General features: G+C 48.0%; 8 protein-coding genes and 1 pseudogene across 16 annotated transcripts; 3 read left to right on the plus strand and 6 right to left on the minus strand.

Moving 5' to 3' along the window:
- Positions 1-3,197: 3,197 nt before the first annotated feature.
- LOC120673793 lies at positions 3,198-5,209 on the minus strand. Its single transcript, XM_039954797.1, has 2 exons — positions 4,418-5,209; positions 3,198-4,313 (listed from the first exon to the last, which is right to left on the minus strand). The coding sequence occupies exons 1-2, from the start codon at positions 4,655-4,657 to the stop codon at positions 3,390-3,392; spliced, it is 1,164 nt and encodes a 387-aa protein (XP_039810731.1). The 5' UTR covers positions 4,658-5,209; the 3' UTR covers positions 3,198-3,389.
- Positions 5,210-5,392: 183 nt separating this feature from the next.
- Positions 5,393-10,181, minus strand: LOC120673794 (annotated as a pseudogene).
- Positions 10,182-10,274: 93 nt separating this feature from the next.
- LOC120673792 (DEAD-box ATP-dependent RNA helicase 20-like) lies at positions 10,275-14,034 on the plus strand. The gene is made up of 10 exons (XM_039954796.1): positions 10,275-10,534; positions 10,643-10,881; positions 11,752-11,931; positions 12,026-12,187; positions 12,403-12,557; positions 12,809-12,901; positions 12,987-13,072; positions 13,152-13,378; positions 13,454-13,687; positions 13,808-14,034. The coding sequence occupies exons 1-10, from the start codon at positions 10,479-10,481 to the stop codon at positions 13,855-13,857; spliced, it is 1,482 nt and encodes a 493-aa protein (XP_039810730.1). The 5' UTR covers positions 10,275-10,478; the 3' UTR covers positions 13,858-14,034.
- A 2,288-nt stretch (positions 14,035-16,322) lies between these two features.
- LOC120673795 lies at positions 16,323-19,116 on the plus strand. Its single transcript, XM_039954798.1, has 2 exons — positions 16,323-16,671; positions 18,758-19,116. Exons 1-2 carry the CDS (start codon positions 16,524-16,526, stop codon positions 18,853-18,855), a joined length of 246 nt encoding a protein of 81 aa, XP_039810732.1. The 5' UTR covers positions 16,323-16,523; the 3' UTR covers positions 18,856-19,116.
- Positions 19,117-21,627: 2,511 nt separating this feature from the next.
- LOC120673797 (cytochrome P450 90D2-like) lies at positions 21,628-28,964 on the minus strand. Of its 2 annotated transcripts, none has more exons than XM_039954800.1 (8): positions 28,564-28,964; positions 28,111-28,447; positions 26,804-26,953; positions 26,426-26,698; positions 25,521-25,610; positions 25,211-25,396; positions 24,580-24,701; positions 21,628-22,207 (listed from the first exon to the last, which is right to left on the minus strand). In XM_039954800.1, the coding sequence occupies exons 1-8, from the start codon at positions 28,842-28,844 to the stop codon at positions 22,120-22,122; spliced, it is 1,527 nt and encodes a 508-aa protein (XP_039810734.1). In that variant the 5' UTR covers positions 28,845-28,964; the 3' UTR covers positions 21,628-22,119. The 2 variants fall into 2 exon arrangements, with proteins under 2 accessions (XP_039810734.1, XP_039810733.1); XM_039954799.1 differs by having other exon boundaries at positions 26,804-26,956.
- A 10,427-nt stretch (positions 28,965-39,391) lies between these two features.
- On the minus strand, positions 39,392-39,751 carry LOC120672963 (secreted RxLR effector protein 161-like). The gene has a single exon (XM_039953607.1). The coding sequence runs from the start codon at positions 39,749-39,751 to the stop codon at positions 39,392-39,394; it is 360 nt and encodes a 119-aa protein (XP_039809541.1).
- Positions 39,752-42,276: 2,525 nt separating this feature from the next.
- On the minus strand, positions 42,277-47,250 carry LOC120673798. 7 transcript variants are annotated; one of them, XM_039954805.1, is made up of 6 exons: positions 47,222-47,250; positions 46,971-47,113; positions 46,785-46,878; positions 45,371-46,259; positions 45,034-45,123; positions 42,277-44,044 (listed from the first exon to the last, which is right to left on the minus strand). In XM_039954805.1, exon 6 carries the CDS (start codon positions 43,317-43,319, stop codon positions 42,381-42,383), a length of 939 nt encoding a protein of 312 aa, XP_039810739.1. In that variant the 5' UTR covers positions 43,320-44,044; positions 45,034-45,123; positions 45,371-46,259; positions 46,785-46,878; positions 46,971-47,113; positions 47,222-47,250; the 3' UTR covers positions 42,277-42,380. The 7 variants fall into 7 exon arrangements, with proteins under 7 accessions (XP_039810739.1, XP_039810737.1, XP_039810742.1 ...); XM_039954803.1 differs by having other exon boundaries at positions 45,371-46,386; XM_039954808.1 differs by having other exon boundaries at positions 45,371-45,509; positions 46,121-46,878.
- Positions 47,251-49,188: 1,938 nt separating this feature from the next.
- LOC120673643 (venom phosphodiesterase-like) lies at positions 49,189-51,081 on the minus strand. The gene has a single exon (XM_039954590.1). The coding sequence runs from the start codon at positions 50,957-50,959 to the stop codon at positions 49,556-49,558; it is 1,404 nt and encodes a 467-aa protein (XP_039810524.1). The 5' UTR covers positions 50,960-51,081; the 3' UTR covers positions 49,189-49,555.
- A 6,003-nt stretch (positions 51,082-57,084) lies between these two features.
- On the plus strand, positions 57,085-59,329 carry LOC120675984 (PRA1 family protein F3-like). 2 transcript variants are annotated; one of them, XM_039957187.1, is made up of 2 exons: positions 57,085-57,875; positions 59,144-59,329. In XM_039957187.1, the coding sequence occupies exon 1, from the start codon at positions 57,292-57,294 to the stop codon at positions 57,868-57,870; it is 579 nt and encodes a 192-aa protein (XP_039813121.1). In that variant the 5' UTR covers positions 57,085-57,291; the 3' UTR covers positions 57,871-57,875; positions 59,144-59,329. The 2 variants fall into 2 exon arrangements, with proteins under 2 accessions (XP_039813121.1, XP_039813120.1); XM_039957186.1 differs by lacking the exon at positions 59,144-59,329 and adding an exon at positions 58,001-58,433.
- Positions 59,330-68,845: the final 9,516 nt, after the last annotated feature.

Below are 68,845 nucleotides of genomic sequence, written 5' to 3' on the forward strand. Positions count from 1 at the left end.
GCGACCAAAAGGACCTGCCACGCCACCAAATGAAAAATGCAGTCCTTACTGGGCTTGGGCACACAATGGCACAGCAGAGTAGGCTTGTCGCGCCACTCCGGGTGGCGCTACAAAGCTACTCTGTCGCGCCATTTGGAGTGGCGCGACCAAAGGGAGCTGCCACGCTACCAAGTGAAAAATGCAGTCCTTACTGGGTTTGGGCACACAATGGCGCGACAGAGTAGGATTGTCGCGCCAACACCACTGGCGCGACAGATGCCCTGGCGGCCCGACAGTGTGGCCACGCTGGCGGCCCGAGCCAGCGCTGCGCCACGACGGCGATGACGTGGCCCTCACTGTCGCGCCACATGCACTGGCGCGACAAGGCTGTCGCGCCATGCGGGCTGGCGCGACAAGGTCAATATCCTGGGCCCGCACCGGCCTCTTCTCCCCTACCCTCCCTTTCTTTCCCTCACTCCTCCCCGACCAGAGCAATAGCAGGTCGTCGCCGCCGGCCGCCCCACCCCCCAGATCCCTCCAAATCTGGCCTTTGGGGGGGGGGGAGTTGGGGGAAACGTTCCCCACCCTTCCCCGAAGGTATTGCTCCCATTTTTTTCCTCCTTTAATCGTGCACATTTGTAGATATTAGGGATTCTTGGTGATTAGGGTTTGGTTCTTGATTTGAAAAATAATATCGTAGTTGATAGTTTTCTCATGATTAGGGCTTTCTCATGATTAGGGCTTTGGATGATTAATATGACTATATAGTCCCACAAGCAGTAAGCAAGGTGATACTGAATCACTGAACTTGCTTCCACAAACAAAACCACATATTTAGACTTCATAGCACACTGATTCAGAAGAAAGGGGGTGAAACAAACTAGTGAAATACAACAGCAGGCTTCAGTATTTAATTTCATATTTTTCAAGTGTACATGTGCTTTAACTAATAGGATTGCTTAGAAATTCGGCTTCTACATGCAGTTCCATTTTTTAAAAAAAACTGTCATGCAGTTCCATTTCTTTTAAAACTGTCATGCAGTTCCATTATACACAACTCCAATAATTAATTTGTGCCAGTTATTCTCCCAACTCAGTTATTTTATTCTTCAGACTCAGTTATCCTTGTCTGACCACTCAGTTATTCTGGTATGCGGCCTCAGCTATCCCCCCTCCCAGGCGCCTCCTCCAAATCCAAGACCGTGGGGAGGCCACCTCCACCACCTCCTCCACATCGGGCGAATCCGGTACCCCAGATCTGTACATGCATTTCTAATCATCGCATTCTACCTACAACAACATCAGCAAACCCAGATCCACAGGTGAAATTTGTCTGTGTTTGCTTTGGTGGAGCCATTCAAATATCAAAGTTCTCACCAAATCCTATGACATTACTGAAGTTCTCCAAGATGATTAGCTGGTTAGGTGAGTGTCTGCCCTATAGCAACTGTGCGACCCATGTCAGCTGCTTCTCCAGCACCAACCACGACAACCCCGTCGTCACCATCAACTACTATGGCAATACTCCAAGAGAAGGAGAAAGTAGTGGTCACGGTAGCCAGCTGGAAGGAGGAAGCCAAGGTCGCGGTAGCCAGCAAGATGTTTTGCTGGGTCTTATATCGATGTAATTGCTGGAAAGGTCTTGTGAGATGGATTTCTGTTGCCTGATCTGTATGCATGTACATCTAGAGTATCGGTTTGCATGCTACAGAGTATGTGATTTGTTATAGACTTGTTTGGTGATACTTGTGAGCTTGGTGGTGGACTTGGTTTGATTTGTGGACTTGTGATGATATCTGTGTACTATATGTGTGATATGTGGACTTGTTTGGTGATATATGTGATATTTGAGATATTTGTGTGATATATGTGATATTTGAGCGATATGTGTGATATATGAGGTGTTTGATTTGCAGGAGCTGAAACGAAAAATAAAAATAAAATTGAATTTTAGACAGCTTTTGCCGAGTGTTTTGGCTAAAACACTCGGCAAACAGGCCCTTTGCCGAGTGTTTTGGCCAAAACACTCGGCAAATCTGGGTGCCGAGTGCCATCACTTTGAATTTTTTTATTTTAAACCTGGGCCCCAACCAGGACTACGCCGTGTGTCAAAATCTAGGCTCACGGCAAACCTTTCCACTTCGCCGTGTGCCCAGGGCCCGCGGTGCACGGCGAAGTTTCTAATCTTCGCCGTGTGTCACACGGCTGGCACACGGCGAAGTTGACCCCGCCGCTGTAAACTCCGGCCGACGCCGTTTGTGACCTTTATTTCGCCGTGTGCCACGAATAATACACGACGAATGTGTTCGCCGTGTGCCCGATATTTGACACACGGCGAACACTCTCTTCGCCGTGGTAGCGGCTGCCGTCGGCGCTTCGCCGTCGGCCTCCCAAGGCGAAGTTTTCTCCGGCGTCCAGCCCCGGTATTTGCACGCAGTCGTTGTGCAGGCACCAGTGCACGCAGTCGTTGTGCAGACAGAGTAGGCTTGTCACACCAACACCACTGGCGTGACAGATGCCCGCTGTCGCGCCATTGTGTGCCCAAGCTCAGTAAGGACTGCATTTTCACTTGGTGGCGTGGCAGTTCCCTTTGGTCGCGCCACTCCCAATGGCGCGGCAGAGTAGCTTTGTAGCGCCACCCGGAGTGGCGCGACAAGCACAGAATTCGGCCAGCTAACTACCTTGCTGCTTTGCCTTGCTGCTCCCTCTCGCTGCATGCTATTTACAACAAGATTTCAAATTCAAAGTATTTTCGTAATTTGTTCGCATAAATGCTTATCGACATTTGTTGCACCTATGATTCGGACACCGAAACATATTCTAATTAAAAAAACATTTAGCATGGACATCGCTCAAAAATTCAAAACCAACAAATTCGCAATAGAACAGTCTTGAACAAATGTTGCTCCAAATTTTGAAATCTATAACTTTCATACACAGTTAACACAATTCAATGCTATTTTCTAATTCTCTTGCATAATTTTTCAAATTTGAACAAAGATATACTTAAAAAAGTACTCAATATTCAAAAGATCTAAAATATTTCCACTTTCAAATTCAACGTGCTTTGGCATTCATTTTCAAATAAAAATATTTATAAGATTACGGTGCGCAATTGTTAAGTTTACACGCGGGTCATGCCACAACAATTTTTGCATCTACAGTTGCGATTGTAATCTAAAACAGTTGTTCAATAATGGAGATGACCCATTATTAAATTGCACACGATACAAACTAAATAAATTCTTAATTTCATAACCATACAATGTTCGAAAATACAAATAAAGTTTCATACACATACGACAACCACATGAATAGGTAAAGCACATAAATAGTCCAGCAATAAAAAAAGTCCGTCACACACATAATCCAATCATATATAGAGTCCATACAATTATAAATAAAACAAGCTAATCAGAGTCGCCTTCAATCAAAAGCTCTCCCCAACCATCATCATCATCATCATCTCCATCATCTTGGACTACAGTTTTCCCCTCTCTTACCTCAATTTGGGACACTATGACTTCTACTTCATCTGCATTCATTGACCACCACTCGTCATCATCTCCATTATCAGTAACGTGGTCATGCTCAGAAGCACTCTTCCCTTTGTCCTGCACTGCACTGTTCCCTTGATTATCGACTACAGGTGTGTCCACTGCTTTTCCTTTCCTGTCAGACGGGTGATCCTGGGCAGGTAAGTCTCCTACAAGTGCCTTCATTGCCTCCATTTGAGTAGCTCTAACACCCAAAACCTCCGTGCTCGCGGATGACACGTCCTTCTCAACGTTGGGCACCTTGTGTGGCAGATCGGCAACTAGGGCCTGCATTGCCTCCATCTGAGCCTCCTGAGCTAAATCCTCCATCTTTTCCATTTCTTCCATCCTTTTGTTAGCCTCCAATTTCTGAAAATATTCTTCCCATGAACCCTTTGGGTATTTAGCTTCCGGATCAACAGTAAAACCTTTTTTTGCTATTTCCTCCCTTAACCTCTGCCTCTCCATCTCCTCCTCCTTCTCCTTCTTCTCATAATTTGCCAAAAGCTCCCTATCTGTGAGGGGCCGTGGGTACTTGCTTCGGTTCCTCCTCCAATAAACAATGCAATCCTCAAGAGTCGCCTTTTCTGTTGTCTTTTTTCCATACTCACGCCGTAGGTATTGGAGTACAGGCCCTGACAGAAATGACTCAAGGGGCAAAGTAACTTGGTAATCCTTCCTTATCTTCAGTTTTCTATTTAAAGTGTCTCGAGATTTCCAAGGCTCTTTTGTTCTGCCCAATTGCAACATTAGCTCATACCGGCCTTCGAACCACTCCCAATCACATGTCCTTCCATCCTGAAAAATTATTGAGAGCCAAACATTCAGAAATATTAATATACCAAATACTAGCACAATGACAGAATAATAAGGAGTTTCAACTTTGTGGTTAATATACGAACCCAATACTCTCCGTAGCTATTGCCACAGTAATATCCGTAGCCAAGCTCAGAAGGAACTACGCCTTTTGTGGCCAGGATACCACACTTGCATCGAAGACTAGGAGTAGTTGTACATGGCCATGGCTTCTTCCCACTCTCAAATTCTCGCACTTCCTCTTCTATCGGCCAATGAGATCTAGGACCATAAATATACTCATTGAAGTCACATGCCGGCCATCCATCCTGCATGACACATAACATTAGCGAGCATCTACTCCTGCAAAATTAAAGAATCAATGCTACGCTACATGACACTTAATCTAGTCTTTAGCGAGCATCTAAAAAAGGGAGTGAACTTTGGAGGGACACCAATACTAGGCCTTTGAAGTTTGGCACGAACACCGCAATGACATTTGGGAGGATTGTTCACACGATATATAACAGCTTCTTGCTTCTCTTCCTCTGTTAAACGATGAGATATTAGGGGATATACCTTCGGGGAAGGGTGGGGAACGATTCCCCGTACCTTTTCCCCTCAAAAAATCCGATTTTGGGGGGGATCTGGGGGGTGGCGGCGGCCGGCGGCGACCCTAGACGCGCTGTGGTCGGGGTGGAGCGAGGGAAGGAAAGGGAGGGTGGGGGAGAAGGGGCCGGCGGCCCAGGACATTGGCCTTGTCGCGCCAGCCCGCATGGCGCGACAGGCTTGTCGCGCCAGTGCATGTGGCGCGACAGGGAGGGCCACGTCATCGCCGTCGCAGCGCAACGCTGGCTCGGGCCGCCAGCGTGGCCACACTGTCGCGCCACATGCACTGGCGCGACAGAGGGTATCTGTCGCGCCATGCGGGCTGGCACGACCAAACGGGCTACACCCTGCAAAGCCCAAACAGGCAACGCCCTGCAAATAAAAACCAATACGGGTTAAACTTAAAATATTATTAAAAAAAGTTAAAAAAAAAACCACTTCGGATAAGGATCACGGCGAGTGCAAGTCCAAAGAGAAGAGAATCCCATTCCCATGAAATGGAACACCACCAGCGGCTTCAAACCGCATAAACAAGGCCTGATCACACATTTGGCCATTTGGGGCACATGATAGGTGGTGCATAAAACCTCAATATTACCCAGGCTTTTGCCACCAGCATGCATGTTTTTCAGGTGGAATTTTCACTGGTTCTGCCAACAAATTCCCATGAGGCGGTTTATTTCCTACACGAATTTGGATCTTAATTATATTTGCCTTTCACCAGCCTAAACTGGAGCTTCTTTGCAATAGCAATCTATCCTTCCTTCTCCCAAGCCCCACATCCCCCCCAACATTCAAGTCTTCTGTTCCCGGCAGACTGCCCAGTGTATGTGCGCGCCTCGGCAATCATGTTGCTCCATTCGTGAATATACAGCACTTCCGAACCTTTTGATTCCAGCCTTACTATTGGATCCTAATATGCCGCAAGGCATGCATTCTCATGTCAGTCGCTGGACTACAAGAGAATTCCTTGCGCAAGTGATACTAGGTTCATTAGCCCTCGGAAATTTTTACTCCGTGGCAGGTTGCTGAGCTTGGGCAGAAGTAGGGGTTGTTTTCCTGCCAAAGGTCATTGATTAGCAAGAGCAGATTCTCTTAGAAGACTTCAAACATATAGTACAGATCAAGAATGCTTTACTGGATGCTTGAGCGCAGCTCATCAGCAATATGTTGTGAAGAGGCGCCACTTGTGAAGCCTAATTGAAACATCAGTTGCTCTAACCGCTTGAAATTTGTGAGGTAAAGGTATCCAATCTAACAGAAAATGACACCAAGAATGTGAGGAATAATGCTTAATACTGAGGAGTAGAACACACATTACAGCTTAGAATAGAATAATATACACAGTTGAAGAGTATCACGCACCAGTGTTTCTAGTGAAGATGCCCGATTGTAGACTGCAATTCCTGCACGCTTTCTGGTGCGAGTTTTGCTGCTAACAATATTCCTCCCCCAACGAAGTATGTCCCTACAAAATGTGATTAATCAAGTAACTCAAATTGCATCTTAAAGAATCATTTTTAATAGGCTCGAGGCCCTGGATAATGTGAAGAGATACAGCATTTGCCCCAAATCACAAATGATAACTTGTAAATACCATGCCAGTCTTGACAAATGGCAAAGTGCTAATAGTCCGTATAACCGCAGTCATACATATTAAGATTACAGAACAACATTTCTTATAGAAATTGTACGCAGTCTTGCAGATAGTGTTGCATGAATTATAAGATAAGATTTTTTTTGCTTCACCTTTCTTCTTGAGTTAGGAAATCCTCTCCAAGAAGCTTGTTCAACAAAAGATCCTAAGCAAGGAAAAAGGCAATTGTAATGAAAAGGTCTTTGAACAACATATTTAGAAAGCCGAACTGGAAAACAACAAATAGAGTGAATAGTTTTCGGAATTCTGGAATTTCTAACCATATAACCACAAGTTATATAGGAAAGAAGATACAACGATAACCCATGATACAAATGCTTAACATTAGTACATCATAGATTTTACTTTTTCGCATATCATAACAATTAATATATGCTGAGTTTAGCGAATAAAAAAGGAGAAGCAAGCCCAGACCTGTGATTCACACTTTACAACATCCATCACACGTTTGTTGTACTCATTGATGCTTAGAGGTGGAAAGAAGAAGTGCCTCCGAGCATAAAGCTATACACAGAAAGAGAAAGAATCAGATCTTCTACAGCAAGCAAGAGTGAACTTGACAACTAAAAACACGGTAATAGTAATCAGTGTGCATGTGTTTGGCCTGATTCTCACTTCATATATGCAGTCTCCCAAGTAAGCCATTGATGCAGAATTGTAGAGTGATCGGGGTTTCTTCACCTCTGGTGGTGGTGGCAACCACCATTTCTCAAAGCCCATATATGTGCTCTTCTTTACTCCTCCTGTATCTGTGTATCAACCAAACTAATCGGTAATCGCAGATCAACCTTCGAGCTTATGATGAGGAATGATTGCAAAAAGACACACTATCAACCATTGAACGCACTGGATTAGTTAGTTCCCATCAATCTTTTGCTGACAGGGAGTGGCAAATAGCGAAAGGATGCCTAGCCAGATAGGTTAGGTGGCCTCAGTAGCACTCCTCAGGTCCTGGGTTCGACTTCCGGTGGGAGCGAATTTCAGGCTGAGGTTAAAAAAAATCCCCTCGCCTGCCTACACGCCAAAGAACATGGAAATAGGTCCCGGCTCACCCCGGCCCGCTCTCACACGGGTTACAGTATGGGTTACGGCGCCCATGTGTAAGGATGGGGCAGGGGTTCGGAGGTTTTCTCGGCCTACGTGAGAGGTCTTCTTCTTACATTAATGCCCGGGGGGCGGCTTGCCCCTCGCAGGTCGAGTTTTTTTTTTGACAGGGAGTGGCAAATAACGTTTACAATATCTTTCAGTTTTGCAGAGGTGCAAACTTGGGGAGAATCGTTGGAAATGCTAACGATTGTTCAGCAGACTGATGCTAGAGGCATGAGGTTTATTTGGGGACTGAACCAAACAGTGAAGTACCTACAGATCACTCTGTAGTCTGACTAGTTCGAGCTTATGGTAAATACACACATGCAGGATAATACAAAGTGCTATGAAACTGGCCATAGCTGAGAATTCTGACCATATAAGTTTTTTTTCTACCAGACTGCCCAATTGCTAGAACTTCATGTATAGAGGCCTGTGCTGATCTAAGCTGGTGCTCCCAGCAATTACGAGGTTAACCCGGTAACCCCCTTGTTCCATCCCTGAGTGCCTGTATAACTATTTCTGCTATTATTTTGAAGGCAAAACTATTTCTGCTATTACAGTACCTATCAAAAAAATCAGCCAATCAACTTATATTTTCTCTTCTCATTGAAACGACAATCCTCCTGTCAGACTTACCGTTTCAAACCCAGTAGCTCATAACCATTTGGGGCTATTCCCCTGAAGCCATTATAAAAATTCTCAATTCCATATTCACCACTAAAAAAATTCGAGCTCCTATCCAACCACTAGTCTAATTTTCTCTAGACTTCCATACCATTGCCGTCCAACTCCGTCATGTTGACTGTCAGTCAGACTCGATTTGAGCTATCAGGGGAAGAGAAAATGTCCGTTTTACCCCCTCCTCACCGAAACAACGACGTCGGCGTGCGTGCGTGCACGTCGCGGCCGCCGACCCGCGCCTGTTCCTCCCTCTCGCGCCAGGACTACAACTCGCCGGCCGGAGGAGCTGCTCGCCCCCGCCCGCCTCGCCGGCCGGAGCAGCAGGTCGCCCCCGCCCGATTCGCCGGACGGAGCTGCGCGCCCCTGCCCGATTCGCCGGCCGGAGCTGGAGCTCGCCCTGCCCGATTCGCCGGCCGAAGCGTGCGGGCCCCGCGTCGCCTCGCTGCCGGCACAGGGGAGAGAGGGAGGGCCAGGCCCCTGCTGGCCGGAGGGAGGCGGCCGCCGCTCGTCGAGCGCGACACCCAGGCCAACTCCGCCACGGGCCGCTTCAGCATGGCTCTAATCCATGGCTCCCCCAGGCCTCGACGACGGAGCAGGAAATGACGGTGGAGCGCCCCGCCACCAGCGGAGACGACGGCGCATGGTGCAGAGGCGAGGAGCACCACAGAGGCCGGCCTGAGGCGGCAGCCGAGGCACGCGCGGTCGACGACGGCCCGATGCGGTGGGGGTCCACGTACGCTGACGGCGAGGACTCCGCGGAGCCGGCGTCGCCCGCTGCGGCGAGCTCCTCGACTGACGCACGCGCCGCGGCCTGCTCCGACAGCGCCCTCGCTTGCCACGCCGCCGCCTCGCCACGGAGGCGGACGAGCCGCTCCTCCAGCTCGACGCCGCGCCGCGCCAGGCTCCGGAAGGCGCTGCCGGCCGCCCGTGACGGGGTCGGACGCGGTGGAGGAGGACGCGGCCGTGGCGGAAGTCGAGGGGGCGCGTGAGGCCGCGGTCGAGGTAGGGGGAGAGGGGCGCCGCCGTGGCGGGGGTGAGGCGTCCGGTGGACGGCAGACGAGGGCCGCGCGGAGGAGGCTCGCGGGCTCATCGGGAGGGAGGCGGAGGAGGATCTCGCCAACGAGCTCGGACATCAGTTCCGGCGGCGGCGGCGGCGCCATGGTCCGGCGCTATGGTGCGGCGGCGCCATGATTTGGGTGGGGATTGAACGGGGCAGGCAGGCCAAGGGGTACTGCTGACGTGTGGGGCCCACTTGTAAGAGGGGCAAAAATGACATTTTAAGCTGCCGTTAGCTGCCGTTCCCCGAAAAGCTAAAGGCAGTGGCACTCAGGACATCAAAAATTTGGAGTAGTGGTTGGTATGGCGCTGCAACTTTTTTAGTGGTGTATATAGAATCGAGAACTTTGATAATAGCTTCAGGGGAATAGCCTCTAACCATTTACTACAGCAGCAGGCAACAGAGAACGCAAAAGCTTTAGGCGGCCAGGCAAAGCGTCGAGCACGAGGTGAGGACACGAGAGGGTACCTTGACCCTCGCTGGAGCGCGCGAAGAGGTCGGCGTGGGTCGGAGGAGGCGGGCGGGCCGGGGTCGTCGTGGTCGCCGGCGGCTTCGGCTTGGCCTTGGAGGGCTTGGGCACGGCCACGGTGATGGCGCCCGGGTTCATGTCCCAGGCGGCGCAGACTTGTAGGCGTGGGCGGGCGCGGGGGTGGTGCGTAGCCATGGTCATGGTCGCCGCCGCGGTCGCCATTGCTGCTGCCCGCGCTCTCACCGCCGTCGCGAGCAAGGATTCAGGATAACACAGAAGATCTTTTCCCCCATTTTCCTCCGTGGCACGGGCGGGCCCCACCTGCCAGTACGAAGAAACGAATGCGTTTCGTAAGCGGGCTGGCGTGTTGTCTAGAATACGTCTTGTGGGCCGCGGCCCGCTGCTCGAGCTCTTGGACGCATCGAGGCCGCCATCGATTTCCCGATTTCGCTCGCTTCAAGCCGCCTCCTCGCCTCCTAGAATCTTCGGGGCGAGAGCGCCGCGCGACGCACCGAACCGAACGCCACCGGCCATCGCTTCCCAATCCGTGCTGTACCTCCCGCTCCTAAACCCTAGCCGTCCTCCTCGCCGCCGGCGACCACCGCTATGAGCCGCTTCGACGGCCGCGCCGCGGACCCGGGCTCCTACCGCGACCGCCGCAGGTAATTAATCAACCGCCCCGGTCTCCCCGCCCGCGCGCGGGCTCTAGACCCATGAGCTCTAGCCGTGACAGCGGCGAGCTGATTGTGACACTCCGCTTTGTGTTCCAGCGAGGGGGCGTTCGGGGGCGGGTCGAGGGCGTTCGCGGCGCCGAGTAAAGGGGATGCTTCTGCGGCGGCGGAGCTGGATGGGCTGCCGCGGTTCGAGAAGAACTTCTACGTGGAGTCGCCCGCGGTGGCCGGCATGACGGAGGACGAGGTGGAGGCGTACCGCCGCCGCCGGGAGATCACCGTCGAGGGCCGCGATGTGCCCAAGCCGGTGCGCGACTTCCGTGATGTTGGCTTCCCAGGTATGATTTTGCGGTTGTTGTTTTCTGCAACTACTCTCAATTAGGTAAATCAGGAGGGGATGGAATTTTGTCCAATGTTTGGCCAGAGCTGAGCGTGGTATCAATTCGAGCCAAACAATGGAATATCATCTCTTAGTTATGACACCAAGCTGAGAGGGCTTAAACTTATGCTACTACACGAGTAAGATTAGTGTTGAAGCAACTTATAATTTCTAGCAAGCCCTAAGAACCTAATAGGGCATTATGTTTAACTGTGTGCATGCTGCACCACAGAAAACATATATAAACAAGCTTATAAAGTGGCATTACAAGTTGTTAGTTGTGTTATCATCACAACTTCTGTTTAGATACAGACATCGGTCATTGCCAGTTCCATTGAAATGAATTATCTACGATTAGAAGACTTGCAAGGAAAGTAAGACAGGACACTGAATTTTAACTTGGTGGCCTTTGCTAACAACTTACGGCATGTTCCAATGTCCTTGGACCTTTTGATTTCTGGCGTGGTGGCACCTCACATGTTGGAGCTGATTCTTCAACAGAAGGTCCTTTGCCTTTACTTTCTAATTCTATGTACTAGTGGCAAATGCATTGGTTCTCAAAGCAGTCTGACTTGAGGAAGTACCCAAATTGGATTCTGTGGAATGGGGAACCTAGCTTGTACTAAATGTACCATTCATAACGTTGTAATTAGCTTGTATGACTTCCCTTATCTATATTAGCTACCATATCAAAGATATGGTATGTCCTTTAAATCAGGCAGCACTCCTTTTGCATGTAGCAGTCAGTACACTTTTCTATTGTGCTGTGCATATTTGCATATTTATATATTTTAAGGTTGACATTCGTGGCTTCACTTCCATTTTTCAGAATATGTGTTGCAAGAAATCACAAAAGCTGGCTTTGTGGAACCTACTCCTATCCAATCGCAGGGTTGGCCAATGGCTCTTAGGGGTCGTGACCTTATTGGCATTGCAGAGACAGGATCAGGGAAAACTCTTGCTTACCTTTTACCTGCCATTGTTCATGTGAATGCTCAGCCTATTCTTGGTGAGAATATGTTGCACTGATGCTTTTTTTTCTCAATCATATTTTGGAAACATCCTGGCAAAAACCCTTACTAATATATCCGTTGTTGTTGAAGCTCCTGGTGATGGTCCAATCGTCTTGGTGTTAGCTCCTACACGTGAGCTTGCTGTTCAGATACAGCAAGAGGCAACCAAATTTGGTGCATCATCGAAGATAAAAAGTACTTGCATCTATGGCGGTGTGCCAAAAGGTCCACAAGTTCGTGATCTCCAAAAAGGTGATATCCCCTTCTTCTGCATGAAGGAAACTTTGTTGGTCTCTATGTTAAGTTTGATTGATTGTAGTATGCTGTTTGCTTGTGGTCTCCTCTGTGGACATATCACAAAACCCTACGTAGATGCATGGATGAGGTGTGACTTGGATCTGAAATCGGATGAAAAGCTTAGCATTACCTGGATTATATTAATTTTGTGTTATGTTTTTTCATGCCAGGTGTTGAAATTGTTATAGCCACACCAGGACGACTAATTGATATGATAGAATCACATCATACAAACTTGCGAAGGGTCACATATCTTGTTCTAGATGAAGCTGACCGGATGCTGGACATGGGCTTTGAACCTCAGATTAAGAAAATTGTTTCTCAGGTATACGTCTTTCTTTGGCTACTACATGGAATGCTGCATTTCATAATGGTTCCTCTGTCCCTGTAAATGTGCATGTAAACCAATGCTTTGATAGTTATGTTTGTTTTATATTTCAGTATATTGTGCTTTTATCAATATCTGGATAAATGTAGTAGTCATGTTGAGGGTGTTTGACTAGTTTCAGTTATTTCTAGAAAAAAAAACGATTATTATTCTTTTATGTGATATCAAAACCTCATCTGTTATTACAGATTCGTCCAGATCGCCAGACACTATACTGGAGTGCTACGTGGCCGAAAGAAGTTGAGCAGCTAGCAAGGAATTTCCTTTTTGACCCATACAAGGTATATCCTATAGCCCACCCAACATTTTGCCTTGCATTCGTCCATTTCTACTGCACGCCAACACAGCTGAACTAATGTGATGCAGGTCACTATTGGTTCTGAAGAGTTGAAGGCTAATCATGCCATTGCACAGCATGTGGAGATATTATCTGAGAGTCAGAAGTATAACAAGTAGGATTTGCACAACTTTTTCCATTTCCCACACATCATTCAACTAATGGTTTAACCATACTTTTATATGTATGGTAAGGCTGGTAAATCTACTGGAGGATATAATGGATGGCAGCCGAATTTTAATATTTATGGACACCAAGAAGGGATGCGATCATATTACTAGACAACTTCGAATGGATGGTTGGCCTGCTTTGTCTATCCATGGTGACAAGAGCCAAGCAGAACGAGATTGGGTCCTTTCTGAATTTAAGTCAGGCAAAAGTCCTATTATGACAGCCACTGATGTCGCTGCTCGGGGCTTAGGTATGCAGAACTACTCTTAATGTGATACATGAAATGTTTCTGGAGAAACTGATACATATTGCCCATGGGAAACAGATGTCAAGGATGTAAAATATGTTATTAACTATGACTTTCCGGGATCGCTCGAGGATTATGTTCATCGTATTGGTCGAACTGGCAGAGCCGGCGCAAAAGGAACAGCTTACACCTTTTTCACCGCAGCTAACGCCAGATTTGCCAAGGAACTTATCAATATTCTAGAAGAAGCTAGACAAAAGGTCAGCTCTGAATTAGCTGCTATGGGTCGTGGGGCACCACCTCCTTCTTCAGGTATTTTTCCCCCCTTTGGAACAGTCTGCTTGTAGTTTTGACAAATGAAAGTCTGTTATTCCTGAGGTGGTACTGATTCATTGATCATCTGAATGAGTTGGAATATTCACATTTTTGCAGGTTACCGTGATAGATATAGGGGTTATGGGGCTGGCCGACAATGGAGTTGACATTCAAATACTTAGTTGAAGCTAAGAGTAATGCTTTAGTTTGTTTGTGGATGGCTATGTTGTTCTGGCTCCCTGAACATTTTGACTAGTATTCAGTAAAGATGGATTCATAAACTCTTGGGTACTAACTTGGTCTCAATACTAGAGAAGTGGCATAATGTGATGCATTTAATTTCATTAATTTCTTTCATAGTTTTCAGACTGACAGCATCGCCTCTTAGTTTTTTTTTCTCTCTATCAGCATAGAACCTCTTTGTTTTCTATTAAAGAACATAAAGCGACCGCGCATGTAGTGTGGTGGGTTGGCGTGGACAACCAACCGGCCAGGGGATTCAAGCCCCTATATGTGGCCATTCTCGTCCGGGTTAATGCTCAGATGCCGCCAAAAAAAAAGATCATCCTTGCTGGCAAAACCAGGGTTTGGGGGTTTTCTCGACTGGAAGAAGGTTGAGCTGCTTCTTTAAAAAAGGTCGTGGGGCTAGTCTTACCCTGACTGCTCGAGTTTTTTTATTGAACAGCTCAATAAATTTAGATTGAAAATTTGTTGCAAGACTATGTAGTATTGTTGTTATGCAATGGTAATCGGTTTAACACTGTAGTTTTGCAATGAAACATCTTTGATCCACCCTTTTTTATCTTTTTCTTCCATCTCCATTTTCTTTACATATCGTGTTTGTCAGATATCAGATAGAATGGTTTCCAGGCTCCATAGAATTTCTCCCATTTCTGTGAGTCAAGTTGACAGGCCATCCACACCTTCATAAAATAATACCTCTTGTAGGTTGCCTGGTATAGCAAGTAGGGTATGTTATGGCCACATGTTCTATGAAGATATTCTGAAGGGTTATTTTTTGGTCTCCCGTCTCCGTGAAATATGTTGTGGCCATGAACATGCTTCCTGCTGGGCTGCCATACAGGTCGTGTGATATTTGCTGGCTGCCCAGCATAGGATGATTTTGATCTAAACAAACTTCCTTGTCAATTACTCAATAATCTCAATTAGGACTGGGAACTTCAGAGGGACAGTAATTGTCTCGTATCTACATCTACCTCTTTTGCTTAGTTTTTTTACTTCAATGCAGCATAATTCAATGTTCATCTGAAGTTGCAGTCTGAAATTAATAACTCTGTAATGACATGTGGTTCCCTTTGTAGTGGGCTAGTGGTTGCTATTGACATATCGACATCTTGCTTAGTACGGTCTTCTGCTTCCTGCCAGCTTTTGCTGTACTGACCCGAGGGTAAACAAGGATTTGGCAGAAGATGGATTTGTGGTAATCACTGCTGTTGTGCATCTAATACATCTGTCAATTCTCAATTGGAGCTATCGGCCATGTCGGTGAAAACTGAATTTTGTCTATATTAAGGGCCTCATTCAGTGGTTGGTTGCAGTGTGGTCCATGGATGATTGTTTGGAACCTGTCTGCATGATTTCGTAAATTTTATCACCATGTATTGTTAATAAGATGATACCATCGGTTTACATTCTTGTTATATTAAACAAATATTGCGCATCTCTATTGAGTCCAAACTTATTTCCTGATCTGTTTTGCTACTTCAAAAGAGTTAATTTTTGTAGATGGTTGTTGCATATCGTTTGTTCTTGATTGATCATCTCCTATATTCTGTATGCAATCTGGAATTTTCTTTGCTTGCCTTCGTATCGTCTTTCCTCGCTGGTGTTTACATTTACTTTTGGACAAACTCGATCTTTTTCTGGGGTCATTGAATGTGATCTGGTGTTGACATGATGGACTAACCTTGGAACCTTTTTAATCTTCAATTTGCCAATGTTTACCGGGTAATCGTCCTTTGAACTTGCAATGCAGGTTGGCTTACCCTCGTTCTTCAATGCATTGTGAAGTAAAGTACTAGTGTAAACACAGAGGCTCCATCTGCTGTTCACCCAGATGCTGTGGATAAGCTATTTTGCCAGTGATCTAGCTCAAGCTTTATGTGGATATTCAGTTGCTCTGTTGGCACTCTAGTGTTACCCTTGTTAGTCTTGGAATGTTTGAGATCATCTTTCTTTGCCGTCCTTGTATTGCTCCCGGAAATGAAAGCCTAGCATTTTTCCAAGAAAGGAGATCTATTCCTTTCTTCTTTCATTGTTTGCATTTTTTTAGTGCAGGGCAAAGGCAACCACGCCCACGGGCCTCGTCTCGTCGTCCGTCGCTACACATCTGATGACTTTTAAGTTCTTGTTTGGATTAAGTGTTAGGGTATAGCAACTGGTTTAAGTCTCAACTTTAACCTCCAGACAATACCCTTAAATCCTACGTTCACTCTCAGGTGAATTTAATTTCTGATGTAACACCCATCCACCAGTTTCAATGACATATGGGTCCGGTCCAACGTGGTTTACTGACATGTTTGTGCCTTGTCCGGTCCAATTGACTGTAGTACACAGACATGTGGGCCCGGACCCACGTGACAGTGTGCTAATGTAATGCGCTACTGCAGACTAGGAAGCCCGTCCCTACCGTCGTCTACCCGCCGCCAGCACGACTCCTCCTTCCCGCTTGAACAGCTTTTCCGCTTCCTCTCGGTAGTCTCCGGCGCCGGCGAGCTCCTTCACCGGCATCCCTCCCCCTTCCTTCTGCGCGCTTCATTTTCCTCGTCGTCGGGCTCCCCGCCTCCGCAGCCACAGAACCGAAGCGGCGTCGATGGGAGGCGAGGCCACGAGTGCCGGCGGCGGGGGTTTCCGCGCGCGGATGGAGCACTACCTGTACAGTGGAGAGAAGAAGCACGTCCTCGCCGGCATCGCCATCTTCGCCGCCGTCTTCGGCGTCCCGTGGTACTTCATGACCCGAGGTGAGTCAGAACCCACCCCCCCCCCCCCCAACACCCCCTGCCCTAAAACCCTAACCCTATTCCATTCCTCCTGAGTGTTACGGTGAATTGCTCCGAATTTTGATTATTCGTCAGGTTTGCTTCTGCTAGAGTCCTATTCTGCACTTCTATGTGATACGCGGTTCCTTCAAGACAAGGCTTGGCCTTTCGGGATTAGCTCGATTTGTATTGTTCTTGGCTGATCTCTGATTTTTGGAATGGATCTGCACTGTGCAGGGTAATAAGATCTAGGGTTTTGTTCCCTTAGGTAGTAATGCAGTTTTATCTTTTTATACGAGCAGATCGATAGGTATTGTATTGAGGGTTCAACATAGAGATTCAGTTGCGCTTTTGCATTCTTTTGGAACCTGTAAATGAAGTTATGTTCAGATTTGTCAGACTGTTTAGGTGCTCGATGGTTTTGGTTTTGTACTTTTATTCATTAGCTCTGTGTTTGGGCAATTATTCAGTACAAGGTGAGGCCTAAGAAATGCATGAACCATCAGCTCGCTGCTCGCGTGTGTGATTCCTAAACAAAGTTTCATGGTTAGTATGCACAATCATAAGCTTAAAGAGCAGTATGCAAATCTCCAATGTGAAGGCAGAGCTTGCAATATTGCCTGTACTGAAGAAAATTGGATTTTCAATCTGTACCCTTATGTTTGTTGACATAGAAGTTGTGTTTTGCATTTTAGTTTGCTAACATTGGAAAAGACAGTGGATCTCTTTAGCTTCAAAGAGACAATTTAGCAGAATAAATGTAGTCTGAACTATGTATTGATAATTAGCCTAATTCTTCCATCATGATACTTAGTTTTGGAGGCTCATATTTGTCGTTTTAGTGAACTAGACTGCCATTGAAATGCATCACCTTTAATTGAAATCGAAGCCCTTCAACAGTATCTCTCTGCATATGTTTGGCTTCCAAAACAGTATGCACTTACATATGGTTGTCGTGGTCTCGTGGAGAGGTTTCCCCATTCCTTCACTGCATCTCCACTGCTCATCGTCCTGCATATGTTTGGCTTCCAAAACAATAAGCACTTACATATGGTTGCCGTGGTCTCGCGGACTTAGGTTTCCCCATTCCTTCACTGCATCTCCACTGCTCATCGTCCCCAAGGCAGCAGCACCACACGCTCAATCCCATTCATACTTTGCTGCAGCAACACCTCCAGAATCTCATTGTCCCCTCCTAGTATCTGAGAACCTCTAGCAGGAGATGATGACACCGTGACAATGGGATGATGATCCAGCCTAAAACAGGACATCAACCCTGTGCGACCCTGACTCTTGTATTGGGATTAAGGTGAACTTTATTAGGATCATGTTGCACACAAGTCTTAGATATCCTAGTAAGTAGATCATTTTGTTAACCATAGTACTACAAAACTGTTGAGTACCTTAGTTCAAAATTGGATAATTATGGCCAAACCTGTAGCTTGTGAAAGAGAAGCCCAAAAGGCATGGCTTGTAAAGGACAAATGACACTGTGCTTAGAGGAGTTATGCACAGCCTTTGCTTTCAAGTAATTCGGATAAACCCCTTCTTGAACAGGCCTAGCAAAGTTGAACTAACAGATAAGCTGATAGATATATTCATGTGACTAACTTGCTCGTCTAAGAACTATCCAAATGCAGCAGCTCATCTCCATAGGGTTTTGTCTCACTGATCTTGTTCCTGACTTGAACGTGAACACCCAAATATGACTACTGTGTGCTCTGGTCTGGCTGGGCCTATGTCCACATTAAAAATGGTTTTCTGCATTCTGGATTATCTGGATCATAGTATATTCAATGACAACTGGAGATTGATGTTGGATGTCTTCTTATTTTCCCTTGTTGATACAGTTAACCTGTTCTATTTAATATATATCTAAAGTTGGTACCATCATATTTTAATGGCATTCTTGAGTTCTTGAATTATGGCAAATCCGATAAAGCAAATAAACAATTTTTTGTATCATCTAGCTAGCTGTTGATCTTTATGTTGGCTGGGTGGTTTCTGCTTGAGTTTCTTGTATAAGCAAGGCACCTGTATCCTAAAGTGTGTGACCTATTCATTGTAGGAGCAAAGCATGAATCTCATCAAGATTACATGGAAAGGGCTAACAAGGCGAGGTCGGAGAGGCTTTCTTCTGGACAGCCATCGGCACTGAAAGAATGAAGTAGTAGTGCCTATTCTGGCCCCTGACGTCTAGAGCTCAGCATACTCTTTTTTGTTTGTAATCAGAGGATTTTGGTCTATTGTGAAATAAGCAGATATCTTTCTTATCTCGCTAGATGTAGAAAATTGGTGTAATACACACCAGAAAATTTGTCTACTGGAGCCTACGTTTCCGTCTGATATTCTCGAGGGCATGACCCATACAGAAGTCTTGCAATATTTTCTACCTGTTGCGTAGTATTTCAGCTAAATGTTTCCCTACTATGACTTGGTGTTCTTTGGTTAAAATCTAAGCTTTAAGTCTTAACTTTCGGATCAGGGGGAACCTTTACTAAGTAACCATAACGGTACAAGGAATGTATGGTACTAGTGAGCTCGACGGCCAAAGCTTATAGTGGCTATTTTGTTTCTTAGGTTAGCCGGTGCATTTATATTCGTTCGTCTATGGTTTTTTTTTCTTTTCTTTTGTTTCGGAGATGATGGGAACAAGACGTCGAACAATTCTGAAATGCCTACCACTATGTGGTCCGCTCCACCGGGAAGGAAAAAAACGAATAGGTTCATATGATGCCTCCTTCAACTCTTGAGTTTGTCTAATACTGACAAATAAACTCTAAATACAGTTTAGTTTCAGTTTGGATACATAATTTTTAATTCCATTTAGTTTTAGCATCTAAGTTGAGTCCAAACAGTTTACGGACAAATTGCAACGGCTTTTTAATTTAAATAAGAGAAATTATTTAGACACAAAACACATCAAAATTTAAGAAAAAAATCCTGGGGATTCTTTGGGATATAAGGAATCCTATAAAAAGTAATAGAAGTTGTGAAAGGTCTACAGGCTTCAAATAGAAGTCTTTATAAAGTTGGCTCATGTCATCTATGATAATATCTCTTCATCATCTGCGATGACTGGCCTTCCATTATTTTGTGTTTTTTGTTGAAGTGTGCCTGCAGTATAAATATTTTTTCATTTTCTAGATATTTTTAAATCTTTTATTCAAAAACTTGTTAAACTCTTTTCACAAGCTGTAGTTATTTTTATGCGCTTCCTTCTGTCCTAAAATATCTCAATAACTTTCTAATTTCTTTTGAAGTGTTTGATTTGTTTTCTTATTTTCCCTTTTTTTTCTGCTCAGGGCATAACTAAACATAATTGAAAATCGAGGGACACAAACTGAACCGTATTACAGTTATTGTCAAAATGAAACAAAGCGAAGAGTTGAGGGGGCGAAATGATCTAGTTCCAAAGAAGAAAGAAAACGCCAGCAATGAATCTGTTCATCCCCTATATATATGTACTGGCTGCATCACTCGTAGCGGTGAAAAGGTAGAACAAACACGGCTGCTGCCGTAGTTTTGCAAAAGCTCCCAAAAGCTGGGGTTAAACCAGTAAGGCCCCGTTCAGTTTGCGATTTTGGGGTGAAAAGTTACTGTAGCACATTTCGTTGTTACTTGACAAATAATGTCCAATCATGAACTAATTAGGCTTAAAAGATTCATCTCGTGCTAATCAGTTAGACTGTGTAATTAGTTATTTTTTTATGTACATTTAATACTTCATGCATATGACCGAATCGATGTGATGGTTACTGTAGCAATCTTTTTGAGAACTAAACGGGGCCTAAGTTTTGGCCTTGCCAGTATGCACAGATCATCTTCATCTTTCTGGAGCCGTCTTTAGATTGCTCCCTGGAATGAAAACCTAGCGATTTTCCAAGAAAGGGGGAGATCCAGGCCCTTTCTTTCATTGACCCTATTCTGCTCTAGCAGCCTCCAGCCAGCCAGCAGTGTTTTACTCTCACGCCACTCCAACAGCAGCCTCCAGCACCAGCCAGCCAACAGTGTTTTTCTCTCACACCACTCTAGCAGCAGCCTCCAACACCAGCACAGCGAACAGAGCCATTGTGTGCAGCTTTAGTGCGGCGCAAAGGGCAAACACGCCCACATGTGGCTGGACCATGAGGCCACCCAAGCGTGCGGGCATCAATGCCCTGCCTGCCTGCCTGCCTCTCTGGTGTTCGCATAAGCTGTGCCTCGCACTGAGAGGATGGAGGAAGAACAGCAGAGGCCCAGGCCAGCCAGACTTTGTGTTAAGATTGTAGCTGCAGGCACTGTTGACAATTTTACCTGAAGAAGGGCATGCGTGCCAACTCATCGTGGTGAGGATGAGAGGCTTGAGAGGAGAACAAGAAGGTTCTGAACAGAACTTCAGATACCATGAGAACACGCATATGCAACACATACTTGGGCCGCATCGAACTGCTACAAGACGTACATGGCTGGCATTGCCTCATGAGAAGAGGTGATTTTGGATGGTTGGCAACTTGAGTTGGGTCACTGGCCTGCCCGCCTGCTCATCTGTTACAATACACCCCTCTTGAGAAAGCGTCCCAAAAAGGATCCGGTGCGTTTACCCTTTCCTCCAATGGAGGGACAGGGCATTTTGTTTGCAGATGCAGCATGGAGGTAGCAGGAATCATCAAGATCACACAAAGGCAAAGCTGGGATGGATGGAGTTCCTTAAGGAGCTTTTATTTTCCGGTCCATTCCATCCATCAATCCAATCCATTTCTTTTCATCTATCTCTCTCTAGGCCCTATATAGTATGGTACTTGTCTCCCCCCTGCCCAAAGCAACGCAGAAAGCATGCAGGTGCAGTCGTGCAGATGCAGTGGCCACCAGGCCACCAGAGTCCACAGTCCCAGTTCCCGGAGACAAAGCTTTCCAATGGTCAAAGTCCTATCAGCATGTAACGCTAGGACCCATTCCTTTGATCACAATCCAGCACCACTGAATCTTTAATTTCATTTCATTTTAGCCGGGCATCATGTCATGGACCATCCCAAATCCCAATCCCTTGAGACATATATAGTACTCTATACTAGACGCCATGCATACATGATGGGACGTCATGGCTAGTATAACCCTATACTAATACTAAGCTTAGCACTAATCATATAGTATTAGCTAGTAAACATGCTTCCTGGCCGATCAATCTTCCTAACCTTCCTCTTCCTCTGTCTCTTCTGTACACCTCCACATCCAAATGCATAGCAGCAACGCATTTTGCCGGGACCCATAGATCAACAATGTGTACATGTTCTTGCCATCTCGAAATGAAGAGGGTCCTTGCTTAGCTTCATGGATGCTATTCGAGCCTATAGATGAAGATGATAGTGTGTAGTAGAGGTCGTTGCTGCGAATCCGATCTGAAATCTGCATCAACTCAAGTCATCCACAATGCAAGCGGCGGCTGGCCAGTCAGTCCTTGCTGGTGACCTTGATGGGCATGCCTCGCTTCAGCCGCACGGTTGGGAAGTTGACGATGTGGTCCTCCTCCGCCACCCACCTACAAAGAGCAGCAGAGCAGCAGCCAGCAGGAGAGCATCGTCAATTCAATGCCATCGATTTCGCCAAGCAACAACACGATGTCATGCGTGATGAATGGTTTGATCGCCATGAAAACGACCTGTGCTAGCTGCTTAATAGTGTACCCACAAGAAGCATGAGGAGGGAGAGCATCCAGCCCTCGAGTTTTTCGTTCGATGGGTTCTTGATGACCATCCAAAGCCCTCTTTATCCACTGGCCAGTCAACACATCGCAAAGAAGGGGACAAAACCATATGCCGAGAACCATTTTAAATTCGTGCTTTTCGACAGCGGCCATACCCATACCCTGGCACGTCGAGGCACTGAGTGTCTGGCTGACTGATTGGTCAAAGCGTTGGAGATTTTTTTTATTATTCTGGGCCAGGCACAAGTCATCGATCTGATCATATCCATCCGGATGGACGACGGTGGATTGGTTGGGTCGAGAACCTAACGTTCACTCATACATGTCTCCACTCCCCCCTTCACTTTGTCTGAGGGAGCAGATAGACATAGACCAGGTGTACCCAACCAGGCGCACACTTGAGACTTGAGACATGGCTCAACTCAACTGTGCTTTGCTATGCCATACCATTGATACCAAGACCAGGCGAGCCTACAACAGGCAGAGACTGAGGCGTGCAGGGCCGACACGTGCGGCTGCTGGCGCTGTAGCAGCGCGCGCACGGGTGTGGCTGTGCCCCCACACGTGCTGGTGCCTGCTGTGCTGGGGGCGCGCATGTCTTCGCCGCGGGCCGCAGCTACCCTGCCCAATCCGATGCACACGTCCCCGTCCATGGCCACGCTCTCCAGGCTTTAGCGCTGCGCCGCTGCCGCTGCCTGCCTGCCTAGCTTCGCCCACACGTGCGGCCGCGGCCCTCGGCGGCTCGGCGCACGCGCGTGCGCTGGCCAGCAGCGTTCGCAGGCACATGCAGCAGTGTAGATGTAGGTAGGCGCGCCCTAGGTTTGGTGTTCTGTGGGCACGTATGAGTTATGACTCGGTAGTACTTGTGCGGCCATGGCGCACGTGTGGCCCCACGCCGGCCGAATCGATCGAGGCCCTGTAGTACTACTAGCACACATTTCTCGAGAAAAGAATCTTCGATGCATGGAGTACTAAACGAAATTTATTTGCAAAACCTTTTCACGGATGGGTATAACTTTTCACGACGAATCTAATGATAGTAATTAATCGATGATTGGCTACAGTGATGCTACAGTAACTATCCTCTAATCGTGCGGTCAAAGACCTCATTAGGTTCGTCTCGCGAAGTAGTACAACGCTGTGGAGTTAGTTTTGTAAATTAACTTTATTTAGCACCCCTAATTATTGGTCAAAGTTTTTGTGCTATTTGTGCTAAGGCAAACCAAACAGGGCCCGAGATGAACCCCGCCTCTATGGCGTAGGTGTCGGTCCCCTTCGTCCTGGGCTTGGACTGGACCTCCTTACTCCCCTAGGTCTCTCATCTCACTGTACCACCAAGGATCAAAGATCCAAACATCGATTCGCTAATTATTGGGCCATCTCCATCGTAGCTTTACTTTTTCCATTTCTGAATTTGCCCATCTCAATCAAAAGTGTGATATAAGTATCGTGAGCATTAAATTTGCTGATATGTGAGTCATTATAAACTAAGAGAAGGAAAATTTTCATAGGATGAGTTATCTAGTTCACAGTCTTGGTAACTATGTAATAATACTTTCCATTGAGACTGGCCTAAGTGACGGTCTAAGTGATGATAAGGTCGCCATTCCCCCGACCATGGTGCCATTCCCCCGACCATGGTTGTGAACTTCTGATGACATGAATTCAGTTAATGGGCGTCATCAACGGGAAATCTTCCGATCCTTTCCACCTAGGTTGAGTGGAGGATGGCCATCCTATCTGCTCTCCCTGAAGCATGGGGCCCGCAGTTGCTTCTCACCTTAATGCTTCAGTCATCCGGACTTAGGGGGGCAATGGGGGTTTTTGGGCTCGGACCTGGCACGCAGTCTTGAAGGGAGCTTAGGGAAGCGGGTGGCGGTGTGGCGAGACGCCGGTGGCACCACCGGAATTGGCGGAGGTAGCGAGGCAAGCAAAGATTCATCATGCTAAGCTAGGGCAAGTCCGGCGGTGCAAGCTACTAGAGAGCAAGGACGGACGACGGTGTGGGGGTGAAAGGAGTGGGTGAACAGTCAACCTCGCTCGGTGGAACATAATAAGAGGGAAGATCAATCAATCATGCATGCATAAAACAGCTAGGGTAATTTCAATTTCCATGGAATTCATTAAAAAAGAGAATGAATTCCAAATGGGTGGGATCTTGTTAGGGGACTGTATGGGTTGTATGGACGGACGAGATTGATCCATACCTGAAGCTGGTGACCAAGTGATGCAGAAAGATGGAAGCTTCCAGCCTGGCCAGATCCAGGCCTGGGCACAGCCTCTGCCCACCACCAAAAGGAGTGAAGCTGCTGGTGCTCGTGTCCTTCTCCTGTTCATGATCAAGTTGTTGACCAAATTAACGCATTATTAGGTTTCCAAATCAAATCTCGATCATTGTAAGCCTCACAAATAGAGTAGCCCCACAATGATCATTCATTGTCAGCAATCATCTGCTTAGAATAATCTATACTAGCATAGTAACATTTGAGACCTTTAACCAATCGTCAGTGCAAAGGATTATGCGGCTGTTTTCTCGACCAATGCATACTTAAGTTGCTAGTTATTTCCAATATTAGATACGTAGCGCAGTCGAAAACCGAACAGACTTGAGCATGCTAAGAACAACAATGCAAAAATCTGACAATAAATGGCCTCTGTAATTTTCATGCCATACTAGGTGTTAGTACAAGGCAATTCCATGCATGATGAGCTATAGGAGTAAAACCCACAAGTTAGGAGTCCCACAAGCCCAACTCATCAAATTCCAATTATGCTGGTGTTGCCTAAAGGAGTAGCAATTGGATGAACATCTCTACCAAATGTGGGGCTCAATCTTACCTTCCACCTCCATGGATTGAACCTGTAGGGCTCATCGTAGTGCTTGTCGTCGAGGTGGACCGATCGGAAGTACACGAACACGCACCAACCTTTGGGGATGAGGTGCCCCTTCACCTCGACGTCCCGTACCGCCTTGCGCATGATCCCGTTGATGATGTTGCCCATCCGCAGTGTCTCCGTTATCACCTATAATCCAAATATTTTATCCATGTAGGTTTTGACGGTAAAAGAAAATATACAGATCCTAAAAATCCATCATCATTGATGACATAGGAATTTAGAGGTGATGAGGATGATTGGGTATACTTACATGTTGTGTGAATGACAGTGACATGTAGTCCGTCCACTGCAAGGTCTCACCCATGTCGGTTTTTCGCCTCTTGAGCTGCATGTTCTCCTCCTGGCCATTGCAGTTTGGTTAGTTTCATTATTGCAGAAAATGACCACCACACTTTTATTTATGGGTTTTATTTATTGTTGCTGGACGAAAAATAGAAATCAAAATAGATAGGCACGTTCTCTAACAGTAAAAGGCAAGCAGAGGTTTCAATGGCTTGCTTCATTGTTTCACGTGGCATCAAAACTGAACAAGGTGGACAGAATAGTACTTTTCTCAGCACTGCAGCGCTGTGAATGGGAACTAGTAAATCACATGATGCTGCTTCAGTTACTGCAAGAGGCCATGCTTCCTAGCTAGTGGAATCTTTGTCCTATAATTTCCCAAGGAAAATGCTCATGTTAGGAAAGAAAGAAGACTTATTTCGCCCAATTGATGGTGCGTGAATTTGTACATGTTTAGGCGCACGTCGCCATCGAATGCACTAACTGAACAAATTAGGTTTGTCATCATGCCAACCAAGTGCCAAAAGCAAGGTAACAAGAGTTTGGTGGCATGACAACGTCCAGTTGAAGTGACTAGATGCACAATAACATGACTATCGCTCGACCAAGTAGATGGCACATCATGGTACAGAGCCTCTTGTGGAGAAGAATGACTACCACTGGCGTACGTATTCGCTCATGGTATACGTATGCTCCGCCATGAGTCCTGACCCCAACAATGCCGTTTTCTCGACATGCAAAGGAGGCAACGTTTGACAAATGCTAGTGCGAGGTTGTTATCCATTGAAAATTATGCATGAAAGCCACCCGAAAAGGAAATGTAGAACACCGGTCAGCACCAAAATTAGCTGCGCACGCACAGGCTCCACTCACCTCCAGTTGTTGCAGAGCAAGAGGGCACTCGCTGAGGTACTTGACGGCGAGCGTGATGAGCACCGGCACCGAGTCCTCCGCCGGGATCATCAGGTCGATCATGTTGTCGGATATCAGCTCGTCGGTGAGCTCGTCGCTGCCGCCGCTTATGAGCACGTCGATGGCGTCGCGCGGCGGCGCCCGCGGCCCCTCGCCGCCGTCGAGGACTTCCAGCCTCCTCCTCCTCTTCTCCTGTATGATCCTCTGTATCAGCCTCGCCATCCTCTTCTTGGCCTGGCCAGGCAACAGATGCAGCTTCAGTGTGACAGATAGAGACCCGGACAGAGGTTCAGAGGTTAGTGTAGAGTGCTAGCAGGATCGTAATGTGTGTGCGCGTACCTGGAGGGATCTGTAGAGCCTCGTCCCCGGCAGCTTTATCGGAAGGGACATGAGGCCGACAATGAATTCCTGGAACTGCTGCTTGAGCTGCCGCGTCTCCGGGCCTGCCTCCAGCCCGATCAGACCCTTCACCAGGATCTCGAACACTATCTGCTGCCACAACACATGCATTATTCACTACTCACTGCTCTGCGATACACATAAACGCCATTCCTTTCTTCTTTTTTGCTAAGCCCGTTTATTTACCAAAAATTTTCACCCAAAAATTTTCATCTCCCCTTTGAACACATGTATGAAGCACTAAATGTAATTAAATAACAAAACTAATTACACAGTTTGGATGTACACGACGAGACGAATCTTTTGAGTCTAATTAGTGCATGATTAGCCATAAGTACTACAGTAACCCACATGTGCTAATGATGCGTCAAAGGCCTCAAAAGATTCGTCTCGCGGTTTCCAAGTGAGTTCTGAAATTAGTTTTTTAATTAATGCTCGAAAACCCTTCCGACATCTGGTCAAACATTGACGTGACACCTAAAAATTTTCACGTTTGGGAACTAAACACCCCCTAAAAGATCACTGGGGATGCCAGGATTCAACAGGATGCTGGAGCCCTGCTACTGATTCAGCTGATCTGAATTTCCTGTGAGCCATCAAGAGCAGCCTGCCTGCATACAGGACCTCCAGCTCCTAGCATGCTAGACTCTTAGAATTTCCTGTGAGTGCAAGGAGCGAGTGGTGTCTAGACAGAACACATGAAGTACTGTGGTACTGGTACAGTACGGTCTGAAGAATCTAAGGTGTATTTTTTAGTTGCCGGTAATTCGGAGGGGCCCCACCGGGGCATGTATTTAAGGCGCGCGCGTGCGGAATTGAATGGGGGGAGAACAGCAGGTAGGCACCAGCAGTGCCCCAACTCCCCCCAATGCCATTGAAAGATACCATACCACCACGCCCACTCGTACAGTGATACGAGTACGCGGCCGAGTGGTATGGTATGGCACGGCATGGTGACCGAGAGAGAGAGACGGGGCCACTCCTTTCGCGGCCTCCGATAGCTGCTTCCATGTGGTGACACGGCCGCGCACGTGTGCACGCCGGCAGCGCCATTGGTCTGCGCGCCACCATGCCATTCCTTGATTCCTCTCTCTCTCTTTCTCTCTGGTGTTCGATCAAGAAGGCAAGGAGCTAGCAGGCGGGCGGCAATGGAGGAGCGCGCAGGCGCAGAGCAGTCATCGCCAATCACCATGGCGTGCTGCAGATGGTACTAGCAGAGGCAGAGCAGAGAGGGCCGGGGCACGTACCGCCTTGGCGTGGTCCTGGATGCGGATGCGCGCGCCGGGGCCCTGGGCGCGCCAGGCGGCGAGCGCGGGCGCGAGGCGGCGCTGCATGCCGGCGGTGACCTGCGCCTTGAGCTGCGGCGACTTGAAGAAGGCGCCGACGAGGCCGTGGACGCGGCGCTGCAGGCTGCCGTTGATGAGCAGGATGGAGGACTTGCCCATGAGCTCCGTCAGCGAGCGCGGGTACCACGGCACGAAGGCGCGCGCGTCGCTCTGCAGCACGAACCGGCTCACCTCCGCGTCCGACGTCACCACCGTCGCCGACCCGAACAGGTGCGACCGGAACACCGCGCTCCCGTGCCTGCACAGCACAGCTAGCGCCGACACGTCACCATGCCACGTACGCTCGCGCACCACGCCGGCCGGAGAGGAGGCCACCGCACCGAGAGGATGGAAAGAGAGCTAGGCGGCGCTTACAGGCGGCGGCGCTTGTCGACGAAGGCCTCCGGGCGGGACGAGTAGGCGCAGGACACGAAGTCCAGCGTCTCGCCGACGAGCGGCCACCCGAAGCTGCCGGGCGGGAGCCGGGCCGCCTCTTCGTTTCTATCGCTCGCGCCCCGCCACCGTCCGGGCCAGGACACCCCCGGCAGGAGCAGGAGCATGCTACGGGACAGCAGCGTCCACAGGCCGACCGCGGCGGCGGCAAGCAGCGTCCACAGCGCGACGGCCGCCGGCCAGAGAGCGGCGGTGGCCGGCATGGCAAGGTGTGTATTTCTGCACCCACCGAGCACTCGAGCTGTGAGTGAACGAAGCTAAGCTAGCTACGAGAGGACGAGGGAGCAGAGGCACGGCACTTGCTTATATGTAGTGAACCAAGTGTGAAGTGCAAAGTACTTAAGGACACGAGAGAGGGGGGGGGGGGGGGGGGGGGGGAGACGAAGAAGAAGAGAAGGCAATTTTTAAAATTTCATTATCTATTTTGAAAATATAGCTTTCAAAGCACTGGGTTTTCTCGATGGATGATTTAAAAAATGTTTTTTCGTGTATAGTCCCCACGTCTATGATTGTGTGTCGTGGCAGGGGCAGTGTCCTACTGTTGCTCTCTTCTTTCTTTCTCGTTGTTTTTGCTCCTTGAGGGTTGCGAAGTGAGAGTCCCGAGCAGAGGTGAGGCGAGGCGACAGGGCTCAGCCTCAGCTGCTGCCCATGAGTCATGAGTGATGCCCAATGCTCAGCTCACCCCCTCGTGCACACGCCCGGGCGGGCCCACACCGATAAAAAGGGAGGACCCGTCCTCTTTCTTTTTTATTATTTTGACCAGTAGCAGAAAATCCATGGAGACATTACCACAAAATCCTCTACTGAATCCTAAACTTCATTTACGTACTAGAAAAGAAACAGAAAAATAAAATTGATGCATATCCGTAGCTGCCACTGATACGGGGTGCACTGAAGAGAGAGATTTTTGGTGCCTGGACATGAGACCAGGAGGCTCATTGAATAGAGTGAGCCTGAGCTAAAGCTCTACTAGCCTGCAGCTACCAAAAAAGATTCCTAGTGTGGTGGCGCTCCTAGGCGAGCTAGGCATACCCACAGTACCACTAGCGCCAGTTGCAGTGCGTCCCACGACAAATCTGTGCACACGTTCGGTTTGAAAAGACATGCGAGTGCAATCAGTGCCTATCCCTATCTTGCATCTGCCGCTGGGCCTTGGCCAAAGATGAAATCTCTCTCTTTTCTCTATTTGATTTTGAAGAGATAAACTTAAAATGGGGAGTGAATGAAGAGACCAGTGCAGGGGATTCAAAAGGTGATCCACACACTACTGCCGGCCGGGCATGTGTTGGTCTCGCGATCGGCTTGTAATCTAGCATTTGTTAGGGTTTATAGCTAAGCTAATGGGGACTCACGTGGTGCCCATCTCTCCAATTTATCATGTCCCTTTCTTGGCCGTAGGCTGCCGACTCGTCACGAGGGATAAGGCACAGCCAAGCCACCGTACCACCTCACGGCTCCTGCTTAGCAGTAGTAACATTTTTAGTTCCGAATTGAACCCTTTTGCCATCATATGATTTGTATACCATTCGTGTCTTTGGTGATTTGGTCCCATGAAAAAAATCGGCCGATAGGGAAAGACTGCCCCCATGGTTTTCTATTGTTGGAAATTGAGGTGGCCCTAATACCCACTGAGTTGAGGATCTACCCCTATGACATACCAACTTACTCCAGAGTCGGTCAGCTTCTAGTTACTTAGTGTACCGGGTCCTTTTGACGGCAAAGCCGCCTTTTGCTTCCGTGTGGGACCGAAACTGGCGACCAGAGGGGGGTGAATGGGAGCCGATCAAAATTTCTTCCGAAATCTGAAACGTCGGCCTATATCCCAAAATCACCGCAAGCCCTCCAACCTAGGTCAGTGAGAATAGCTATGGACAAGCTATCTCGAAGCAGAAGACCCAGGTCGCAGCGCGGAAGCAAAGCGAGTCGAAATGCCGAGCTGGACTGCAGAGACCGGTCAGACCGGTTGCACAGGCCGGTCAGACCGGTCGGGCTGGGAATTCAAACTGCAGACCGGTCAGACCGATCGCTCACAGACAGCCCGCCAACAAAGCTCCAAATGTCAAATCTCGAGCAAACGAAGTCCAAATTCAACGAAACTTGGAGGAAAGCTTCGCATCTACCCCATGAACATATTCCCAAAAGATCTTTCCCAAAAGATTCACGGATCGAGAGAAATCGAGGAAAGATCAAAGAGGATTGGGGTTTTCTCAAGAACACAAAATTGCCAATTCGTGAGAACTCTCGATTCCAGTAGGTTTAGCACTTGGCTAGAAGAATTAGAATCGTCACAAAGAGTCCTTCAAACCACGAATTAAAGGGTTGGTCTCCTCCAAACAAGAAACACACCAAAAGAGGAGAATTGAACCCAAAACGCAAGAGAGAAGGGGAGGACGAGATGCTCAGCACACACAAGTGAATCACAAACAAATTTTATCCATTAAATCTCAGAGGAATTCACCTATACAACAGCTAGAGCCTTCCGCCCATCATCCACCCACTAGATTGAAGAGAATAGCTATAATCTAAACTCTCTTTGCGTTGGAGTCCTTGGCCCTAACCTAGAACAGGGGTAGGGAGAAGGAAAAACCCAGAGAAAACAAAAGACTCAAGAGACTCAACCAGCCATGGACTGGTGGGGGTTTTTATACCCAGCTGCTGCGGCCAGACCGGTCAGATCGGTCAAGGGGACCGGTCAGACCGGTCGGGTCTGCAGCAGCCTGCTGTACACCCTCGATCGACAGCGGAGCTTCTTTCTTCGACTCGAAGTATTTGCTGCGATGCCGCCACGTCGACGAAGTACTGGTCCGCGGTTTTGGAGGGTCCGCGAAACCCGGGTAGGTGGCCGGTTTTGAGAAAACCGCCAAAACCTCACGCGCGGGAAGATTCCCGCCTCCATGCCGTGGCCCTAGACGCCGTTCCCGCCTCAGCCTTCTGACGGCCCTAGACGCCGCCCGACGCCCGTCACCTCCTCGCCCGCAGCGAGGCCCTAAACGCCGTCGACGCCCGTCGCCTCCGTCAGTCCCGAGACCGACGCCCGTGCCTCCACGACTTGGCGTCTTCAACCGCCGTCCGCCTCCTTGGTTTTGTGGCGCAAACCAAGAAACCCGCCTTCCGTCGCTGCTTGCGCCCTCTATCCAGGAGTGGACGCCACAGCTGCCGCCCGGTCCGAGCTCCGGTCCCGGCTGCCCTTCACCGCCGTCCACCGCACGGTCCATCGGCTACAGCACCTCCACGGCATCTCCCCGTCGACACTCGACGCTCGTGTACCTGCAATCCAAAGACCAAGCGCACGATCACACCGCACGATTGACACGCGCGTGAAGAGGCTGGGCCGATGATGGCTGGCTGGTGTCGTCACGCCGCGGGACGATGTCATGATGAGCTGCGTCGGCAACTGGTGAAGACGAATCAGCTGGGTTGCTCCGCGACGCGACGCGGGGCTGGGGCTCGTGAGCACGTGGAAGCACGACGGGGACGGGGTGGCGGTGTGATCGGCGCGGTCTTCGCCATGGGCGTCGCATGCCCGAGCCTAGCAGCGGTCGTGTGCAGCAGCGCCGCCGCGCATCGAGCTCGGGCGCTGAGGGCCCAGTCGCCCCGCGCTCCAGCTCCGCATGGCGAGCGCGTGCCGCTGCGGCCCTCGCTCCCCGCCGGTTGCCGCGGACCTCGGCGCCCTCGGTCCTCGTCGGCTGTCGCGGCCCTCGCTCCTCCCAGGCCGCCATGGATGTGCTGTTGAGGATGTTCAGGCGTCGGTCCTCACGGCGAACATGGGTAGATGCGCGATGGACAGGAGTCCAGCGGCAGCTGGCAGGCCAGTTTTGATGCCGCCGCCGCTGCGGGCTTGGAGAAGAGCATGGCGAGCCCGCCGCCGCCCCGAACCGGGCTCTGCTCCCGGGAGTTGCTCATGCTAGGGCCCTCAGCGGCGAAGTAGGGCCACGCGCTCGCCGCGCGGAGCCGCAACGGGGCGCGCGCTGCGCTGGGCCGCAACGGCGTGAGCCGGCGCCGTCGCAGCAGGCCGGCGGGACGCGGGGCGTGGGGTCCGCAGCAGCAGGCCGGCGGGAGGAGGCGGGGGGTGGGGGCGCAGCAGGGGCACAGCCCGATCTAGGATTAGGGGATGGGGCATCGCGGGAGGCATGGGGTGGCCGGGTGGGATTTTTTTATCGATCTGGCGCCCATGCGATGGATGCAGGGGTAAAAATGTCTCAACACAAATAGTTTAACACCGTTAACATCAGATTTTGACGGTAATGGCACATAGGGGATGAGAAATTATAAAGGATGGCATAGAGGGAATGTGCTAATTTTCAATGGCACATAAGGGATGAACTATATTTCTCAGTGGCACGGAGGGAATTGACTCCTCTCTCTCAGGAACCCTCTCTCTCAGGAACATCGTGTCACTCACTGCGATATCGATGGACAGAAATTTCTGCGCATCCCTCAACAGGAAACAACTCAGATCCCAAAGGATGATTGCTCCCCGTGCTCCAGAAAACCTGACCGAGCCGTGAATGACAGTTCTATCCCAGGAAACAACTCAGATCCCAAATCCTATCCCAGGAATCCAGCTGTTTTTATCATTCTTTTCAGGATTCTAACAGTTCTCAGCTTCTAGCGGCGTGTTCTATTAGCAACTGAGTGCAAAACCACAGCAGAATGACATACTCTCACAAGCAAAGCAATCCTTCAATACCCACTGGAATTTCCTGATTGCCGCCGGGTCTAGAACCCTAGCCGGCTAGCCCACAGGATGCCACTCCATGCGGCCAGAAAAAAAAATGGACGTGTAAAGAAAAGGAGCACGAATTCTCGGGCAGTGTGGCATCAAGCAATGATCGTGACCAGGCCCATACGCCCACCGTACCGAAATGATGCAGATCACACTCCGGTTACTTGTTAAATGGAGCTTTTCTTCTATCTGCCCCCACACCTAAATAAATCACTAGCGTTGTTCTAGTCTTTTAGCTCCACCCCAGTGATTTGATTAACACGGCCACACAACCATGGATGGGCCAGAGATTTTGATTCTGTTTTAAGGCAGCTCACCCAGTCGGCGCTTCACCTAGTTACCTCAGTGGGAAACCAAGGATCACCATTCTACTTAGCTTAAACAAAGGCCTGATAAGCTACTAGTTGATCTAGGGTATTAGGAAAATCTTGCACTTAGAAAGCACAGCGCAATAACAAAGTAACAGCAAAAGCAAAACCTTGTTGTGTTTCTAGCAAGATTTTCCTGGGTTCTGGTCAAATCCAGTAGTGAAACGAATGGTATGCAGAGAAGCTGCTAGGTGCCGTACTTGGAATTGTGCTTTAACAGGTCAGGGGCCTATTTTCCAAATAATCCATTCCCCTAAATTAGATTTGTTCAGATGGATTTGACATTGGAAAGTAGGAAGCCACAATCTTCGTGCTAAAGAAGTAAAAACCTGAGGAAATAATCAGCGACACCTTACCTGAATTTGAAGCCGACGCGATTAGGAGGTGCAGATATGGAGTTTCCATCCCACTGCATTACAAACGAAGAGTTATCTTAAGAAGCTCCAAAATTGCTGATACACAAGTTTTTACACGACAATCCAATATAAAATGCTGTTAAACTTTCTTGTAAATTTTGTTCATGATGCACACAGAGTAAAATCTAATATGCAGTGGAGGCGGCCCAGTTTTGGATTTAGATTGGCGCCAATCATTGGGACTTGCCAGAATATCTCGGTCAAGGTGATGTGAAATGCCAGCTTGATAATGCCCCGACAGTCACTGAAACATTCTTCTAACCCTAACCCTAACAAACAGAACGGGCTAACTAGATACTGTACGGGCATCAAGATAGCTTGAAGCTTCAGATACCGATTTGACGACGACGGGCTACCCAATCCTTGGCAAGGTTAGTGGAAGAAAACAGGAAAGTCACATGCAAAAAAAACAAAACAGCCCGTCGTGCGTGCGCAGAGGGGCATCACATTGGGATCGCAAAGGAAGGAGCAAAAGGAATCAATGATGGGCGAGTGCAACAAGGACAGAGGCTGCAAAAAAAAGTATTTCTGGGCAGCAGAGCAGTGGCCAAAGGCAAAGGGGGATCTCAATAGTGACCATGCACAGCTGCTTGCTCCTATTGCCTGCAGCTGACGAGGACACTGGTGAGTTGCAGTTCAGGTTTTACGAGCGCGGGTACAAGAGACATGTACAGTGGCAAGATGGGCTGGGAGGTTGATTGATCAAGACCAGGAGCAAAGGATCTGCGTATGGGGCAACAGAAGCAAGTACAGTCCCACTTTCGGTCCTTGAAATTACTCCCTCCTTCCCTGTTTATAAGGCATACACGTATATCAAGATTCAAACCTTGTCATCTTTGACCAATAATTTGACTATTAAATTTTTATTTTTATAATGCAAATTTCATATGATTGGATTCATAATCAAATATATTTTACAATGATTATAAGTTTATAATCAAAAGTGATATAATATATGATAAATAAATGGTCAAAGTGTTGTTTAGAAGACCGTGTCATGTTCCACCATGCCTTATAAACGGGGAAGGAGGGAGTAGTGCCCACAGATTATCTGCAGTCTCGCAACATCATGGACTTGATGGGTACGGTGTAGTTTTCCAGTTAGGCCACGTTTAGTTCCCTGAAAAGTGACTACAGTACCTATCACATTAAATTTTTGGACACATACATGAAGCATTAAAGTCACATCGAATTTTTGAACATATGCATGGAGCATTAAATGTAGTTGAAAAAAATAACTAATTACACAGTTTAACTAATTAGAACGAGACAAATCTTTTAAGCCCAATTAATCTATGATTTGACATTAATTACCAAATAACAACGAAATGTGCTACAGTAGCCAACCCCTAACTTTTCCACCAACTAAACGCCGCCTTACCATGATAGTACTCCTAAACGGTAAAGGCCAAGATGCCGGACAGTGCTTTGTGCAATGATGTGAAATGAGAATGCTGGGTATGAAAGTATTGCAGAATTACAACGGTAAAAGAAAGGAATGATAGGCGAGGTAAATTTTACTCAGTACAGCAAATACTGACCATGAGATCTATAGAGCAACAGTATTGCTGGCATAGGCAGGCTTCCTTTGTTTGTCTTGAGAATTATTTAGTGTAAATTAACCTGCAGCTGATGCCAGTACACCTGTTTCTCCTGGCAGACCAGCGCATATTACCACCATTTCAGGAGTACGGTCATGCAAATCATGCAAGGAGCCCTGCGAGAGGAATGACATTGATAAAATACGAGGCAGAATTTACTCAGCAGTTTAGCAGATCTAAGAACCTGGTGCATAACAAGGATATGACTACACTGAGCATTTAGTCTTCCATACAAATATTACAAATTTTTATGGCAAGGGAGAACAGTACTTAATATAGTCTTCAAAAGAAAAGGACTGTTTAATATAGATGTATGGACCAACACTCCCACTTGGCAGATCCAGTTCATACAGTGAAGTATTTTTAGTACCAACTAAAGCAGAATCACATTAAGACCTAATCACTGCGTTCGGCTGGTCTCCAGCCTCCAGCCGCTACAGTATTTCTCTCTCACATCATTCCAGCTCCAGCCTCCAGCCACCAGCCAGGTAACAATATTTTTCTCTCACATCACTCCAGCTCCAGCCTGCCGAACACGGTGAATATGGACCGTGGCAATTAAGATAGCAAACTACCAGACACCAAATGTGCACATTGTCTGCATAACAAAATCAATAAAAGAACCTATTAAAAATAATAAATTGGGTGGCATTTGGACCCTCGGTATTTATAGCACACACTGTTTCACTATTACCGTGTTACCGGTCCCTGCAAGATTGGAACAAGGCCACGTTTGCTAGTGTTCACTACCTCATCAGTCTCCATATGTCCATGGCATTGTCTGGGAGACCAGCTTACGGCTGGCACCTCTTTGCCTGCGGTACGCTGCCCAATTATATTGAAACAGCAGTGGAACACATGACCATTACACTCCTCGCCTCCTGCTGTGTTGCATTTATCACTAGATCACATGCCACCTCAAGTTAAAGGTGCAGGAGATTCAAGCAATAGGAAGTGTAAAGAAGTTGCGATTTTCAGCACAGACTCTTAAAGTGTAGTTTTCTGACATGGAACGTCCATACAAGTATAGTTGTGCTAAAACCAGTTATTAAAAGTGTAGCTTTCTGAAATCTACGTACTAAAATTAGATTAAGCTAAGAGCTAGACAAGCTGGTCTGCTATCGAGCATTGGTCCCAGCTGTTTCTAAAAGTACACTGTTTTTTATGCAGAAAGCATCACAGCAATTAGTTGACAACATATGAACTGAAACAGTGAAATGAGGTAAAGGTAAAGGTGTAATGTAACTAAAGGACAGATAGTGCAAGTACCAATGTTACCATTTCAAAATATTAACGATCTTTGTGTGCTCGAGCCCTGCACAATATTGGAGGATAGGATCCAAATTATCTCATCGACATTACTCTGGACCCAATGATGTTGAAGTTACAGGAATTCATCGTTGCCATTGTTTTCCTGGACCCTCACACATGTTATGAACAAATGAAAATAGTCAGAGGAACATGAATTGAACTTCAGCACAGTGATTGCCAGCAACAATTCTCATATAACATGTCCAATTTCTGAATCAACCATGCCTTTTAACTTGAAGGATTTATATTTTATAGATAACAACATCAATTACTATTTCAAGGAAATAACTGCAGTATAAATACAACAATGTGAACTTAGATGACAGCTACCAAATATGAAGATGTTTTTCCTAGTTGCTGTGACTCAGTTTTGCTAACTGGTAGGGTACTTCAAACCATACTTAGAACATGCTGCTGCTTACCTCCCACTGCACCTGCTTCTGCAGCATCTACTGTTGTCATTAACCCATGACAATGAAAACACAAATTGTCTCATGACAATACCTTACATGTGGCCAATAGTCACTTAGATAACGAAACCAAGCAGATTACGAAGTTTACAGAATTACTACTATATTATTCATAGTTCAGCTAGGCGCTAGGCGGATTCTAGGCGCCGACCCACTGCCTAGCGCCTAGGCGGCGCTAGGCGTTTTTCTAGGCGTTTTAATTTTTATACACCTATATATGTATTACCTTAATAAAAAAAAGAGAATTGTGGACCCAAAGTTAAAGAAAGGCCCATCAGGAAAGTCCAGCAGCCCACTTATCCACCCATCCCACCTTATCCATCCGGCCATCCTCACCACACGATGACTTCTCCCTCTCCCCTGGTTCTTCGACGCCGCCCGTCTGCGCTCCCGCAGATGCAACCGCCGCCGCCTTCTCCTCCGCCGCCGCGCCTGCCACCTCCACCTCGTCCTCCTCCGCCGCCGCCGCCCGATGTCAAGCCCGTCTGAAGTTCCTCCCCCACCAGCAACCTCCGCCAGGCGCCGCGGAACCCCTCCACCTCTCCCACCGGCGCTGCCGACAAGACGCCGCCGCCTAGGAGCCCGCCTAGCCCCAAATCGATGCGGTGCCCCTCCAATTAGCGCCTAATCGCACCTAATCGCCGCCTAGGCGCCGCCTAGCTGAACTATGATATTATTATGATTGACTAGCAGATGCCCATGTGCAGCAAGCACATGTTTTAAAAAATCCAGAAAATAAGAATTTTATATTATAGTTAACGTTTACATGTGGCAATAATATATTTTTAAAAAGAAACGAATGAATATTTACTGAAGAAAGAGTCCAGCTTCGTGCGCTTCTGCTGAAAATGTGTGGTCCTATCATAGAAAGTTTAGTAGCAATTGCTCGCCATTAGCTTAACTGAACCCTTGTGCATTCCACGTCCTTAAACCGAATTCATACAGCGAGTATTGGATGCCTTGCCCAAAATGTTTCGCTAGTGACATCAAATCAATATTTACCCATGAACGTTTTGCTAGCGACAATTTCTACTTTGTTATGCCGTGTGTACACGTGAGCAGAATGTTAGCTCTCCCTGATCTGCTGCACCTCTTGTGCAGGACCCTCAGCTCACACACACTCACACACAAGCTCTCAGGAGGTGGAAGAAGAAGTGAGATGAAGAGAAGCAGAGAGGAAACACGGCAAGTGTTGCTGCTTAATCTCGTGAGCTGCAGCTGCTCTCCTCTTTATAGACACATGGTCAAAGGTGAGAATTTACAAGGCATGACTCTATAGTACAATGTAGCCTCTACCATTACATGCTACTACCATCTACTGCTACCATGCTGCAACTAGCAGCTGCTACTATACACAATAGTCTTTTGCCGCCCAGAATTCAAGTGGCAGCCTTGACTAAGGAGGAGCTAGAGCTCCTACCAGCATAGAACAAAGACAAGCTAGAGCATGGGTAATTATCTAACAAATTTTCCCCTAATTGCACTGCTCTTGCTTGATCTCCTCAACTCCAATCTTGGTCCTCAACTCTGTGAGTCGAATGCGCCCAAGTGGCTTGGTGAGGATGTCCCCAAGCTGTCGAGCTGTCTCGACATACTCGAGCTTGATCTATCCTCCAATGACGCAGTCACGAATGTAGTGAAACTTGGTGTCAATGTGCTTGCTTCTGTCATGGAGGACCGGGTTCTTTGCCAAAGCAATGGCGGACTTGTTGTCCACCATCAACATAGGCGTGTAGGGCTTCTCCTTGATCACCTCTTGCAGCAGCCTTCTCAGCCACACTCCTTGGCAGCACGCCGTCGCAGCCGCGATGTACTCAGCTTCACATGTGCTCAGCGCGACCACCCTTTGCTTCTGTGACTACCAGGAGATGGGGCAGCCGTCGAGGAAGAACAGAGCTCCAGTCGTGCTCTTCCGCCCATCGACGTCGCCGGCCATGTCGCTGTCGCTGAACCCAGTCAGCTCCAGCCTTGCTCCACTTCGCCTTGGGTACACAATGCCATACCCAATGGTCCCTGCCACATAGCGAAGGAGCTTCTTGACGGCGGCAGAGTGGTCCTCACACGGATCCTCCATGAATCGGCCAAGGTAGCCGACGGCGAACATGATGTCCGGCCGAGTGTGCGTGAGGTAGCGCAGCCCGCCGACGATGCTCCGGTACTGCATCGCGTCCACCTTCTCCGCCGTGCTCTCCTTTGAGAGCTTGATCTTTTCTTCCATAGGTGTCTGACACGGCTTGCAGCCGCTCAGACCACCCCGCTCCACCAGCTTCCGGGCGTACGAGCTCTGGCGGAGTGTGATGGTGTCCCTCCCCTGTCCACCTCAATGCCGAGGTAGTAGGTGAGCAGGCCGAGGTCACTCATGCGGAAGCGCACCTTCATCTCGTGCTTGAAGTCGTCGATGTCGCGCTGCTCCGACCCGGTGATGATCAGGTCGTCGACGTACACACCGACGATCAGTCGCCCGTGCTCCGTGGACTTGCCGTAGAGCGCATGCTCGGTGACGCACTTGGTGAAGCCGAGGGACGCCAATGTCGCATCCAGCTTGGCGTTCCAAGCCCTCGGGGCCTGCCGCAGCCCGTACAAGGCCTTGCGCAGGCGGAGCACCTTGTGTTCGTCGCCAGCGACGGCGAACCCCGGCGGCTGCTGCACGTACAGCTCCTCCAGCTCGCCGTTGAGGAAGGCAGACTTCACATCAAGATGATGGACGCGCCAGTTCCTCGTCGCCGCTAGAGCCAGCAGCAGGCGCACGGACTCCATGCGCGCCACCGGAGCAAAGACCTCCTCGAAGTCGATACCCTCGCGCTGCACGAATCCCTTTGCGACAAGCCGAGCCTTGTGCCGCACTACCTCGCCATGCTCATTCCTCTTCACCTTGTACACCCACTTCAGCCCAATCAGCCGGCAGCCAATCGGCGGATCCACCAGCTCCCACGTGCGGTTCTCCTCCACCGCCGCCATCTCCTCCAACATCGCCGCCCGCCAGCACGCCTCCTGCTATGCTGCGGCGAAGCTTGGTGGCTCCTCTGCGCTGCCAAGATGCAGCTCGAGGTCGTCCAGCTCCCGGGCGGGCTTGTGTCGCCGACGAGATCGTCCACCGCGCGAAATCGAAGGGGCTCGCCGGAGTAATCGGCGTCGATGTTCGAGGAGGCGCTCGGTGGAGGCGTGACGAAGCGAATCGACGAAGTGGTACTCGTTGCGGCGGAGATCGGAGTCCATTGCCCCGCGGGCGATCCCGGTGCGACTTCCCCTGTTTCTGAAACAGGGGAGCCCAAAACAGGGGATCCTCTGCCTGGACTCGCTGCCGCGCTCGATTTCCCTGCTTCCAAAGCAGGGGAGGCGCCCCCCTGAGCTCTGCGCTTCCCCTTCTTCGTGAGCTAGTTCCCCCGCACCGGAGTACACTGTGTACTCGACGGTGAAGGAGCTGCTCAGGCCGCCTGGTGTCGCTTCCCCGTCGCCGGACTCCCAGTCCCAGCTCGCCGCCTCGTCGAAGACGACGCCGCGGGACACCATCACGCGTCGTGCTTGCGGATCGTAGAGCCGGTAAGCCTTGCTCCCGCGCTCGTACCCTATGAACACCATGGGAGTGCTCCTGTCTTCCAGCTTGGTGAGGTTGGGCTTCGTCTACTTCACGTGCCCGACGCAGCCGAATGTCCTAAGGAAGGACACGTCCGGCTTCCTCCCGTGCCATGCCTCGAATGGCGTCGTGCCCTTTAGGCTCTTGGTGGGCGCGCGGTTCAGGGTGAACACCGCCGTGCTCACCGCCTCGCCCCAGAACGCCGCCGGCACCTTGGCCTTCAGCATGCTCCTAGCCATGCCGACCACCGTCTGGTTCCTCCTCTCGACGACACCATTTTGCTGCGGCGAGTACGGCGCCGTGAGGTGGCGTTCCACACCTTGTCCCGCGCAGTAGAGGCCGAATTCGACCGAGGTGAACTCGCCGCCGCGATCCGTCCGCAGCACGCACAGCTTCTTCCCCGTCTCCATCTCCACCTGCGCCTGGAACTCCTTGATCGCCGCCGGCGCCTCGTCCTTGCTCGACAGCAGGTGCAGCCACATGTTCCAGCTGCAGTCGTCCACCAAGAGTAGGAAGTAGCGCCGCCCGCCATGCGTTGCCGGCGTGATTGGCCCGCAGAGGTCGCCGTGGACAAGTTCGAGGACGTCCCCGGCGCGGAAGCTCGCCTTCTTGGGGAACGGCAGTCGCCTCTGCTTGCCAGCAAGGCAACTGTCGCAGAGCTCGCCGGCGTGCTCGATCAGAGGCAGCCCGCGCACCATCCCTTGCCGCGCCATCCTGGCCAGAGCATCAAAGCTCAAATGGCCGAAGCGCGCATGCCAGCGCCATGCCGCGTCGTCGCACCTCGCCGCCAAGCACACCGGGCGCGCAATTCGCAGCGCCAAGGTGTAGAGGCGATTCCTACTGCGCTCCACCTTGGCGAGCAGCTTCCACTCGCGGTCCCTGATCCGGAGCACGCCGCCGTCGATCAGCACTTGGCAGCCACGCTCGTCCAGCTGGCCAATGTTGAGGATGTTGCTCCGGAGCTTGGGGATGTAGTACACATCCATTAGCGCCTTGTGCTCACCGGCCTTGCACTGGAACACGACCGTGTCGCGCCCCCGGATGTCGACGCCGGAGTTGTCGCTGAACTTCACCGTGCCGATGACGCCAGTGTCGAGCTCGGAGAAGGCCTCGCGGTTCCCGGTCATGTGATTGCTCGCACCGGTGTCGAGGTACCACAGCTCCTCTGTTTCTTCCCCTTCTCGCCCGAGGTTGACCTGCTCGCGCGGCTCGTCAAGCACCACACGCGCGCTCTGGTCCTCTGCTCCGGTGTTGATGGTGCACACCTGGGCCATCAGCAGCGCCGGCTCCTCGTCGTCGTGCGCCAGATGCACACGCTCCTGGCGCCGTGGCTCCTTGCAGTCGTGGGCCCAATGCCCAACCTTGCCGCAGTTCCGGCACCGGTCCTTGTCGGTGACGCGGTCGCCGCCATCCTTGCCGGCGCCCTCGGCCTTCCGCCGTGGTTTCCCGCGCCGCCTCCGCCGCCGCCGCGCGGAGCAGAGGAGCCCTTCCCCTGCTTCCTCTCGCGCACGCGCGCCGCCCACTGCTCCTCCGTGAGCAGCAGCTGGCCGCCGGCGGTCGTGCGGGCAGGTGCCTCCGCGCGGTCCTCGACCGCCTTGAGCCGCCCGGTGACATCCTCGATCGAGAGCGTGCTTATGTCGAGCAGCGTCTCGATCGAGAGCGCAATCTGCGCAAACCGAGGCGGCACGACGCGCAAGTACTTCGCCATCGCCTCCTCGTCGATGACGATGCCGACCTGCGTGAGCTGGCTCACTAGCGTGGAGAGCCGCAGCGCGAAGTCCTCGATGGCCTCGCCATCGCGGAACGCGATGGCCTCGTACTCCCGCCGAAGCTGCTGCGCCTTCGCCTTGCACACGCGGTCGCCGCCCAGCCTCATCGTCTCCAAGCTCTCCCACGCCTCCTTGGCGGAGTTCTTGGCGCCGAGCGTGACGACGTACTCGGTCGGCACCGACTTGAGGATGACCTCCATGGCGGACTGGTCGTCTTCTTCATTAGCGGCGCCCACGGTCACCGCCGCCCACAGGCGCCTCGCCTTGAGCATCACCTTCATCAGCACCACCCACTCGGCATAGTTTGTGCGAGTGAGCATGGGGTACTGTGCGCCGCCGACATCCCGCAACGTCTTCTTCACGACGTACGTCGTCTCGCCACGACCACGTCCACGTCGCTCCAGGGAACGCCCACGCCCGCGCCCTCGATCCAGGGAAGCCATGGCCACCAGGCTCTCAACTCAAGCTCCGAATACCACTTGTTAGCTCTCCCTGATCTGCTGCACCTCTTGTGCAGGACCCTCTGCTCACACACACTTACACACAAGCTCTCAGGAGGTGGAAGAAGTGAGATGAAGAGAAGCAGAGAGGAAACACGGCAAGTGTTGCTGCTTAATCTCGTGAGCTGCAGCTGCTCTCCTCTTTATAGACACATGGTCAAAGGTGAGAATTTACAAGGCATGGCTCTATAGTACAATGCAGCCTCTACCATTACATGCTACTACCATCTACTGCTACCATGCTGCAACTAGCAGCTGCTACTATACACAATAGTCTTTTGCCGCCCAGAATTCAAGTGGCAGCCTTTACTAAGGAGGAGCTAGAGCTCCTACCAGCATAGAACAAAGACAAGCTAGAGCATGGGTAATTATCTAACACAGAAACCACCCTTCGCCTCACATATGTTTGTAGTGACCGCCAATTAGGACCCACTTCTATATATACCAGCTATAGATAGAGAAATTATTTCAATTCTTCATTCAAGAATCTCAAACCTCGTTTACACTACTAGGGCTTACTCTTACGCTATTCACCCCACTGCTTGCGCCTGTGTGGCGTCAATTGTCCATCCCCATCTGCGACCACCATTGTTAGATCCAAAGCACCACCACCTTTAGATCACCCTGGGCCATGTGTTCCCTACACTGCCTTACCAATCCTTTGAAATCTGAAATGAAGTAACAAAGATGGGATTAGCCTTCAATCATATTTTATTTGCAATCCTAGTTGCTGGACTTCCATGAAAATCTACCTAATTATGCAACTTCCTTGTACTCATGACCATGTTAGTTTTATGCAAAAATTAACAATAATGCGCAAGAAACTCTGTTTTTCCTTGGTCACAAATGATCCCATTACAGCTAGTGGCTCATTCAAAGCCTAGGCAGGATCCCTGCCAGTGCCTGATTTATCAAAGAGGAACACAAGTTCTAGCACAAAGGAGGCACTAACTATTGCATGGGGCCATGGGTACTGAAAGTGAAGCAATCATGACTCAAAGAAACAACAACCTGAACCCCACACATAAGTACTGTAACTCCATGCACATTTTCAGTTTTTAGTTAGAAACCATCAAGTTTTGTCAGGATTTGTTTTGTGATCAGTTAGAAACTGTCCGGCTGCAGTGTACTCTGGTTCAGGTATCCCTCTATGGTACTGTCCCTCATATCTAGATTGGCTGCATAAATCAAAAGTTCAGTTTGTTTATAGACATGGTACTGCAATAGCATAGGAATTATCAATGGATCAATGGCTTCCTATTTCCATGGTTTCCAGCAAATTTTACAGAAATGACAAACACACAACAACACCCCAAAACACCCTATTTAGACAACATGATATAATGCTAACTATCTTAGAGGTTCAAACACCCTATTTAGACGATGATGAACATGTCGTCTACCGTCTCGCACGATTCAAGGAGGCTGCACCCTCTTATGCGTGACTCAAGGTGAAAACAATGCGGCGCGCATATGTGTTTTCAAAAAAAAAACTTAGCATGTTCATGGAAAATTTAATAAATAATAATTTTTGTATTTATGATAAAGATGTATGCACCATAAAGACTTTTAACTTCCTTCAGATAAAAATACATGTACTTATCCAAGCAATTTTCAGAAATGTACATCTCAACATTATTAGGATCTCCTAAATTACCAGGCTTCATATAGCTACGCGCCTCCCACACCCCTCCCTTCAGAAAGTGGAAAAATGTGACAGCCATCTTGTTGCATCAACCTCCGCAAACTGTACAAAAGGCTTTATCAAGTACTCATTAACATTTGCTGGCAGATTTTTAACAAAAGCAGTCTTAATCGGAGAGTAGACAGAATAGAAATATCAATCAAAAGTGCAAACAAAAGATAGCTATATTTGCATTGAGTAAAAAAAAATATTTGCCTTCCATACTTCATCAGAATTCACAACCACACAGGAGACTCATAAGTTGAATCGTTAATTAATAGTGCAACATGAGAGATTGATATAAACTAACCTCAAGGTTACCGGACAGCGGTGATGCGTGCAAGTGACTATCCAGCCACCTACGTGTCCTCATGTGTTGCAACTTTATGATGCTACCAGTCGATGGCATCACCTTGCTTAGACGATGAATGAGGAGTATACCTTATGATCTGCATTTAACATGTCCAACATTTTTGAGCTGACATGCTTAAATGGCAATTACATCTGTATCAAACTGTAACTACTGTTTTTTCATACCAGATACAATAAAATAGGCGGCTGAGGAGAATACAGAAGTACATATCTGATTTGCAATAGTAATGTTGTTTTCTGCATATGTTTACTTATTTCATTAAAGAAATACCTGACATTATATTTGCAAAGAGATCCTACATCCTTGTTAATCGATACGAATTAGCTCACTCCTGAAAACTACAGGACAATTTGTAGCCTGAATTCAAACAAACTGATCAGTGTCTCAACCTGAACAAGAGTGCACTAATAAATACTTTAATTCAATTGTTCTAAACTACAGTTAATTGAAGACCCTTTGAGTCACTGATCTTTTCATATATTTCTAGTAAGAGTAAACAGGGTATGTCCACTTTGTGCACGAGCAGTAGACATGATGCCCTGGTGATTGAAATAATAATGCAAGGAACAGGCTACAGGCCACACTTGGCGTTAAACAAATCAAATAGACACTATGCAAGGTTACTCGAGTAACAGATCACTGCAGCAAAAGAACAAACAATCTGCTCGTACACTGGACTATTTTAACCTGTCTAGTATTTTAAGAAATCTGACAAACTGCCACATTCAGAAGCTATCATCAGAGAAAGAACATGGCGAAGCTGCTGCCGGACCTGTCGAGCTGACCTGCAAGGAAGAATTGCATAGCCAAATATGCGAACGCTGACCTGCAAAGAGAACTGAATCAAGCCGAGCACTCAAGAAAAATCGATCCAGCAGAGCTGCTGCTAGGGCAGACAGAAGTGAGCTCGGAGAGCTCCTATTGTTACAGCTGCAAGAGATGGATACTTTGACCTGTAGAATCGATCGAGAGAACCAGTAAGCTAGGCAGCAACAACTCAAGACACAAACAGCTTATCAAAGAGCTAATAACTTTTAGACAATACTATCACTTCTGGATCTTTTTTTTTTTGCGCAAGAGTATCATTTCTAGATCATGTGCTCTCATATGATCTGAAGTCCACTGAAGCAAGCAACTCTAGTTGTGCCCCATCTATGGGTAACTTTGTTCGGTGCCTCTCAATTTAGAAAAAAATATACTGCTTGCTGCAGCTTATTTGACCACCAAAAAATTCACACCCTCACAAAACTTACCTCTTCTCCAACTATTTATCATTCCTACTACTAAAATTGATGAAAGAATGATGGTATAGATAAATAACAAATGCACATTAATTAGATTGAGATCTTACCTTTTCCATGTCAATCTCCTGCTCTCACGGCCATGCTAGAGTTCATAAAATAATTTTTGCAAAATACATCTCCCACACTGCATGATAAATAGGCCTGCAAACAACCACCAATTCACAAAGTTCGTTCAGGATCGTGCACAATTGGGCCAAGCTCCGCAGTGTAATGGGGTCAGGTTGCTCATATACCTGGCAGGCCCTATCGTCGAGGATGCCATCAACCGCGAAGGACCGGTCGCCGACAGCAACGGCGTCCGAAGCAGTGTTGCGGACAAACCAAGATCCCTGTCGTCCACCGTCCGGCTCACCGTTGGCCGCACCCTCACCACCACCTGCGTGCACAAATTCCTACACATCAAGAACAAGGCTCGTGACCCTCCCGAGATCCCAAATTACCCTCGCAGGAAGTGGAACCAGGTGAAGCAAGCATGCTACGGTACCTTGACGGAGGGATCTTCCTCGATGGTGACCGCCGGCGGTGGAGCAGCAGCGCGGTGGGGGCAGCGTGGGGGATCGGCGTGCGAGGCGAGAGGATTGGGGCCGGCGCTCGCGGTGGGTGGCGCTGCGCGCCGCGTGGTCAGCGGCGGCGGTGCCTGCGCCGGCGAGCGGCGCATTCGCGCGCGGAGGGGGGCCGGCACGCGAGGCGAGAGGAGAGAGGGGCCGGCGAGCGGCGCATGCGCGCACGGAGAGGGGTGGGCGCCTGCGCCGGCCATGAGGGGCCGGCGAACGGCGCGGCGGCTCTGCGGTGAGCGGCGCGCGGGAGAGGCTGTCGCAGTACACGGTTTAGGAAGGTTTAGGAAGGGGATTGAGGAGGGAATTTTGGGTGGGTACAATTAGTGGGTAGATTGCCCATGGTGAAAAAAACAAGCCAAAACATGGGAAACATTTTAGAAAGAGTGGTTTTTTCCCTCATCACCAGACTTTCATTGTCCACCTTCCCGACAGGTGGGGACACTGTGAGAGGTGGGTTTGTTTTTTCTTGGTACATGTTAATTTCAATTGTTAGGATCCTTATAGTATAGATAGATACAATACAGTGCTTTCAGTGCAACCAAGTCTGAATAATCTTTCCTGATAGAATATGCACATTCAAGTTAATTAGAAAGGCCTTCAAGTGAATAATGTGTTCACGTGAATGCTAGCATATCATTTGTGCATAAACAGAATTAATAAAGCATGTGCAAGAGGAGGAAAGAAGAACAAGGCAAAGTATTGAGGCAGATCAGATAAACAAGACAAGCTGCTGGTTACGAATACACAAAAGAAACAAAATATCTAACAGGAAAATGAGCAGAGAAATGTTCTATAGAACATCACATTTCTAAGGCTGGATGGCTGAGAGATGCCCTCCTTGCCAAGAGGTCCAAGAAAAAGGTAGCAATTATATCCATGGAGACTCCATATGGAGGTAACAAGGTCTAAATGTAACCAAAACAGGCAGACCCAGTAGCAAGCGACTAAATTCAAATAAACTAGTCCTCCTACAACAAATTTTTGGGTAGCTTAAATGCTATAATTTCTCCAAATTATCATGTAAGAAAGAAAACAGGCCATTACAACTCTGTAGCAATGTGTTAGAGAAAAAAAAACAACTCTGTAGCAATCAATCATCAGGACTTAACTGTTCCAAATTGTTATAATAATCCTCCAACCAAAGGTATAAGATGCATTATTATAAACTCAGCAAATGAACCCGATAAAATTAACAAAAAAACTGAAAGCATGCAGGAAACAAAAGAAAGGATGGCCATAGTGTCACAGTGAGACAAAAACAGTAGCTGCATTAAAAAAATGGTGCTTCAAAGAGTTACCGACAAATAGTTCTTGGGTTCTTTCAACTGCAAACAGAAAGAACTGTTAGCAGACAGGCACAGAGAACCAATTATTATGTTACAATGCAATCATGGCTCATCATGAAAACTACAAGTTGGAGCAGTGTACATTCAACTGTCTTACGTAGCCTTCAGCCAAACTCCAAATAACCTTGCAAAAACTTTTTGTGGAATGGAGCAATCCATTCATACTGTATCAGGATCCACAAGATAATCTGAGAAATGAGAAACCCTACTTTGATCATATAAGTGAAAGATCTCTATTCTCACTTGTTCGCTTTCATGATAGAAGCTAAACAAAGAGCAGTTGCAGCATTTGTCTGCTGGCACAGTACGAAATGACGATGAAAGCGCACGATGAACAGAATACCTATCAAAAAGTACAAACAGTAACACAGTATGGCAAATAACTCGTGAACTTGCCAGGAGGTAAGGATTTTTCACCGCTCGCATACATGATATGCTACCACACAAGTTTTTTTTACAGTTTAATATATTGGGATGCGTAACTAGGCACATCTATGTTTATGAGATTATGCATATTCGCGCCTGGCGCAATACAGTAAGAAACGATATAAGACCCAACAAAGTTATCATAATGAAATACAAAGGTTTAAAGGTTTACCATGAGGCGCGGATCCATGCATATGTTATCAATAGGACGAGCATCATGATCATCTAAAGCAGAATTACGGAGCTCAAATGAACTCTCGAGAAAAACCCAGCACAGGGAAGCAGCTAAAGGTTTGACATGAATCATGTTTCCAAATGCTGTCCCTAAAGAAACGATACTCTCTACTAGCAGCATTTTCATTCAGATACAGTCAATAGCTGCTAGTGACAGAAGTCTAATTTAACAGGTACAACAACAACCAAAAGCGAACACCAGGCAGCAGCATGGCCTTACTCCTATGAAACCACAGCTCAGCTGTGTATCCATGCTCATTTGCTCGATAAAAGGATTGTGCCAGGGAAAGAAGCTGAACCATTGTTTGGAGCGGGCTTCAAATTGAGAATGGAAGCCATGACATTGTATATCTCCACATTCTCAAATGAGGGCACAGTTCTACCCCCCTGGAAACAAGGTCCATGTGCTGCGAAAATGGTCCTCATTGAGAAGAAGGCATTGTCGTACCCATGTGCCCCTCCACATTCATTCCTCTTGGAACGTTTCATCTCCACTTTATAGCCTTCCTCTACCAGTCCGATGATTGGTGGGATCCTGTAATTATCTGAGTAATGCAGGCGAGAAGGCAAATCCTCCTTCAAGTACATTCTCACATATTCCCCATTCTCCACCTTACCAGACCCAAGCCCCTCGTTCATCTTGGCCACAACCTCAGCCGGGGACACACCATCTGGCGGCCTGATTGCCAGCAATGGCGTCATAGACAGAACCCAATCTTCCTTCAGCTTAATCCATGGAGCCAACTCTTCAAGGAACACAAGCTTCTTGTCGCATGTTCCGACCATACCATGATCCCCCAACAATATAATGTTCACATCCTCAAACACTCCCCTAGCCTCCAAACCGGCAATGAGCCTTCCGAGCATCTCATCTATGTGGATAACCGCATCAGTGATTGCCGGATCGTCAGGACCCACCTGGTGCCCCTGATGATCAGGATCTTCAAAGTACAGGGTCAGGAACTGTGGCATTTCGTCAGACGGGAGATCGAAGTAACCAAGGATGGTGTCGACCCTGTCCTCAAATGGCACTGAGCCATTGTAGTGGCGGCAGTACTTGTCCGGGCAGTTCCAGGAACCCTTCTTGACCTCCGAACCCGGCCAGAAGAATGTGGCGGCCAGCACGCCCTGGGCGGCAGCGGTGGCCCAGAGCGGCTCCCCTCCCCACCACTTGGGATCGTGGTTGGCCATGTTGAACTGGTCCCCCGAGATCGGGTCGGGGAAGTAGTTGTTGATGATGCCGTGGGAGGAGGGGTAGAGGCCAGTGACGATGGAGTAGTGGTTGGGGAATGTGAGCGTGGGGAAGACGGGGATCAAGCCCTCGGCGGCGGAGGTGCCATTGGCGAAGAGGCGGCGGATGTGCGGGAGGGGGGCCTTGAACTGGTACCCGAAGCGGAAGCCATCCGAGGATATGAGCAGCACCACCGGCTTCTGGAGCTTGGAGAGCGGCCGCGCGGTGGCGGAGACCGCGGGCACGGCGGAGTGGATGGGCGGGCTGAGGATGAGGAGGAAGGCGGTGGCGGCGGTGAGGAGGAGCAGGAGGCGGGAGGCGGTGGAGCGTTGGGACGCAGGCCGCACGGAGGGCTGGAGGAGAGCAGCGGTGAAGGGCGGCGAGTCACCTGGGGTCCGGAGCTGGCCGGTGATGGGCGGAGACGCCATCGCCGTCGCCGACGATGCTGTGGCTGCTATGGACTTGTGATGGACTGGATCTTCTCTTCTTCTTTTTTTCTCTGTGGAAAGGTGAGTGAGTGGACCGGATCTGAGAACGACGACTACGGTCGTGTTTGATAGACAGGCCTCTAGCGTCGTGGGCTCGAGAGAGTCCAGGAATTTAGAGCCCGTGGACCAGTTTGTTGGGAACAGTACAGTGTCCATCTGAACATTAATTAAGAATGCTTTTCCTAGAAAAATTTCAATATCAATTAGTATACTTTAAAAATATTCTGCAAGATTTGAGTTGTAAAATTGGTCATGAAAACAGCTTACACGAGCCATAGTATATGCTATATATGGCATTAGCAAAAACTGTTAATGTAAATAAAGTATATATATGAGCATGTGGCTACCAAAGAGGTTGCATATTATCTTTCTTAACCACTGTATTGCTATCTAAGTTTCTTGATGTATATCTATACACTCTACGAGTAGTGGCGGACCCAAGAATTTAACTTTGGAAGAGTTTTATACTTTTATTTCTTTTATTCTTCATCCTTCCTCTTATTTTGTTCTTCCCCCTCCTTATCTATGGCTAAAAATTGTTGGAGGGGCTTGCCCTCATGTTGGATCCACCCCTTGCCTACGAGATAGTAAAGATTTAGATTAAAACGGTATATTACCCCCTATGTTTGATCAATTTCTTTCAATTAGTACTAATGCATTTCACACAGATTGATTAGATATGATCCAACATGATCGTGTGCTATTTGGCCCATAAGTTTATTTTACAGCTCTATCTCCAAAATGTACTCAGTTAAAACATCCAGCCTACCCCCACACCCTCTTCATTAAAAACAAGATACGGAAAAAATGGTTTTAATTTATTTCCGTAAACATGTACCTCTCTACTGGCTGCGAGTAAAATGCAATCATTTGATAATGCACGTGCAAATTTAAAATGCACTAGTACAAATCATGAGGCTGGTCTGGCTCGACCGCTCGATGTACCTACCCCAGGCCCGGCGGCGGCGGCACCGGTTGCCATCCATCCAACCCCCGTTCACACCAGGGAGCCTTCTCGCTGCTTCTCCCCCTTCTCGCTGCTACAGGAAAAGAGGGCGAAAAGCAGGCGACGTCGAGTACCGGCGACGATTCCGCCGGCCCCTTCCCTCTCCGGCGACCGAGATGGCATCGGAGAGATGAAAGCATCTAGGCCCCTAATTCGAGTTTTGGTAATTAATGACAATGATTTGTGGATTAACAATTTCATTCGAGATAATGAGCATAGGTTGATTGAAAGAGCATCTAGACCCCTAGTGGGTTTTGGAGTATTGATTGACAACACGATTAAAGGACTAACTTGTTTGCATGAGATCATGAGCAGGTATTTAATTAAGTAATGGGTACTAAATGAGATGGCTCATGTGTTGCAAGCAAGTGTGTTTATCCCATTGGTAAAATATGTATGTGACAAGCAAAACAAGAAAAGAAAAATAAAGCAAGATATTCATGGTTGATATAAAGCCTTTAATATGAGAAGGCTTGTTTCGGTTCAAAATGGGATTTAAAGTGATAAGTAAAGGTTTTGTGAATGAGATGTGATATGCTTATGCATAATCTCAAATATGGAAGATCTTGTCACATGTGATAAATGGTTATTAACTAAAGAAGCAAACAAGGCAAAAAGAGAATGAGACATGAGTTGATGCATATATGATGTCTTAAATTGGAAAGCTTGCATATAAGATTGAATTGAGAATTCAAACTGAAAATGAAGATTTCATGCATGACACAAATCAATATGAGTTCAAGAGGCTACACAAGCGACGGCTTGGGGGGAGCAAAAAAACCGATACGGGTCAAAGTCCGGAAATCCTAGAGTCATGGAGAGCTCTATGTTGAAGAGTGTCATTATTCAAGTAAAGAAAGTGACTTGTGAATCAAGTTAGATTTCACTCATATGCAAATCAAAGATTCAAAGTCACTAGCTCCAAGCGGGTATGCTCAAAGAATGAAGATGTTGATGCCCACAAAGTACTGAAGAAAGGATGTCATGATCAAAATGGATTTCATTGTAAGTTAAATGTGATACAAGCCTACATGAAGCTATATGTGATGCAAGGATGAAGAGTTGGAATTCGGGAATGGATTTCTAGGTACTAAGTTTGAAAAATGACAATTGTGGTTGTGCCGAGGAAACAATGCTAGAATGACGAAACGTTCTTTGGGTTCAACTTGAAGAATCTTGGTCATGTGTGGTGTTCATATTGGCAAGTATCAATCTTTCTAGAATCTTGTTATGAAGACGGTGACTTGAACTAGAAGTGGATTTCATTCAAGAATAAAGGTTCAAGGTCACTAGCTCAAGGAAGATGTGCTCAAAGTAAAGAAGTCAAGTTGGATGCACACCTCAGATTGTGATTGATCAACACACGGCATAGGATGAAAAAGAGAAGCTCAAGAAGTTGAAATGTAATTTATCTTTGATCTTGAATTTAGGTATACCGTACTATCAAGAGGGATGTATCACAATGGTCTTTGGTTTAGTCTCAGTGCTCAAGTAACCCATGTGAGTTGAGAGAAACACAAAAGCCTCACATACACATTTTAACTTTGCTGCCAGGGCATTTGGAATCCGGAAGTTCCGGATTTGGCACAAGTGGTACTAACGGCTAGTTGGTTTGAAAACCCGAAGGTTCCAGGTTGTGGAATCCGGAAGTTTCGGGTTCTAACTGTCACATAACGGTTATTTTTGTTGGGACCAGCTATTTATACCCCTTAGCCCCCTCCTTGGTGGGCTGCTGTTCCAAGCTCTATTCTGTTCATTGCTGGTCGTCCCAAGAAGCTTGGTAGCCATAGTTGAGCTCTCCCCAACCTCTCTTTGTGAGATTGTGTGATTAGTGTATATCCTTGAGTTGGGTTGAGAGAGTGAATGCTTGAGAGCACTAGAGAACACAGCAAACCTTGAGCACTTGAGATTAGCCGTGTTTTGTGTGATTCGCATTTGTTACTCTTGGCGGTGAAGCCTCCTAGACGGCTAGGCGTCGCCGGTTAGCTCCCAAGGATTGTGGTGAGCAGCGGCAAGTTTGTTGCAGCACCGATCTTGTGCCACAAGGGCGCATGGTCATATAGTGGAAGGAGGAAATAGCTTGACCTTGGAGTCGATATAAGGTTCCTCAACGGAGACTAGGATTCACACGTGGGTGCACGGGGTGAATCTGAACTTCGGTAAAACAAATCCTTGTGTTCATTGTATTTACATTTGTTTGAGGATTTGAGGAGCTCTCCATTAGACACTTGTGTCTTGGAGATTTTGTTGTTTCGTATGTGCAGGATCTGCGTGAATCTGATCAAGGAACTTCTCTGAGCAGACTCTACAATTGGGGTTTGAATTTACATTCATTTTTAGCACTACTCTTATTGTGTTCACTCTGTTCTGAGTGAACTCGGAAGTTCCGGATTGACAAATCCGGAAGTTCCGAGTTCACCTACTGTCTAGCCTAAATCCGGAAGTTCCGGATTTGAAACCCGGAAGTTCCGGGTTTGGCAGACAGTGAATTTAATCCGCTGCATTTGAGTGAAAATTTGTAGGTGCGCCTATTCACCCCCTCCTCTAGGCGACATCACGGTCCTTTCATTGATCCACGGATGAAAGGGATTTGGTTGTGAACGTGTGAAGTTTGGAGAATATATGCAAAGCTCGGGCTCGAGGCAAAGGTATAAAATAGGGCTTTTGTATTTTACTGGGCACAAGGCGTTCAGTGGATGAAAAGTGACCGGATTTGTTGGATAGATAGCCATACTATCAAGAGGGGTTGTGTACTCGTGCTTGACGGGTCTTTAGTGCCATTTTGCTCAAAATGTCTAGGTGCATGCATGAGGGCTAACGACGCTTTGACAATATTTGAAAAGTTTGAGAGCTGACTGCACAAGCGCGGACAATCCGCTCCCTGGAGAGCGGACGGTCCGCACCCGTACCAGAGAGCATGTTTGGCTCTGGTGGAAATTAGATGTGACTGGCGGACAGTCCGGCCCAGGAGGGCGGACGGTCCGTCGCTCTAACTCAAATTGTACCAGAGAGGGTGTTTTCTCTGGTTGAGGCGATGATCTGTGCGGCGGACGGTCTGCCCCTGGGGTGCGGACGGTCCGTCGACTATTTGACAATTTGTACCAGAGACATTGTTGTCTCTAGTGGTTTTCAAGGATGAACGGCGGACGGTCCGCCCCTGGAGCGCGGACGGTCCGCCAGCTAATTTCAAAGTTGTACCAGCGACGATGTTTGTCTCTGGTGGTGTGGAACACATAACTGCGGACGGTCTGCCCTTGGGGCGCGGACGGTCCGCCAGGGCTGTAACGGATAGTTCTGACACACATTAAATGCACTATGACTCACTGGTTTATAACGGCGGATGGTCAGGTTTTTGAACCGCGGACGGTCCGCGACTTCGCAGAAAAGAGTGTAACGGCTAGTTTTTGAGGGGATGTCTATATATATCCAATGCTCGGCCATTGGGAGGCTCTCTTGGCCATTTGGACTGCATACTTGACACTATAGAGCTAAGGCATCCCTCTCTCACACACCCTTGCTTAGAGATTGCATTCTTGAGAGTGTGAGGGCTTCCTAGTGCATTGCATCAAGAGTTTGGGCTTTGTGGCACTAGGGAAACTTCAAGCAAGCGTCATCGACTTGTTACTCTTGGGAGTTGCCGCTCTCTAGACGGCTTGGAGAAGAGGATTTCGTGGAGCTCCTCCAAGGAGATTGTTGAGGAGCCCGATTTCGGTTGTGAGAGGTCTTGTGCTCACCTCACCGGAGTGGTGAAGAGCAACTCTAGTGGAATCGAGGTGTGGAGCGGTTTCTTGATTCAAGCCGGCTCAAGATCAAGAGGTTCTTGATAGAGCAGCGGTTGATTCTTGGAATCCACCTCAACGTGGATTAGGGGTGACCGGCAAGTCATCGACACCACGGGATAACTTCGTGTGTCAAGCTTGGTTACCTCTCTTGCTCACTTTAATTCTTGTTTTTACTTTGAGCAATTTATTTTATTAGAGCTTGATTTGTATCTTGTCACCCTAGGTTGCAAACCCATTTAGAGATAGTAGTAGCATGACATAGGGCTTTCCTTTGTTACTAATTAAATTTCTCTAGTGTTGTTGGTTTTAGATTTTAAACCGCATATTCACCCCCCTCTAGTCGGTGTTCTTGATCCTACAAGAGGGAGGAGGGCTGGGGAATCAGCGTGCAATTGTATATAGACTAGATAGATTAGTATCTAGGTCTAGGTCTTGCTCGCTGTTGAGGTCGACGGCGGAGCTAGGGTGCTCGGATGTGATGGATGCGCGGCGCCGCTCTGATGGTGAATAATCCCCGGCGAAGAGGGCGGTCCCTGCATCTTCTCCGTTGTTGATTTTGTGAGGTCAGTGTGCCTCTATCTAGGGTTTGCCGGGGGATTGATTTTGCCGATTTTGTTTGATTTTTGTCGGATAGAAGAGGCAAGATTGGATCCACTGCGGCTTGGTTTCCTGCCACTCGTCGTTGATGGCGAGGTGGTGAGGAGTCTCTGGATCTTTCAATTTGTTTTCGAATGGATCCTTTTTGCCCTGTGCTGGCGGTCGGCGTTTCATTCCCACCGGGAGGTGTCGATGGCGTTGGCCTTTTGAATCAAGGATGGAGTGGTGGCTGTGGGTTCCATGGATGGCAGGTGGATGAATCAAGCTCAAGCTTCCCCTAGTGACGGATGTCAACGACGGCGAGCTCTGATTCATGGTCAGGAGGGCTCGGGGTGCGTCCCCGGCCGATGGTCGTTCAGCGTGTGCTTCATCCCGTCCCTGGAGTCGGGTGTCCTTTCTGGCTCTTTTCAAAGCCATGGTGCGATGGGGCTTCTTTTGACCTGGGGTGAGCGGCGACTGGAGTCGGCGGCGGTCTCCTGCAGCGGCGGACGGCGGCGGACTCTGGAGGAATCGGTTTGCAGAGGTTCCAAGGGCTTCGTTGTAATTTCTTTGTTTCTTAGGGGCCTCCGTGCAAATAGGGTGGTACAGCTGTCCTCTATATCCTTTATGGACATATCTGTATTTGTACGGTCTTTAATATAGGTATGTTCGATCAAGAAAAAAACCCCGTCCACGCCTAGCACTAGCAGGCTCTGGAAACTCACGTTCCCGTGTCGCGCAACTGGCACTGGACGGTGGACCACCCCCTCCAGTACGGCATCGCATCGTCCTCGCGTGCCCATTCGTTGATCCCATCGTCTTCCGGTCTTCCCCCTTCCCCGATCCCCCTCCCGGCCTCCCCACTCCGATCCAAGCCCCCCCCCCCCCCCTCCCCGCCGCCGCCGGCCATGTCCAAGTACGGCACCATCCCCACCTCCTCCTCCGCGGGCGGCGGGGCGCCCCTCGGGGGCGCCTCCCCGCTCGACTTCATCTCCCGCGCCAAGGCCCGGGGCGCCTCGGCGCTGGCCACGCGCCGGCCCTGGCGCGAGCTCGGGGACATCCACGCCATCGGCCTGCCCCCGAGCCTCGGCGACGCCTACCTCCACGTGCGCGCCAACCTCGTCCACTTCGCCATGAACTACGCCATCGTCGTCCTCGTCGTCGTCTTCCTCTCCCTGCTCTGGCACCCCGTCTCCCTCATCGTCTTCCTCGTCTGCATGCTCGCCTGGCTCGTCCTCTACTTCCTCCGCGACGAGCCGCTCGTCCTCTTCGGACGCGTCATCGCGGACGGGTACGTCCTCGCCGCGCTCGCCGTCGTCACGCTCGGCCTGCTGCTGCTCACCGACGCCACCGCCAACATCCTCTCCTCGCTGCTCATCGGCCTCGTGCTCGTCGTCCTGCACGCCGCGCTGCACAAGGCGGAGGACAACGCCGACGACGAGGTCGGACGCTGGTACGCGCCGGTGCCTCAGCAGCTGCCGCAATAGCTCAGGTGTGAGATCGCCCCTGCCCTCTGATTCGTCTTCCTTGTCCGTCCTCCATAAGATGATTGTTTAATGCTGGTGTATGATCTGTTAATGACTCGATATGTTCTTGTCATTGTCATGCTGTTGGTAGTTGCCGTCTGCTGTTGGACATGAGGCACAAATGTTCAGAGAATGGTTTGGACTTACTTATGCTTCTCTTCTCTTTCCACGAATTTTACTTGTGCTGTAGCCTTTGATAAATTAGAGCAGCTAATTGTCCAATTAGAGCTTCGATTGGCGCAATCATGTGATACCATGCGCAATTCTGTTGACTTTAATTGGTGTCTTGAAGAAGCACTGCATGGTCAAATCGATTGCCCCTCGACGAAGGTTTTCCTATGCTGTATCATCAGTCATTGTCATTCCGCCGCCCTCTCCATTCTCTAAATTTCCCAAACTGTCAGCTGATAATTAGCCCCTTTTCAAACATAGATTGAGACTTCTTGTATTTATATGTACTGGGTATGTTGACACCTTGTAATGACGAAATGAAGATACCAAGTGTCTGCATGACATGTGAGAAATCTGAAAATGTCTAGCCGAACTAGGTTCAATTGAGAATATGCTAAGATAGTGTCATCCCAAGCACTTGTCACCGTCATCTTAATCTTACCCAAAGCATTCAAAATAACTCTTTGCATCATGTCATTCCTTTGGCATCTAATATTATCCCTGGCCCCTGGTAGTTGCCAATTGTATATCTGTTTATCAGCTTGCCTCAAAAGTCACTGCAAGCTCCAGCCAAAACTTTTGGACGTGCGGCAGCAGTTTTTGGGGATGATTGGATCAACAAACCTGGGCCATTAGGGTGCTAATTTTATTGAGAGTCAGCAGTTTGGGAAGGAGTTGGGGGCAGCTCCATCCCCACTTGCTCTTGGCATTAGAGAGGTACAGCTAACTAACAGTTTAATTCAAGCAGCTTAGCTGTTTGCCGAGGCTGCTGACTTTGGGAACTAACGTTCAAAATTAGAATGTAAGCTCAATTGGTCTAACTTCTGTAAGGTCTGGTGCGCTGGCTTGCATTGGAAAACATTTTCTGTTGTTCCATTTCATTTTTCTATTTCCAAGCAGCCATGTTATTTCTGGATTTATTAACTAGATCTCTTTCCAATAAGAGTAAATTGGTTTCTTGGCCCTAAAAAAAGTCGGGCTTAGTTTCTTGGCCCTTTTTCAATTGAACTTAGCTATTTGGCCCCAGATTGAAATTTGTTTGGTTTCTTGGCCCTTCCGTTAGGTCCGTCCACGCCTGCCGTTACCCCTTCAAGTCAGCTCGCGCAAAAAGCCCGTGCTACCCTGGCGAGCGCTCGAGCCCCCTTCCCTAGCGGCGGCGGCTCCATGGAGGGCCTGCCGAATCCCTCTCCTCCCCGCGGTGGCAAGCAGCAGCAAAGTAGACTATGACCAAGACCGGCCCCGGCGCACGTCGCTGGCCCAGATTGCGCCGCTAGGCGTGTCCGCGCGTCTTTTTCTTTTTTATATTTAAAAAATAAAAATTTCAAAAATATATGTCCGTTTTGAAAAATTTCGAAAAGAGCCCCCGGTCGCCCGCCCCAGGGGCGACAGGGGTCCTGTCGCCCAAGCAACGGGCGACAGGACTTTAATGTAATTTTTTTTTGAATTTGCAAAGAGGTCCCTGGCCGGGGGTGTGTGTGGAGGGAGGGGGTCCTGTCGCCCCCCCCCCCACGAGCGACAGGGGGTCTCCCACCCTATATAATCCCTGACCTCAATTCCCTTCTCATTTGAGCCCAAAAATTGCACCAAAAATTCAGAAAAAAAGAGAGGAGTGAGGAGAAGAAAAGCGGCGAAGTTCTGCCGAATTGCGCACTTGTGATCTACCGGTATCTTCCGTATGAATCCATTGATATTGTATAACAATTTAATTTAATTAGCGGATTAGCTGAATTAGATTTGGTGCTTTAGAACACTCGTTTAGTATTACAATTTCAGTACTATTACAGACTTGTTTTTAAATTAATTATGAATTAGAATAGAATTATGACAGTACCTTATTGATATTGCGGCATAAGGCAATGACTGCCTCCAATTGTGGAGGATTTTCATGGACCGAAGAAAAATCTAGTATAATACTTGATATCATGACCCATCTTGTTATCAGTAAGAAGTTGGATCCGTTAACGGATGGTACGATAGAGATGGTGTTGTCCAAAGTAGTAGAGTTTAAAGATTTTACATTATTTCGAGGTATTACAACACAAGATGTAAAGGAACACCTGCTAGAACGTCGGAAGATATACATAAGAGTATGTGAACTAGCGAATCATCCTAATATCATTGGATTCTTACAAAGTTCTTGTAAGATATGGATGCGGCCAGAGGTGTATGAGATGCACATTAAGATAACTCTCATTCAGTTCTAATCACGTCCGTCATTTGGAATCCATATTTATGAAACAGTAACATTGTTGTTTAATTATATGCTAGGATTACCCCGAGGACACGGAGTTGATTAACAAACCGATACCAAATTTTCGTAAATTGGTATGTATCTTCGGTGGACTTATGCCACAAACTAGACGAAGGAGGTGGATAAGATCTTCGGATGATAGTACTTGGCCTGCGCAAGAACAGATGACCGGAGGTTCGTCGAGTCATGCTGCAGCACCTCAAGCACCAACTTGTGTTAATTGGAATGACGACATGGATGACTTCATGCCCCCCAAACCATGGCCTCCAACACATGATGTTCCTCCCCCTTTACATGAACCTAGAACCAGAAAAGAGATAAAAGAAATGCAAGAGGTTCATCAAGTCATGTTGCACCACTTGTAGCACAAACTTGTGTTAACTGGGATGACGACATGGATGACTTCATACCCCCAAACCATGGCCTCCAACACATGATATTTCTCTCATGTACATGAACGTAGATCCAGAAAAGAGAGAAAGGGAAAGGCAAGAGGTTCGTCGAGCCATACTACACCACCTGCACACCACCATTTGTCAACTGGGATGACGACCTAGATGATTTCATGCTATGATCTATAACATATGATGTTCATCGGTTTAAGATGTATTCGCATTTAGTATTGTTAATGTTGTATTATTCTTGTATGTATGTCTCATACCTAACTTGTATTCACTGGACATGTACATAATGTCGAGTTTGAATCGTACTTAGTCGTAATGGAGCATCGAAGCATAAACATACCATCTATCGTATGTAATGGAAAATATGAGAGTGATCAGAGGCGAACGTTGAAGTGTACAAATAAGCGGTCCACAGCTATCTCGTTACAAATAAATATCAGAGATACAAACATCGGATATATCTAAGCACCCCTTGGGCGTCGGACCCTCTTAGCCCTCCGCTGGGCACGGACATGGCCCTCGGAGTAGGTGTGACGATCCGGAGACCTCACCTGTCGCTCAGGACGCAAAGAGGGCTGCGGTGTCTGCTGCTGAGAGATCCCAAGTGGTGCTCCTCCTAACTGTGAATACCCCAAGACATCGGGGTCACCGTGCGCGCCAGGTGAGTCTGGAGTCAAGCTGTCGAGTTCGTCTAAGGTGACGCCCTCGTTATCTGGAACGAACGTACTCGAAACAAACCCTGCGTAACATATAAACGTAAATCAACATTTGTTGCGTGGTAAATTAGTGAGAGTATTGAGAGAGTGTTTTGTACCAGGTCGAAAGGAGGAAGAAGGTTCGGCGCCCGCATCGGGGTAGAATCCTACGCATAAAATGCGAATGTTAGCGTATGTTCGTGTCTTTCGTCATGACATGTAGGAACCGAAATACGAAACATAAACTAACCTGTGTAGGCCGGTATTTGTGACCCCGGTACCATCCCTGGATACGGTCCGCCAACTGGTGCTGCCCCTCTGAACATTCCAGTATGGCCGAACGCAGTAGCTGGATCGTATCCTGTTTGTGATATTACTAAATATGTAGCAACACTTGATCTAATTTTAAAGAGATATCTACGTTACCTACAGTTGTGTAGTACTACAGTTGTGTAGTACTGAGACGTCGGTCCGTGCACGGTCGCCGGACACGGGAACGACGACGAGGCCTGAGACGACCCGTGGCTGTCTTCATACTGCACACGGCTTCCCAAGTTGTGCAGTACTGAACGCAACTGGTCACGCTGCCTCGACCATGCCTCTGTCTGCTCAAACTGGGTCATTGGGGATCCGGCACGTACCCTCGTCAGGTAAGTCGAGCAGTCCGTCTCCATCATGTTGCAAAGGCAGCCATTGAGTAAAGGAACAGTTAGTAACACATGAATTATCTTATATATATATATATATATATATATGCAAATATGATCAAGAGACTCACCGCGCCAGCTAGTGCCTCCACGTGGTGCCGGGCATAGCCATCCTGAGACCTCGCCTGGTGTGGCTGTGGGTGAGTGTCAACATAAACCAGACGAGCCCGAGTTCGGGGTAAGTACCAGGTGAGGTAAGCCCTAAATGAGCTGTCTGTGTGTGGTCCTATTGGATGGACCAAGTGCTTGTCTGCCTGTTCCCATTGGTCCACCCACGGCTGCATCTTGGTGAGCCAATCATCAGAGCACGGCAAACCACTCCTTGACAACCTACAAAAGTGGACCACGAAGAATCGTTAGATTCGACACGAATTTATGAGCCAAGTTCATTCATAATTACCTGTGATCCGGGCGACTGACACCCTCCAACGCGGTGGGCACCGGAAACTCCTGGCGCTGCCCAAACTGTCTCCTGACTCTCCAGGAGCAATATGCCTCAACCGCGATGTCGCAAACCAGGACGGCTGTAGTAAGCCACAGGCTCGCATTCACGGAGCAGTGCGAAGACAGGCTTGCTGGTGCACGGGTATCCACAGCCTCTGGGCTGTAAGGGTCCCAGACAGCGTCCTCGGGCGTCAGCATGTCGAGCTCCGAAACAAATTCAGGATACGCGCGTCTAACCTGCGCATGCGCCCAGGACCTCTGCAGTCCGAATAAGTAAAATTAAAAGTGCGCTAATGCATCGTGTAACAATGAATATCAAAATTAGATTTGTTGCGAACGTACCTGACGCCAGATCCAGAGAGTTCCCATAGTGGGCCTGTCGTCCTCCTCGTTGCCGTACATGGCCTCGTGGTAAGGCTCGTGGTTGATGATGGGCCGACCAACGGCTAGCCTCTCGTACGACCAAACTTGCAGCACTAGTGGGCACCCCGCTAGGATAGCGTTCCCATGTGTCTTCCTGTAGCCGTCGCAGAGTCCACGGTAAGTGGCTGCAAGTACCGCCTCACCCCAGCTGTAGGGCGGTACGTCCTCGTCCCCATCTGCAATCTTCCGTGCATACGGAAGGAGAATCCTATCGACCGAGTTGCCATGAGTATTGTTGAACATGATGTAACCAAATAACCAAAGTAGGTACGCCTCCAGCGATCTGGTCAGACTGTACTCGTTGGCATCCGCAGGCAACAGGGTAGGCTGCATAAACAATTAATATTAATGGTTTCAACTGATAATGCAACATGTGAATTGTAACAATTAAACTTAAATATTCAATGAATACGTACTGTAAACTATAGGAACCAGGTTTTCGAAGGACCTGCTGTTCGCTGGTGCGGGTTGATCGGACCTGCTTCTTCCACGCGGTCAACTAGGGCAAAACGGGCCTCCAGGTCATCCTTCCACGAGGCCGCCACCACACGCGGACCTACAGCCTCCCCGACGATAGGGAGGCCGAGGAGGCAGGCCACGTCCTGCAGCGTAGGAGTCATCTCCCCACACGAGAGGTGGAACGTGTGTCTCCGGCCTCCATCTATCAACGAGCGCCGTCAGGCGGGATCGGTCGAGCTGAATTGTCCCACCCTCGACAAGACGGCCCAGAGTCAGTAGACCGGACTCACGTAACCTGCAATAAACAAAATTGTCGAAACAAAGGAATACCGACGCATACATAAGTGATAAACAATAATATTTCATTACATACCTGTTAACCCAATCGTGGTGTATAGAGATCGCCTCCCCAGGTGGATGAGGACGTAGCACCTCTAGGGCTCGGTGCTCAACTGCTGCAAAGAAGGACCTATGGCTCGAGTCGATAACTGGGTCTAGCAAGGAGTCCATCTCCATACCTGCATTCAAAAATATATGAGAACACATAGGTACATATATGTTCCATACAAACTGGACGCACGATATTTATATATTACAGATAGGTTCGATACAAACTGGACGCACGATTACTACTTATTACAGATAGGTTCGATACAAACTGGATGCACGATATTTATACATTACAGATATGTTCCATACAAACTGGACGCACGATTACTACATATTACAGATATGTTCGATACAAACTCCATGCACGATTAGTATATATGTACAAACTGCACACTGGTGGATCATGACACTGAGTGCCTTCCACGAGCAATTCTCGCCGATGGTCGTCTAAACGAAGGAGGTGTTCCATCTCTGGGATTTCCGGAAGGACCGACGTCAGCAGCACCGTGAAGTGCATTCTGAGGACACTTCTTGTAGTTGTGACCCAATGCTCCACATTGGCTGTAACGCTTTTGTGCCTTGCTTGCTTCGGACTCGTCCATACCGTTCCAAATACGACGTGTTTGACGGCGGCCTTTGCCTTTCTTAGTGGCTGGATCAGGAATAAACATCTTATCCTCATTATCCTGAATGAAAGGTCCCACTATTCCAATCTCGTATACCTCATGTCCCCAGGTGGATACAGCTGCTTCCTTGCTAAAGTAAGGTGAAACAAATACTCCTGGCTGCAACCCAGACTCTGCACATGCCACAATGAGATGCGAGCATGGCAAATGCAATAACTTAGGCTTCATGCAGGAGCAGAAGGTTTTGCCATATACTGTAATCAAACTCTTCTGTACCACCCTATCTCTACGGATACCACGACCAGTTCTATCCTTGCATAGAACCTCAAATTTATGCTCCATTGTACCTGTCGATATGACGCGGTACAGTTTGGCCTTTTCAATCTTCTGTTGCATATATTGTCACTCTTGTGCAAAACTGAATTTGGGGGTTGCTGATGTTAATGCTTGCAGCCATGTAACGCTCTCTGAAATATTTCATGCACCCATACATGATGAACTCAACAATTCCCACAAGAGGAAAGGCACGACGAGAACGCATAACCATATTGAAACACTCTGCATGGTTCGTAGTCTGAATACCATACCGTATTCCATTGGTATCATAAAGAAATGACTATTTCTCCTTAGGTGCACCTCGAATCCAGTGTGAAAATGGCTTCTCAATTGAATTCCTAGCCTCTGCAGCCTGACTCGTGCTTGTTCCTGATGGCCTTACCTTCACTAGCTCTGCAGTCAACTGATCAAGCATTTGCCATAATGTATTGAATTTTCTCTGTTGATTTTGGGTGCACAACCTCTTAAACATGTTCTAAAGATCCTTATTCTTGAAGTGGTCATAGAAGTTTGCACCCATATGTCTAATGCACCACTTGTTTTGGACATCGGGCCACAATAGAGGCGTTGTCGCAGTTCCACGTTGCAATTTCAGTATTGATTGTAGCAGACCTGCATGCCTATCACTAATAAGGCACACATCTGGACGTGCAGCAACAACATAAACCTTCACTCGTTCAAAGAACCAATACCAACTGTCTAAGTTCTCATTCTCAACAAATGCAAATGCAAGTGGAACTATTTGGTTGTTGCAATCTACACTGATTGCGATGAGTATCTAACCTTTATACCTTCCAGTCAAAAATGTACCATCAATGCAGATCACCGGAAGACAACACTGAAATGCCCTAACACAGGCACCTAGGCAAAAGAAGGCTCGTTGCAGAATGATTTGCTCCCTAGTCACGGCTGGTACGAGGTATGTGTCATAAAAGCTTCCAGGATTTCTAGCAGCAACCTGGGATAACATACGAGGTAGGTTATCATAAGATGCCTCGTATGTGCTGAACCGCATCTCGAACACACTTTGTTTAGCCCGTCATGCCTTCAAATAACTAATGGTGTACTGGTAAGTCTGCTCAATGTGTCGAACAATCATTTTTGGCTCATAATTTATGTTGTCCATAATCAACCCATATATTTGCTTTGCAACAAAGTCGCATGATATATTGCGATGCGAGGGAAGAACTTCTGACAACAAACAAGTGTGCTCTGTCACAATGGAACATTTCCAGTTCGACTTTCATTTTCCCTTGAATGCATGTACTCGACATGGACATCCATCATTCACACACTTCATCTCATATTCTTTACTGCCAGACTTTACGACTCTAAATTCTCGTTTCAATGATATTGCCTATAGTCTCACAGCATCTTTACGACTTATATATGGAATCAAAACTCTTCTCCAGAGGTTTATCTATGGCGCTAGATGTGCACTTAAAGGCAGAAATGTCTACTCCATTTGGCCCATACAAAACATTGTAGTCACCAAAAAAATACTTGAAACTGCATCTTGCTCGACATATCTGTATATCACAGAATACTTATCGAGTTATACTCTTTACTTCACTACCTTATTCAATAATCTGTAAAAACTAAATATGGATTTCAACTACAACATATAAGTATTCATAACTACGTGATGACACTCAAATTCTATACTGCATATGCGAAATTCTATTCTAAATCGTAATTAATTTATAAACACATCTCTAATAGTACTGCAATTGTAATAATAAACGCGTAGTACTAATTTTCTAAACTAATTTACTACTACGTAACTAAAGTATCATTAAACTCCTACTTAAATGATTCTACTATAGCACTAATTAAATTAAATTACTCTACAATACCAATGAAAAAATACATAAGCTAAATGTACTTACCTTCAGATCACAAGTGCGCAATCCGGCAGGGCTTCGCCGCTTCTCTTCTCCTCACCCCTCTCTTTTTTTTGGATTTTTTGTGGAATTTTTGGGCTCATATGAGGAGGGAATGAGGTCAAGGGCTTATATAGGGGGGCAGGAGCCGGTCGCCCGATGAGGGGGCGACAGGCCCCCCTGTCGCCCGTGGGTGAGGCCCCCCAGTGGCCCGGGGGGAGGGGGGGCGTCAGGCTCCCCTTGCCCCCACGGGCCCCCCGTCAGGGACCATTTTGCAAATTAGAAGAAAAAAATTACAAACAGATCCTGTCGCCCCTTGGGCGGGCAACCAGGGTATAGTTTCGAAATTTTTCGAAACGGACATATTTTTTTTAAAATATATGGAACACAGGATAAAAAACTTATTATACTCTAGCTTGAGAATTAAGCTGTATAAGAATGAATCCATATGAGCATATGTTACTGTTTCTTGCCCTTCCCTCTCCCCCCGCCCGAGCCATTCAGCTCACTTGTTTCTTGCTATTCTTGGCTTGGGAGAGATGATTTCTTGCTCATTTCTTCACCACATTTGTGAAGATCTTTGATTCCCCGTCCATCCATCGGTGCTAAAGGTTTCGGGCTTGTTTTTTTTCTTATTTCTTGGCTTGTAGCTCATTTCATGCTTTAGAAATAGAGAAAATGTGTAGCTAGCTCATTTCTTGGACATTTAGCTAGATTGCATATGTAGGTGTGATTTTCTTTTAGATTTAGATGAGTATGTGGATATTAGAAATTTTTAGAATGAGTATAGACACTTCATGTGATGTACTTGTATATATGACCATATTGTGGATAGTTGATTTTTGTATTCATGAATGAATTAATGAAATGAGTATATTAGAATTTTTTGTATTATGAATGGATTATTTTGACACTCTAGTGATGTATTTATTCAGGCTCACATTGAAACCATCTAGAAGCTAAAAAAATCTTTATTTCGAAACAAGTATACGTCGTCAATCTCCATCCAACGGTGATGGCACTACCTTTCGGGGCTACACGTTGCGCTATAAGGACGTCGCGAATCGGTTGGTCGCATCACCAGCACTTCCGATTGATAAGAAGATAGCATTTGACGCAGTCAGCATGGCCGTTGTTGTACTGAGAGCATATCAACGAGCACGCTGGCTGTGCCAAGTGCTGTGTCTATTAATCGTAAATGTTGGTGCTGCGACTGGCCGATTGGTGACATCCTTGTGCCGCACCGTGTCCCCCCGAAAGGCAGTGTCATCACCGCAGGGTTGAGGTTACTGACATATACATTTTCAGAAATAAATGTTTATTTTTCTTCTAGAGGGTTTGTGGATATTGAAAAGAGTGTACTCCTGAAACTGAAGGGTGTCAAAGTAATTAGAAGTTATAGAGATTTCTTTCAATTAATTAGAGATTTCTTTCAATTAATGATACATTTTGTCTTTTTTATATGATTTCATTGTTATTTGCAAGAGTTATTAATTTGATCATTGTAATTGTAATAGTAATAGTAAATAATTTTTGCATTGTAATGGTAAGAATTTATAAATTTGTGGAAAATAAAGGTATTTTTCAGTAAAATATGGCTTCAGCAGTTGGAGGGAGTGGCGCCGGTGGGGGTGATCGTTGTCCTTCTGGAGGGAAGGGCACAACTCGAGTAGGTCGTCGGTCCAAAAAACCTAGTGCTTTTCATAGGGCAGCGCTCCGTTATTTGGAAAACGAATATAGATAATGCATGGCAAGCGGCGAGGAACCTCCGTTTGATCTTGAGGATTTATTGCGGCGTTACGGTTCGTCACCACCAAACTCAGAGGTTTCAGCTCCGCCATCTTCTTCTGCGCCACCAAGAAATCCGTTATAGCATTCTGCGTTCCAATGCAAGGACGGTTGAAAACCTATGTGTTGTTGTCCGAATTTTTAAGTTTCATGTATAGTACTCATTTGTTAAGTTCTGTAATGGATTAAGTACTCCTTTTAATTAATCAAGATCTATGATGGGTATTGCAGATCTTTTAATTATTCATGTTATGTTACATTTAGTTTAATTTAGGTTTGATATATTTTATTTATTCGATACGTGTAAAGAATTCAAATCGATTTATTTAAAATGCAGATGGACCGGCAATGGATGTATA

This window comes from Panicum virgatum, chromosome 5N, assembly GCF_016808335.1.
Source record: "Panicum virgatum strain AP13 chromosome 5N, P.virgatum_v5, whole genome shotgun sequence".
In the NCBI taxonomy this organism is placed as follows: domain Eukaryota; kingdom Viridiplantae; phylum Streptophyta; class Magnoliopsida; order Poales; family Poaceae; genus Panicum; species Panicum virgatum.

What these genes read in the sequence shown, in the direction of transcription:
- LOC120673797 (XM_039954799.1), bottom strand. Translation starts at nt 28,844, where the DNA reads ATGCCGGCCACCGCCGCTCTCTGGCCGGCGGCCGTCGCGCTGTGGACG. An exon ending in TTGCTCTGCAACAACTGGAG is followed by an intron (nt 25,611 to 26,425) that starts GTGAGTGGAGCC and finishes TGCAATGGCCAG; the next exon opens with GAGGAGAACATGCAGCTCAA. An exon ending in TCAATCCATGGAGGTGGAAG is followed by an intron (nt 24,702 to 25,210) that starts GTAAGATTGAGC and finishes GATCATGAACAG; the next exon opens with GAGAAGGACACGAGCACCAG.
- LOC120673798 (XM_039954805.1), bottom strand. Translation starts at nt 43,319, where the DNA reads ATGGCTTCCCTGGATCGAGGGCGCGGGCGTGGGCGTTCCCTGGAGCGA.
- LOC120673793 (XM_039954797.1), bottom strand. Translation starts at nt 4,657, where the DNA reads ATGTTATGTGTCATGCAGGATGGATGGCCGGCATGTGACTTCAATGAG. An exon ending in ATAGCTACGGAGAGTATTGG is followed by an intron (nt 4,314 to 4,417) that starts GTTCGTATATTA and finishes ATAATTTTTCAG; the next exon opens with GATGGAAGGACATGTGATTG.
- LOC120673792 (XM_039954796.1), top strand. Translation starts at nt 10,479, where the DNA reads ATGAGCCGCTTCGACGGCCGCGCCGCGGACCCGGGCTCCTACCGCGAC. An exon ending in GAATGCTCAGCCTATTCTTG is followed by an intron (nt 11,932 to 12,025) that starts GTGAGAATATGT and finishes TTGTTGTTGAAG; the next exon opens with CTCCTGGTGATGGTCCAATC. An exon ending in TTAAGAAAATTGTTTCTCAG is followed by an intron (nt 12,558 to 12,808) that starts GTATACGTCTTT and finishes CTGTTATTACAG; the next exon opens with ATTCGTCCAGATCGCCAGAC.
- LOC120673643 (XM_039954590.1), bottom strand. Translation starts at nt 50,959, where the DNA reads ATGGCGTCTCCGCCCATCACCGGCCAGCTCCGGACCCCAGGTGACTCG.
- LOC120673795 (XM_039954798.1), top strand. Translation starts at nt 16,524, where the DNA reads ATGGGAGGCGAGGCCACGAGTGCCGGCGGCGGGGGTTTCCGCGCGCGG. An exon ending in GTGGTACTTCATGACCCGAG is followed by an intron (nt 16,672 to 18,757) that starts GTGAGTCAGAAC and finishes TATTCATTGTAG; the next exon opens with GAGCAAAGCATGAATCTCAT.
- LOC120675984 (XM_039957187.1), top strand. Translation starts at nt 57,292, where the DNA reads ATGTCCAAGTACGGCACCATCCCCACCTCCTCCTCCGCGGGCGGCGGG.
- LOC120672963 (XM_039953607.1), bottom strand. Translation starts at nt 39,751, where the DNA reads ATGGAAGAAAAGATCAAGCTCTCAAAGGAGAGCACGGCGGAGAAGGTG.